The sequence below is a fragment of the Salvelinus namaycush genome, chromosome 2, assembly GCF_016432855.1.
Source record: "Salvelinus namaycush isolate Seneca chromosome 2, SaNama_1.0, whole genome shotgun sequence".
Classification (NCBI taxonomy): Eukaryota; Metazoa; Chordata; class Actinopteri; order Salmoniformes; family Salmonidae; genus Salvelinus; species Salvelinus namaycush.
Genome location: NC_052308.1, coordinates 17810075 through 17882163, shown reverse-complemented (window position 1 = coordinate 17882163; position 72089 = coordinate 17810075). Strand labels below are relative to the sequence as shown.

Genomic DNA, 72089 nt, shown 5'->3' with positions numbered 1-72089 from the left:
TCTCATGCTGGACCTGCCTCTGCACTCCATTTGCTCTGCTCACACTGGTGCCTAGAGTAAGTAACCCTGCTTTCATTGTGCATTAGCTGCTGCGGTTGATTAGATAGCCTGCTGTCTGTCTGTGTTCTGTCTGGCTGGACTGGCCGGTTAAGCTCCGGTAACTATCAGTGTGTGTGGGTAGAGGACAGGTGGGTTTGGGCAGTGGAAGAGAAAGACGGGACCATTATGCTAGATGTTAGCTATAAGAAGACAGGTGATTACGGAGTATGTTGGTGTAGTAGAGGGGTGTTTGTATACTTGATGTTGATCCAGGAATCTGATAGTGCTTGGATTCATGGTTTTATGTCTCTTGGCTATGTTTGCAATCCCAGGCCAAACTCTGGTGGATTATGACGTATTTAGGCATATTGAAATTATGGCATGGGGTGTCATTTTATTTCCATTGCAATTTCCTACCATCATTACAGGCAACGCGAGAGCCTATGACCATCCAGTAGGTTCACGGCGAGCTAGGGTGTTCTGGGTGGGGTTGATGACGGGCTCAAACCGTGAGCTACAGCTCAGAGGATCGCAAATTCAATCCCAGTACTAGGTACGTGTTTTGTCATCTTTTGTTTTTCTGTTTTAGCCCTATCCCAAACCTTAACCCTTACCTTAACCACTCGGAATGAATACCTTAACTTAATCGTCAAGGTTAACCCTATCCCAAACATTAAGCTTAACCACTCAGAGTTTATACCTAAACTTAACTGTCAAGGTTAGTTTTGGTTTCACTGACAGCTGACATATGACAGTTACCATACTGCAAAATATGCCATAATTAAAATACCAACACACTCCATAATCTGCAGACTGCACCACAGACAGCCCCACAAGCCATAATTAACGGCCCCACTTGCCCTAATTAAAAGGGCCAGCCATGCCATATCTCTGTTGCTGTAGTTATGGCCAGATATGGTGTTTTCTTTGGAGATTTTGCTGTGCAGTCCTGATGAGATAACAGTCAGTGACGCATTAAATACTCAATGTCTTCATGAAACTTTATTAGGGACTATGTCCCAGACCCCTACATTGATACTATACCTCATTAAGTACATGTTGATATGACACTGTATAATATAAGCCCTCCTCAACAGACTTGGTTTGCTGCTGAAGTTAAACACTAGATCAAATTGGATTTTTACTGCATCTTGAACCATAGTATCGATCTGTTGATTGCACCAATAATTAGTGAATGTTTGCCCTCAACATTGCTACCTTTTCAATGTTCTGCAGGAGATGTGTTTATACATTTTGACTGGTATGGATTATACCAAACAGGGAGCACCTTACTGAGGATATTGAGCTATTGTCTTGGTGCAAACATGCTCTCTCACTCTCTCACTCCTTCTTTGCCGCTCAGGGACTAGAGAAATGCATTTGTCATTCCATTGTGTTGCAATATATGCAAACCAGTCCTGCTCATTTGTATTTCCAGGTATACTCCACACCCACCAGAGGAGTAGAGAGAGCTAATTTGCATCATCTTATCAGAGCCCATGACCCAGCAGTACTGTGTGGAGGAAGGCTTTTCAGGTTTAAAATGTTCTCCTTGACTGGAAGTGTCCACGGTCAGTGTGGGACACCCAAACGCACACACACACACACACACACACACACACACACACACACACACACACACACACACACACACACACACACACACACACACACACACACACACACACACACACACACACACACACAGCATTCATGGTAGTGGCATCTTAATCAGATTTGTGGTTGAAGGTTGGTGACCTCTTCACCGGGGGCTATTTTTGGACAGCTGTATTATGTAATGGCTGCATGACTGTCGTTCTCTGATTCAGTTCTCCAGATTAGACCTGGACCAGGACATGCTCTCTCTCTGCCAATCACTCCTCCACTGCAGTCTGTTAACTGAGCCACTTATGGATGACTAGCTGCACCAATCACTTGTTTCACACAATGTTCTGTCATTTAGGCCAGTGTCACTATTAAATAAAAATAGTTCATTAAAATAAAAAATGTATAAGATTACTGTACGTAGTACTAACTCGAGGTGCGCAAAACCATTGCTCTGGACTCAGTGTATTTTTTAAACATTCATAGTGTGGCAGGTGTCCCTGTAATTGATATTGGGATGTGACACACTTGGGATAGTATTGCTACTGTCACCAGTCACACTGAGACCATCATCTCTTCTCTCTGTAAAGCTCACCCTTAGTGTTGAGATGATGACACACTCACTGGATGTGTGCTTTGTTTGGTGGCTTTTAATGGGCACACACACACACACACACACACACACACACACACACACACACACACACACACACACACACACACACACACACACACACACACACACACACACACACGCACACACACACCTCCCGTAATCCGATCCATTAAGCAGGCTGTGTGTGTTCCTGGGGTGAGGTGACCAGTTGTCAGGCTGAACCCTCTGATCCCTCCCTGTGTATTAGTGCCTGCTTTACCCAGCCGCCATCGAAACCAGCCTAATAACAGATGCCAACGTGTCGTACTGTTGTAGGATGGAATAAGCACTGCAAGGCTCTGCTTTGTAGTGGGGCAATATTACGATGTGCCATGCTTTGGTTAAGAAAAGCATTTGAATTGAGCTCTCCGACATGATTCTGCAATGTTTTCATATAGAAGATATGAAATAATGCTGTTAAAGGAGTGTCTGCTCCAGGTCAACAGTGTGTTGTCAGTGATGTTCAGTGGTGTGCACTGGCGGATTCTGCAGGATTAATGGGCAGGGAACCCGTCAGCTGAGTAGAGCTGCAATTTAAGGATAACAACACCACTTGGTAAATAGGCTTATTGAACCTCCAAACCACCCCCTGTGCCACGTGATTGAAAAGTGTGCATGCATGTGTATGTGTGTGTGTGTGCGTGCCTGTGTGTGCGTATGTGAGAGAGAGAGATTTACATATTCTCAGCAGCTCACCTTCCCTGCCAGCCAGGTTGTTGTGCCAAGCCTTACTCCTTCATAGAATGCCTCCTGCTTCAAGCCTCAGCGTGGTGCCCTCTGTTCAAGGTTCTGCGTGTAGAAGGCTCTTCCATTTATTTAAAATGGGCCGTTAAAAGCCTGACTGCCAGTCGATCCAGCAGTTGACTGCTTTGTGAGACGTTGTGTGAAGTAACATGTTTTGACTCAATCATACAGCTCTGGCCAGGCTGCTAATAAGATCTTGTCACCAGAGAAAACATGATCAGACAGAGGGAGGGATGGAAGAGGAGATCTTAACCTCCCTTTTCACTCCGTGTTGTTCAAACCAAAGAACAACCCAGTAATTTCAAATTCTATTTCAATGGTTCAGACATTCCAGTTGCCTGACAGCCCTAGTTATAGCCTGTCCTCACCACTTCACATGCTCAGGAGACAACACTGTAGGCCAGTCGAGCAAGACAGAAAGACAATTATGGGTTAATCCCAAGTATTTATTGGGGAGAGACTGGAAAGACAGTCAGCTCAGTCACATCATCTACAGTGTGCACCTTTCTTTAATGTGGTGAGGTCCAATCTCGCACCTCCATGATTGCCAGAATTTATGCTACAGTTTCTCTGATCTCTACCGGAGATGTTGAACTCAAAACCAACCAAACATGATTTTTCCAATGTAATGTGACCCTACCCCTAACAGTAACCCATAATGTCATAATATATCCATGTCAATAACTCAAACTTTTCCTTTGTGATTCACAGCAAACAGGATGGAAGGATTCCTCGTATCTCTGACACACTAGAGCCCTTGCTGTCACACTCCCATCCTCCGTATCGCGCTCGCTCGTTATCAAAGGTAGGAGTGGGGTCCAAGCCCCAACTGCACCCTGTCAGCTCTAGTATTGAACCTTGACCTCTCACCTATTTTCACAAGTCTCTCTCTTGCCTGTCTTTTTCTTTCCTCTTTTCTATTCATCCCCACTCCTCCCTGTGTTGTTCTATTGCCCTACTCTGTGTGCAGGTGAAAGGTGTCACCAATCAGACAGGGGTGGCAGGTAGCCTAGCGGTTAGAGCGTTTGTTACTGGAGGTTGCTAGTTCGAATCCCCCATCCAACAAGGTGAAAAGAAAATCTGTCGATGTACCCTTTAACCCATTATAGGCACCTAACCCATTACCGTTGATAATGGCAGACCCTAGCTGTGACACCACTCTCCGAGGGTTTCTCAGGGAGAGTTGAGATATGCAACACAAAAAAACATTTACAAATAGGACAAATTTAAGCATCCACAAAATGAATATTATTATTATTATTATTTTTATTATCTAGCTGTAATCTAGTCGATAGTCTGCTCTGATACTTAACTCACACGGAAGTGATGGCCTATATGCCACAAGTTGCTGGGGTTAGGTTGGCTATTTATTAAAATCAAAGTCATTATCAAGGGCCTATGATCTACTACTTTTAGATAAATAATATATAGGTTGTTCCAACAGCCAAGGACAAAGCTTTTGTTTTATAGTCCGGAAGATGCTAGTAGGTGCACTTACAAAACACCTTGAATAATTATATGATACTGGGGGCTGAGGAATATAGAGAATGCTCTCAAATTTACACATATACATAAATATTTTAGCAAATTGTTTTCATTCTTGGGTCCCAGCTCATCACAGGTACATAGGGTCTCCTAAAGAATATCTGTGTCTCAAAACCCACATCTACCCCTTACATTATGGAACTCGGGGGAATTGGAGTGTTAGAGTGAGGTAAAGAGAGATTCAGTGGTCTAGACTCTGGTGGTCCGTCCTCAACCTCTGTAAACCTGCTGTCACTCACTCAGATGACTGAATCACTCTCTGTGGTTTTGGCTCATGGGAATTCATTTATGCTGATCTACGAACCCAGGTGATGTGATTCGTTTGGACATGAGGAATATTCAATGATTAAATCTGCAGTAATGCACACATTTATAGGTGAATGTCCTTGTCAAGAAGCTGTCAATGATAGTTATGCATAATGCATTATCTTGTAATATATTAACAAATTCAGCAGACTATAAATCACAGAGTTCTTCATCAATGTAGCTGTATCAGGTAAATGCCTTTGGTCCAGACTGTATTGCTGTAGTATCTAGGCATATTTTCACTGCTGTGTGCTGTGGCTCAGTGCCTTAGTACCTCCGCCTGCAGATGTCTCTCTGGTGGTGGTGGTGGTCCTGGATACACTGCTGCCCACTGCATCAGTCAATCCCTCTGATGGAAGGATGTGTGGAGAGCAGAGCAGACCAGACCAGAGCAGCTGCTGTAGTGTAAACGGTGTGCTCTACCGCTGCTGGCCAGAGGAAGGTCATGCAGGAGCCTGCCACTGACGGCCACGATGAATGATGGATTTTCTCAGAGGACATTATTGGAGAGGAGTGGACGGTAGGTTGGCGTGGCCAAAACATTGGTAGGTCTCACCACAGGTAGAGGATGGGAAATTCAGGTATCTGGTATTGGAGTGGTGGGGCGAGATGAAAACTGTGATGGGGGCTATGGGTTATAGTGGTGATGGAATAGACCAGGGAATCAGGTCCATCTTCCTCAGCCCAGTTTGTCAGGTCCCTTCCATTATACTATGGGTTTGAAATAGTCTGAAATAGTCTGGAATAGCTGAAAGTGTCAAGTCCTTTTATGCAACAGCCTTATAGTGATCATAGTCATTGTTTTGTGGTCAATAGGGTCAGTGTAAGAGCTGTCATAACGTTGCCCTGTTGGGTGAGGTTTATGACCCCCCCCCCCCCCCCCCCCCATAAATACCTTTCCCCCTTTTCTCTCCACTCTACAGAATGGACTCTTGGAAAGCCCTGTGTTACCACAGAGAAAGTATGGTACCATCAAAAGGTTGGGGAATGAACAATATTTCCCTTTCTCAACCAGTTGAAAGTGTCCATTGGTACTTAAAGAATATGATGTCAGATCAGTTGTTGTCTGGGACATTATATCTGATGACAGGATGACATAAATTGTATCTTGGAAAGTCTACTGTCACGTTCGTCATAAGGAGTAGACCAAAATGCAGCGTGGTATGTTTCCATCCTTTATTTTGTAATAAAAAACTTTAAAGAACAAAAACAACAAAACGAACAAACGAAACGTGAAACTATAAATATGCTCACAGGCAACTATACATAGACAAGATCCCACAAAGCACAAAGGGGAAATGGCTGCCTAAATATGATTCCCAATCAGAGACAACGATAAACAGCTGGCTCTGATTGGGAACCATAACAGGCCAACATCGACATATAAACGCCTAGATGACCCACCCTAAATCACACCCCGACCTAACCAACATAGAGAATAAAAGCTCTCTATGGTCAGGGCGCGACATCTACACATTCTAGTTATCGGATTCACATGGAATTGTTGTGCAATTTAAATGTTTAAATGTGAAACTATTTGTGAAAAGATTAAATGTAATTTTAGCCTCCTAAATAAGATAATTGTTTCATAGTAAAATGTAGGCCCACTCAATGGCCATGCCCAAGTGAACAGAAATTGGTTGAGAACTATGAAACATGCCCTTCTCCCCCCAGTACAAAAGCCCGTTGACGGAAGTCAAACTTTGTTACCGATGACGTGAGGACTGGTGTCCATACGTTTAAAAGGGCTAATTTCAACTACAACCGAACAAAATTGACATTTAGTTACAGAAATGTTAAGACTGCTGTCCTAAAGTTTAAAAGGGTGAATTTCAACATGGAGGTGACGATCACCACGCTGGAATGGTGAATTTCGACTAGACCAGCCAGAATACAGCGTGAGCTGATTATGGCAACTTGGTATGAACTTTGAACGTTTATTCACTAAAGAAGAAGTGATACCTTCTAGACGTCGAGTTATCAGCTGCAGCTGTAAACATACGTGGCCTAGGAAAGGACAGACAATCTCAGAAGAACGACAGGGTATTTTAACTTATCCGCTCTACAACACAACGACAAGAAAGATTCTTCAAAGGACAATGGCGATCTCTGCTGGGTAAACCAGTCATCCATCTTTGACCCATCTATCGAAGCGCAGCTCAGAGTAAATATATATATCTTGCATTTTCCTCTTCCGAATGGGCGGTTATTAGAATGCGTAAGATTCTGTATTTACTGTAGCATAGCTTCTCAAGGTCCGATAGAGATTCAATCCCTTTGTCCCACAGTCTTCCCGCTCTTTCATTCAAACCCAACCCCCTTCCTTTGTGTAACCAGGGTTAGCCCACTAGGGGCTTTTCATGACATGATTAGTAATCGATGGGTGATCTATCCTGTGTATATGTATATATATATATGTAATTCTGTGTGATTATTTAGGTATTTGTAAATAAATAACACAATGTGTATTGCTGATTCAACCTATTAGCTAGGGTTCGTGCAGATAACCAAGTACTTACGACAATCAGAATGAGACCGATCGAGGTGACGATTAATAATTGACTGCTTTTGATATAAAAGATCTTCAGATAACCGCTCTATATAAATTAATGCTTCCGTGGTGCCCCAGGTTATTAATGGTATAATTGTTCCATGGTTTCGTTCAATCACGTAATCAATTAATCGATTTCATAAAATAGCATGTCATATAATTTAATCATAGTCAGACACGACAGTGCTCTATAATTCATTGATATCAGATAAGTCTCAGCGACTGTCTCTCCCTCCAGCCTGGTACTATACATATTTCTAAGCACCTCCAAGACATATGATACCTACTAATATTCCAGTTACTTTAGACAGAAACAAAAGTAGTAAGGTTGGTCGCGGAGGATGTTTAGGCGTATACTGCGACTGTCTAGCAATCCAAAGGTTGTGTGTTTGAGTCACGTCGGGGACAACTGTAGAATTTTGATTTAACCCTTCCCATAACCCTTATTCTAACCTTAACCCAATTAATCTAGGCCCTGGGCCGTGAGGCGCCTTGTCACTGAGCTCCACCAAGCTGTTTTATTTAGGGTCTGGGGAGCGTCATGGCACTCACACAGACCAGATCTGGTAATTAAGTCCGAAAAAATACATGTAAAAAATGCATAGCGTTTAGGCCCCCAGGCCAGGGAGGCAGCAAAAGTGATTCAGTGGGAGAGAGGCTCATTATTGCATCTATTATAGAGCACTAACCTGGAGTGTTTAAATTAAAGGACTCGTAAAAATAAATTAAGGTAACGTGTACTTGGAGTCTCAATATGATGGTGGGGCTTGAGAAAGAGAGCTGTGATCTGTTCACTATGCTGTCTGGTTATTACTTCTCTCTTATCATTTTGCCCAAATCCCTTCTCTCTGTGAATAAATGGTTTCCATTTTAAGCTACACTGTGCAGTAGACAGACAGCGAGCTGAGATTTGAGAAGTTTTTACTTCATTTTAACATTAGCTATACAGGGTATTTCACTTCCCAACACATCCAGTGGAGAATCGTAACTTCAGCATAAGTCAAATTTTCACGTTGTGCATGGATGTCAATGGGAAGCATGGCATTGACCACATAGCTAGCATGACTCAGTCTACCCATATCATTGGTTTTGTGTGTAGGCTACTTTAAATGGTAATACAGATTTGTTGTCTCTCAGTGTGTTTCAATATCAAATGTTTGCTGTATGTCACCCTGTAGCCTTTGTTGTTTCACAACACCTCAAACGTTTGTACACATCTTTGCAATATCAACAGGATTGACCTTCTTTAGGATATTGATGCTGAACGAAGGTTTGGTTATGTGTGTTCTCCTAAAAAATCCAACTTAGCCTCTAACGCCTCCCAAACCCGGATCCGGGAGCACCCCCATCAGTAGAAAAGCTACTAGCATAGCCTAGCATAGCGTCACAAGTAAATACTAGCATCTAAATATCATTAAATCACAAGTCCAAGACACCAGATGAAAGATACACATCTTGTGAATCCAGCCATCATTTCTGATTTTTAAAATGTTTTACAGGGAAGACACAATATGTAAATCTATTAGCTAACCACGTTAGCAAAAGACACCAGTTTTTTTACTCCACCAGTTTTTTACTCCATCAGTAGCTATCACAAATTCGACCAAATAAAGATATAAATAGCCACTAACCAAGAAACAACTTCATCAGATGACAGTCTGATAACATATTTATTGTATAGCATATGTTTTGTTAGAAAAATGTGCATATTTCAGGTATAAATCATAGTTTACCATTGCAGCCACCATCACAACTCTCACCAAAGCGACTAGAATAACTACAGAGAGCAACGTGTATTACCTAATTACTCATCATAAAACATTTCTTAAAAATACACAGCATACAGCAATTGAAAGACACAGATCTTGTGAATCCAGACAATATTTCAGATTTTCTAAGTGTTTTACAGCGAAAACACAATATAGCGTTATATTAGCTTACCACAATAGCAAACATCACACCAGCATTGATTCAAGGCAAAAATAGCGATAACGTATAAACCACCAAAATATATTAATTTTTTCACTAACCTTCTCAGAATTCTTCAGATGACAGTCCTGTAACATCATATTACACAATGCATATAGAGTTTGTTCGAAAATGTGCATATTTAGCGGCACAAATCGTGCTTATACAATGAGAATAGTGTCCAAATCCTCAAGCAATCTGTCCGGCGCCATCTTGGAAAGGCACCTATTCTTATCGAAAACTATTCATAAACTTGACTAAAAAAATACAGGTTGGACAGCAATTGAAAGACAAATTAGTTCTTAATGCAATCGCTGAATTACATTTTTTTAATTAACATTACTGCGCAATACAGCGTGCGATAAAGCAAGGCTACACTGCAAGTAATGGCGTCTTATGCATTTGACTTTTTTCAACAGAACAATGAATTATCAGCATAAATAGTTCTTACTTTTTGATGACCTCTCATCAGAATCTTGGGATAGGTGTCCTTTGTCCAAAAGAATCGTTGCTGGGTTGGAGAAAGTCATCTTCCACGTTGCAATTAGCAGTAAACAATAGCATGCGAGAGAGAGATACCCAACTTCCTACAACGCCAGAAAATGAAATACCCGAAAATCGCAATATACTGACATAAACTGATATAACTCGGTTTAAAAGAACAAGATTATGATGTCTTTAAAGCCTATATCGAATAAAAACAGAGCCAGATATATCTAGGAGCTAAAACAGGAGCTTCTAAAACGACATGCCAAGGTCCTCCCTGCGTCAGAGCGAAGAATCAAAAGAGGGGACACGTTGATTCCAATCAATTTATAGACTTTCGGATCTGCCTAGAGACTCCATTTCAAGGCCCTCTATTCGCTGACACCCAGGGGAAGGCGTATGCAGTGCATCTCAACCAATAGAAGACAGGCAGAGTTATACACAGGTCTGAGAACAGGTTGGAAAATTCTGCATTCTCAACTCCACATAGGGAAATTGCTCTAAGTCCAGTTCTGTTTCACGCACAGACATAATTCAAACGGTTTTAGAAACTAGAGAGTGTTTTCTATCCAATAGTAATAATAATATGCATATTGTACGAGCAAGAATTGAGTACGAGGCAGTTTAATTTGGGAACGTCAAGAAAACATAGTGCTAACAGCTCCCCCTATTGACAAGAAGTTAGTCTGCTGCCATTTTTGTAAATGTACACTTCACTCAAAGCTCTTCACACAACAGAAGGTCCTTTACAGTAAAGCCTCCATTTTATTTAACAAAACAATTTAGCATAAATACAGTGCCGTAAAGTATTCCGACCTCATTTGGCAGCGATTACAGCATCGAGTCTTCTTGGGTATGACGCTACAAGATTGGCACACCTGTATTTGGGGAGTTTCTCCCATTCTTCTCTGCAGATCCTCTCAAGCTGTCAGGCTGGATGGGAAGCTTTGTTGCACAGCTATTTTCATGTCTCTCCAGAGATGTTCGATCGGGTTCAAATCCGGAATCTGGCTGGGCCACTCAAGGACATTCAGAGACTTGTCCCAAAGCCACTCCTGCGTTGTCTTGGCTGTGTGTTTAGGGTCATTGTCCTGTTGGAAGGTAAACTTTTGCCCCAGTCTGAGGACCTGAGAGGTCTGGAGCAGGTTTTCATCAAGGATATCTCTGTACTTTTCTCCGTTCATCTTTGCCTCAATCCTGACTAATCTCCCCACAGCATGATGCTGCCACCATCATGCTTCACCGTAGGGATGGTGCCAGGTTTCCTCCAGACGTAATGCTTGGCATTCAGGCCAAAGCGTTCAATCTTGTCATCATCAGACCACAGAATCTTGTTTCAATCTTGAATCTTGTTTCAATCTTGTTTCCCACTCCAAGTGGGCTATCATGTGCCTTTTACTGAGGAGTCGCTTCCGTCTAGCCACTCTACCATGAAGGCCTGATTGGTGGAGTGCTGCAGAGATGGTTGTCCTTTTGGAACGCTCGCCCATCTCCACAGAGGAACTCTAGAACTCTGTCGGAGTGACCATTGAGTTTTTGCTGTGTTTGGCTGGGCGGCCAGCTCTAGGAAGAGCCTTGGTGGTTCCAAACATCTTCCATTTAAGAATGATGGAGGCCACTGTGTTCTTGGGGATCTTCAATGCTGCAGAAATGTTGGGGTACCCTTCCCCAGATCTATGCCTCGACACAATCCTGTCGCGGAGGTCTACGGACAATTCCTTCAAATTCATGGCTTGGTTTTTGTTCTGACATATATTTTTTTTCACCTTTATTTAACCAGGTAGGCTAGTTGAAAACAAGTTCTCATTTACAACTGCGACCTGGCCAAGATAAAGCAAAGCAGTTCGACACGTACGACAACACTGAGTTACACATGGAATAAACAAACATACAGTCAATAATATAGTAGAAAAAATGCTATATACATTGTGTGCAAATGAGGTAAGATAAGGTAGGTAAGGCAGTAAATAGGCCATGGTGGCAAATTAATTACAATATAGCAATTAAACACTGGAGTGATAGACGTGCAGAATATGAATGTGCTAGTAGAGATACTGGGGTGCAAAGGAGCAAGATAAATAAATAAATACAGTATGGGGATGAGGTAGTTGGATGGACTATTTACAGATGGGCTATGTACAGGTGCAATGATCTGTGAGCTGCTCTGACAGCTGGTGCTTAAAGTTAGTGAGGGAGATAAGAGTCTCCAGCTTCATTGATTTTTGCAGTTCGTTCCAGTCATTGGCAGCAGACAACTGGAAGGAAAGGCGGAATTGGCTTTGGGGGTGACCAGTGAAATATACCTTCTGGAGCGCATGCTACGGGTGAGTGCTGTTATGGTGATCAGTGAGCTGAGATAAGGCGGGGCTTTACCTAGCAGAGACTTGTAGATGACCTGGAGCCAGTGGGTTTGGCGACGAGTATGAAGCAAGGGCCAGCCAACGAGAGCATACAGGTCGCAGTGGTGGGTAGTATATGGGGCTTTGGTGACAAAACGGATGGCACTGTGATAGACTGCATCCAATTTGTTGAGTAGAGTGTTGGAGGCTATTTTGTAAATTACATCGCCGAAGTCAAGGATCGGTAGGATGGTCAGTTTTACGAAGGTATGTTTGGCAGCATGAGTGAAGGATGCTTTGTTGCGTATAGGAAGCCGATTCTAGATTTAATTTTGGATTGGAGATGCTTAATGCGAGTCTGGAAGGAGAGTTTACAGTCTAACCAAACACCTAGGTATTTGTAGTTGTCCACATATTTGTCCACATATTCTAAGTCAGAACCATCCAGAGTAGTGATGCTGGACAGGCAGGTGTGGGCAGCGATCGGTTGAAGAGCATGTATTTAGTTTTACTTGCATTTAAGAGCAGTTGGAGGCCACGGAATGAGAGTTGTATGGCATTGAAGCTTGTCTGGAGGTTAGTTAACACAGTGTCCAAAGAAGGGCCAGAAGTATACAGAATGGTGTCGTCTGCGTAGAGGTGGATCAGAGAATCACCAGCAGCAAGAGCGACACCATTGATGTATACAGAGAAGAGAGTCGGCCCGAGAATTGAACCCTGTGGCACCCCCATAGAGACTGCCAGAGGTCCGGACAACAGGCCCTCCGATTTGACACACTGAACTCTATCAGAGAAGTAGTTGGTGAACCAGGCGAGGCAATCATTTGAGAAACCAAGGCTGTTGAGTCTGCCGATAAGAATGTGGTGATTGACAGAGTCGAAAGCCTTGGCCAGTTCGATGAATACGGCTGCACATTATTGTCTCTTATCGATGGCGGTTATGATATCGTTTAAGACCTTGAGCGTGGCTGAGGTGCACCCATGACCAGCTCTGAAACCAGATTGCATAGCGGAGAAGGTACGGTGGGATTCAAAATGGTTGGTAATCTGTTTGTTAACTTGACTCGAAGACCTTAGAAAGGCAAGATAGGATAGATATAGGTCTGTAACAGTTTGGGTCTAGAGTGTCTCCCCCTTTGAAGAGGGGGATGACCGCGGCTGCTTTCCAATCTTTGGGAATCTCAGATGATACGAAAGAGAGGTTGAACAGGCTAGTAATAGGGGTTGCAACAATTTCGGCAGATAATTTTAGAAAGAGAGGGTCCAGATTGTCTAGCCCGGCTGATTTGTAGGGGTCTAGATTTTGCATCTCTTTCAGAACATCAGCTATCTGGATTTGGGTGAAGGAGAAATGGGGGAGGCTTGGGCGAGTTGCTGTGGGGGGTGCAGGACTGTTGACCGGGGTAGGGGTAGCCAGGTGGAAAGCATGGCCAGCCGTGCCAGGTCGATTAGAAAGGCCTGCTCGCTGAAGTGTTTTAGGGAGCATTTGACAGTGATGAGGGGTGGTGGTTTGACCGCAGACCCATTACGGACGAAGGCAATGAGGCAGTGATCGCTGAGATCTTGGTTGAAGACAGCAGAGGTGTATTTGGAGGGCAAGTTGGTTAGGATGATTTCTATGAGGGTGCCCGTGTTTACGGATTTGGGGTTTTACCTGGTAGGTTTATTGATAATTTGTGTGAGATTGAGGGCATCAAGCTTAGATTGTAGGATGGCCGGGGTGTTAAGCATGTCCCAGTTTAGGTCACCTAGCAGCACGAGCTCTGAAGATAGATGGGGGGCAATCAATTCATATATGGTCTCCAGGGCACAGCTGGGGGCAGAAGGTGGTCTATAGCAAGCGGCAACAGTGAGAGACTCGTTTCTGGAAAGGTGGATTTTTAAAAGTAGACGCTCAAATTGTTTTGGTACAGACCTGGATAGTAAGACAGAACTCTGCAGGCTATCTCTGCAGTAGATTTCAACTCCGCCACCTTGGCAGTTCTATCTTGTCGGAAAATGTTATAGTTAGGGATGGAAATTTCAGGGTTTTTGGTGTTCTTCCTAAGCCAGGATTCAGACACGGCTAGGACATCCTGGTTGGCAGAGTGTGCTAAAGCAGTGACTAAAACAAACTTAGGGAGGAGGCTTCTAATATTAACATGCATGAAACCAAGGCTTTTATGGTTACAGAAGTCAACAAATGAGAGCACCTGGGGAATGGGAGTGGAGCTAGGCACTGCAGGGCCTGGATTAACCTCTACATCACCAGAGGAACAGAGGAGGAGTAGGATAAGGGTATGGCTAAAGGCTATAAGAACTGGTCGTCTAGTACGTTCGGAACAGGGAGTAAAAGGAGCAGGTTTCTGGGCGCGATAGAATAGATTCAAGGCATAATGTACAGACAAAGATATGGTAGGATGTGAGTACAGTAGAGGTAAACCTAGGCCTTGAGTGATGATGAAAGAGATATTGTCTCTAGAAACATCCTTTAAACCACGTGATGTCACCGCATGTGTGGAGGTGGAACTAAAGGGCTAGAATATGCTAAGGCATATTGAGCAGGGCTAGAGGCTCTACAGTGAAATAATACAATAATCACTAACCAGAACAGCAATGGACAAGGCATATTGACATTAGTGAGAGGCATACGTAGCCGAGTGATCATAGGAGTCCAGTGAGTAGTTAGGCTGGCTGGAGACACGGCGATTCAGACAGCTAGCGAGCCGGGGCTAGCAAGCTAGCAGAAGGGCCTTAGAGGGATGTCGTGACGGATGAAGTCTGTTATAGCCTCGGAACCTCCTCGTGCTGTTACGTCGGTAGTCCAGTCGTGATGGATTAGCAGGGTTCCGTGTAGTAAAGGGGTCCAGTCTAATTGGCAAAATAGGTATAGTGGCCCAAGAAATTGGCCGATGGATCTTTTCAGCTAACAGTCCAATATGCTATAGACAGCTAGCGGGCCGCGGCTAGCAGATGGGCATTCAGGGGACATCGCGACAGAGGGGCCTGTTGAAAAAAAAGGAACCCTCGGGCAGATTACGTCGGTAGTCCAGTTGTGATGAATAAGCAGGGCTCCGTGTAATAAAAGGGGTCCAGGCCAATTGGCAAAATAGGTATGGTGGCCCAAGAAATTGGCCGATGGACCTATTCAGCTAACAGTCCGATATGCTCTAGACAGCTAGCGGGCTGCGCCAAGCAGGCTAGCAGATGGACATTCAGGGGACGTCGCGACGTAGTAGCCAGTTGAAGAACCTCCTCGGGTGTATTACGTCGGTAGTCCAGTCGTGAAGGATCGGGGGGTCTCCGGAACGGCAGGAAAAGGGGTCCAGGCCAATTGGCTAAATATGTATTGTAGCCCAGGAGTGGCTGATGGACCTCTTCAGCTAGCTGGGAGATGGCCCTAGCATGGGCTAGCTCCAGGCTAGGCAGCTAGCTAGCTGCGATGATCCAGGTGAAAAGGTTCAGAACTTGCGGTAGGAATCTGGTGATATGGAGAGAAAATAAGTCCGGTATGTGTAACAGTATAACTTTAGTACGTCCCCTCGCCCCGACCTCGGGCACGAACCAGGGACCCTCTGCACACATCAACAAATGACACCCACGAAGCGTCGTTACCCATCGCTCCACAAAAGCCGCGGCCCTTGCAGAGCAAGGGGCAACACTACTTCTAGGTTTCAGAGCAAGTGACGTAACTGATTGAAACGGTATTAGCGCGTACCCGCTAACTAGCTAGCCATTTCACATCCGTTACACTCACCCCCCTTTCAACCTCCTCCTCTTCCGCAGCAACCAGTGATCCGGGTCAACAGCATCAATGTAACAGTATAACTTTAGACCGTCCCCTCGCCCCGACACGGGCGCGAACCAGGAACCTTCTGCACACATCAACAACTGACACTCACGAAGCGTCGTTACCCATCGCTCCACAAAAGCCACGGCCCTTGCAGAGCAAGGGGAAACACTACTTCTAGGTTTCAGAGCAAGTGACGTAACTGATTGAAACGCTATTAGCGCGTACCCGCTAACTAGCTAGCCATTTCACATCCGTTACATATGCTCAGGTTTGAATTGTGTTGTGCAAACTGGCGAGAGTTTTCCTAGCTAAAGATTAGCTGATGACCGCTAGCAGTGGTTAGCTGACTACTAGCTAGTAGCTAGTTAGCTGGCTAGCTTCTGTTGAAGTTCCGGTTCAGAAGTAAAGAAAAATACTTCAGAAAAAGCAGATCCACACCACATTGGGTGAGGCGGGTTGCAGGAGAGTATTTGGAAGTTGAGGTTTAGAAAAATATAAAAAGATATGCGAAGAAAAAATATATAAAAATATATATAGATGCGACACAACAAGATGAGGACAAAGACGTGTAACTGCTACGCCATCTTGGGTATACATGCACTGTCAACTGTGGGAACTTTATATAGACAGGTGTATGCCTTTCCAAATCATGTCCAATCAATTGTATTTACCACAGGTGGACTCCAATCAAGTTGTAGAAACATCTCAAGGATGATCAATGGAAACAGGATGCACCTGAGCTCAATTTCGAGTCTCACTGCAATGGTCTGAATACTTCTGTACATTTCTAAAAAACTGTTTTTGCTTTGTCATTATGGGGTATTGTGTGTAGATTGCTGAGGATTTTATTTGATCCATTTTAGAATAAGGCTGTAACTGTGGAAAAAGTAAATGGGTCTGAAAAATCTCCGAAGGCACTGTGTAGCCTCCTCATCATAGAACCTCAGATCTCTCCCTGCTCGAGTGTTTTGCCCATTGATTTCTCTCTGCTGAAATCAATTTTGGTGGAAGAACTGATAGTGTTTCTCATTGTATAAATGCAGACCATTATAAAATGAGTCCAATCTGTTTTCATTGAGAGGTTCCTGAAATGTGTTTCCCTGTGGTATGAAGTAGGGCAGTATTGGTTGGACATGTGATAGTGGGAGAGTACCTCTGAGAGGGGGAGTTCCACAGTGTACATTTTACATAATAATACAACTACTCTTCCCCTTTCCTCCCTCTTTCGCTCTTTCTCTTCTTATTATTCAAACATGTAATCCAACATACTACAGAATGACTAGCCTTCTTTCTGTTCTGAAAGTTGAAAAGATGAGATGATGAGACCCTGATCTCAGACCCTGGACCTGGCTGTGTCAGCAGACCCTCTCTGGGCTCCTGCAGCCTGCTGACTCCTCTCAGACCCGGCCCATGAAAACTTTCACAGGGTCAATAAAGGCCCCTGAAGAAATGTGCTGTATCAATAAAGGAACAAGGGGGGTCTTACTGTAACATCAAGGTCTTTACAGAGCAGTTTATACATGTTATTCAGACTAAAAGGTGGACTTACTTTACTTCTGCAGTGTAAAAGCTTTGAGCACAGACCATTCTGAGAGAGAGAGAGAGAGAGAGAGAGAGAGAGAGAGAGAGAGAGAGAGAGAGAGAGAGAGAGAGAGAGAGAGAGAGAGAGAGAGAGAGAGAGAGAGAGAACAATATGCTTACCATATGAAAGGGTAAAAAAGAGAAGTCCACAAAGCGAGAGAGGAGGTGGAGAAACGCTCTTCCTTGAAAACAGACAGAGTGTGTGAGAAGAGGAAGGGAGGGAAGAGGATCTTTACAGTCAGGCACATGCTCACACAGATATTGTACATACAGACCTATACAAACCCATGCATGCTAATGGGTATGCAGACCTGTTAAGAGACCTGAGACACAGCAGTTCCTGTCTTGTTTTTAGGGGCAGTAGAATTCAGTGTAATGTGACAGTAGTAGTTAAACCTCTGACACTCGTCTGGTCAATATACACACAGAAACAAATATACCCATACTCTGTTTTTGGAGTTGGAGTTTGAGTTATGAGTGACTTCAGGATGACTAAGAGTGGCCATGTGTTCCTCAGTCCTTCGGTTATTACATGGGGCCAGAGGAGACGACAAAGTGATGTAAGTATTCATTCTTGCTGTTGCATATGAGTAAGAGATAATGTAGTGCAGATAACTGTGATCTTAGGTATCTTACAGTGTAGTGTTGTAAATCCACATCTGTTCACCATTACTCTGTTGCAGTCAGTACAGCTGTCCGTTACTTGAAGGCACAGCTGTGTCTCTTACTGTTAGTCTTATTACCTATATTAATGTATAATTTCTCATGTGGACAGATTGGTTTTGGTAGGACTCTGTTTCCAGTAGCTACAGAGACAGTGGAGAGGCTAGGAAAGGAGATCATTAGATCAGGGTTGGTCTTTACTGCTGTTTCCAGTCCCATCACTTTTACTCGTTACCATGGCAGTACCTCTCAATGGTCTGTTTGTCTCTGGCAGAGAGTTCAGTCACCCCACATGTGTAGGTTACTACTGCACTCACATTTTTGGTAAAGGGGTTGGTGAGGTGAATATTTGTGTATGGAAAACAGTAATATTTCTGTTTTTGGTTCTGATCCTCACTGACCGTGTTAGTTTGCACTCGTTTGCTTTCAAGGCAGCAGCAGGATCGGCCAGCGTATCATATGACACTGTTTGTTCACACGGTGAACCATGGGTTATTAAAACAAGCCAGTGTTGGTCAATATGTGTGAATGTGCCCAAACAGTACATTTTAGTGTACCCATAGTAAATTCATGTTGTCATGTGGAAACATTAGCTTGACACCCCAGTCCACTTGTGTTACATGGTACAGAGAGTGCCTCACTGGGCTGTCATTGGCTATCTCACCCAATAGCACAGAGTCTTTCATTGGTAACTTCCCTATTCCATGCGTTGTGGTCAGGATGGAACTGCCCAGCATCAGGATAGCGGGCTTTGTGGAGAACAGCTGCCTGGCTGTGGGTATTCCTTCTCTTACTTTATACGAGTGTCCCTTATCTTGAATAGAGTAGATCCTCAGGCCTCAGTAGAGTTCAACTGCTTGACAGTGGGTATCCTTTCTCTTCATGAGTTCTCGTATTTTTACATTTGAGTCATTTAGCAGATGCTCTTATCCAGAGATATTAGTAGGGTTAAGTGCCTTGCTCAACGGCACAATGACACATTTTTCACCTAGTCAGCTCAGGGATTTGAACCAGCGACCTTTCAGTTACTGGCCCAATACTCTTAACCGCTAGGCTACCTGCCACTACCTTATCTGGGATAAAATGGATTATGCAGTTAATGGGAGCTGATAGTGAATGGAGTTTGTAATGAGGCTACAGCACTTGTGTTGATTTTTGGTTAAAGGAGTCTGGAAGTTATGTATCTTTGGCTTACTTCCTGCAGGACTGTAGACGACTATTGATTAGAAATTAACAGAGCTGACAGATGGAGGGTACTATTAGAACCAGTTTGTAAACCCATGCATCTAATTTGTTTTCATTTTCTGACTAATATCTCCTCTCCCCATTCCGTGTTGATCTAATGGGCTAAGTGTGTTACAGTCACGCATCAATACATCCTGAGTGTACAGAGTTAGCTGCCTGCCTGAGACTGTGTGTTAAGGTGGTTAGTGGCTGTTTGCAACGTTAATATTCCCTCCCCACCTTTAGAGGCACTGGGCTTCACCCTGCCGACTCCTTCAGAGGAGAATATCATTGTTTCCAGGCGATTGTTTTCGTTAGGAGCGATTCAGTGAGTAGTAAATGGAGCCTCAGTGAGGGTGATGGTGTGCTCGGGGGGTGTGACTGGCCTGGGAAAGAAGCACAACACATTGATGCCAAGGAGCATGCAGTCAGAGGCTGGTTGGAATGTAAAGAGGGCTTGGATCAACTACACTCCCAGCTCCACATCCACAAATGTGTTGGGATGAACACAATAAAAATCTCATGTGAAGAAGACTGTAGAGCCAGCATATTTCACCAACCAGTAAACCGCTCTCCTTCTTCGATTTGTCTGTCTCTCTCCCTCAGACATCAGACCTATTTGCAATGATCGAGAGGATGCAGGTACTGTAAATTGTCTGAGATCTCTGCTGTATACTGTACTCACTGCTTTGTCTTCTTTGTAGTTTCAATTTGTTTTCTGTTTACTATTCTTGTGGGTACTTCTGGTTAAACATGTCCACACACGCACGCACGCACGCACACACACACACACACACACACACACACACACACACACACACACACACACACACACACACACACACACACACACACACACACACACACACACACACACACACACACACACACACACACACACACACACACACACACACCCTAACCTTGTGGGGACACAAAATTCAGTCCCATTCAAAATCCTATTTTCCCTAAACCCTAACCCTAACCCATACCTTCACCCTAACCCAAAAACCTAACCTTAACCTTAACCCTAAACCTAACCCTAGCTCCTAACAATAAAACTAACCCTAGCTCCTAACCCTAAATCTAATTCTAACCATAAACCCCCTAGAAATAGCATTTGACCTTGTGGGGACTAACAAAATGTCCCCCAGTTGGTCAAATGTTTAAACACACACACACTGTTTAGTAATTAGAATCCATAGAGCAGCTTTAAGTGATACAGTCTACTGTGTGCTCACCCCTCCTCTCCATAGCCTTTCCTGTGTCGTCTGTTGCTGTCTCTCTTGTTGCCCTCTTATGTTGCTGTCTCTTGTCTACCCTCCTCTCTCGTCCTGTCCCAGTTGTAAAAAGTGTGAAAGTAAATAATTGTTTTAATAGTAATTTCACAGGTTTTTTCACCTCACCTCCAAATTCTTTGTAAACCATGCTTTACTTTTCACTGTCTGTATTTCACCTGTTATTATTCCTGTAAATAAATCAAACTAAATAAAATCTATAGAGCAACTTCAAATGATACATTCTAATGTGTGCTCAACCCACCACTGTTCTCTCTCCATCTGCCCTCTTCTGTCACCTTCTCTGCTTTTTGTCTGTTGGTGTCTGTGTCTTATCTGTTGCTGTCTCAGGTTCTTGTTTGTTACTGTCTCCTTTGTCTATCCTCTTCTGTTATGGTCTGTTCTGTTCTTCCGGTGTCTCTCTCCAACACCTATTCTTCTGTTGTTGTCTCTGTGTCTTGTCTGGTGTCTCTCTCCATCATATCCTAAACTTCTGTTGCTGTCTTTGTGTCTTGTCTGGTGTGTCTCTCTCCATCATATCCTACACTTCTGTTGCTGTCTCTATGTCTTGTCTGGTGTGTCTCCTTAGTTTTGCAATTCAAAACAGTCAAGGGGATACTGGGGTAGCTTAACTTGTTTTGGGCCTGTGTCTGGGTCACTTAAATGATCCTCTTTCCTACCATTTGCCCCTGGCTGCTACTGTTCTAAGTGCTCCACTAGCCTGTGGTTCTTATCTGTCCTCCTCCATGGCTCATCTGAAAGGTAGCAAGGTAAAGGTGCAACATGTCTTTAGTTAGTTTTAAAGGGTGACTACACTTCCTGATGTGGCCTTTTTTAGATTTGGTTAATTAAGAAATGCTAGCGGCCATGACTGAATTCAAATGTGAGTTTGTTTCGTGGTGTGGTTTGATGTGTGTGTTCACAATTGGGAAGAGTTAGCCAAATAATTTTGCCAATTAGCTTGAGCCAGCTGATGTGCAACCTGAATTTGACTCAGGCTTAGGATAGCCTATATCCGGGGCTAGATAGACACCGTCAATACATTTACACAATGTAAATTATAAAATGTTCATGTTGCACACCTTTTAGCTTTCTCATTAATTGTTTCAATATTTGTATATGCATTTCAACAATTTATAGTTGGTTTGAGGGTTTAAGTCATAAAGATTTGGAGCTATTGGAATTGTAACATAATGTCCCATGTACATTTCATAATTTGCCAATGGTCCCTAACTAGCCCATAGGGATATCCGAAGTCAACTCAAATTTACCACAGGCATTACGACCACAGGAATTACGACCACAGGCAATTACGATTGAAACAAACCCAACCTTTATTTATGTTGTGATGCAATCACGACCACAAGTCTCACAAAACTCAGTTTTGGATGGGATTGACTTTTTGTAGTAAATATTGACAGTAGAATGAATGTTTCTGACTCATATCGGTGCCACATTGGCTGTTTTCTAAATGACAAGTTGGTTTTTAGGGGCAGCCGCTTTTTGAAAGTTACTGTATACTGACACGACCAGGGTAACTAAACTGTAAAGAAAAATGTGTCCACAAACATATAAGAAGCTACATAGCCCCTAGGCATTATGAATATTAAGAGACATGAGCCCGAACAATTGTCCTGTAGAACTTTGTTAGTTCTACCAGCTAATGTGAGATATTTAGATGACATAACATTTGTGGACACATAACTTAAGGGCCGATGTAGTTTCAATGTTTTGCTTACCTACAATCACAAATAATCACAAAGCTGGCCATCTTTTCCCCTCTCTTTCTGGCTGCCCTCCCCCTTCCCTTCTAAGTCCCAGTTCGTTTATTTGTCATATACACATGATATACAGTTGAAGTCAGAAGTTTACATACACTTAGGTTGGAGTCATTAAAACTAGTTTTTCAACCACTCCACAAATTTCCTGTTAACAAACTACAAGTAATTTTTCCAACAATTGTTTACAGACAGATTATTGCACTTATAATTCACTGTATCACAATTCCAGTGGGTCAGAAGTTTACATACACTAAGTTGACTGTGCCTTTAAACAGCTTGGAAAATTCCAGAAAATGATGTAATGGCTTTAGAAGCTTCTGAAAGGCTAATTGACATCATTTGAGTCAATTGGAGGTGTACCTGTGGATCTATTTCAAGGCCTACCTCCAAACTCAGTGCCTCTTTGCTTGACATCAGGGGAAAATCAAAATAAATCAGCCAAGACCTCAGAAAAAAATTGTAGACCTCCACAAGTCTGGTTCATCCTTTCCTAATGTCTGAAGGTACCACGTTCATCTGTACAAACAATAGTACGCAAGTATAAACACCATGGGATCACGCATCCGTCATACCGCTCAGGAAGGAGATGCGTTCTGTCTCCTACAGATGAACGCACTTTGGTGCGAAAGTGCAAATCAATCCCAGAACAACAGCAAAAGACCTTGTGAAGATGCTGGAGGAAACAGGTACAAAAGTATCTATATCCACAGTAAAAACGAGTCCTATATCGACATAACCTGAAAGACTGCTCAGCAAGGAAGAAGCCACTGCTCCAAAACCGCCATAAAAAAGCCAGACTATGGTTTGCAACTGCACATGGGGACAAAGATCGTACTTTTTGGAGAAATGTCCTCTAGTCTAATGAAACAAAAATAGAACTGTTTGGCCAGAATGACCATCGTTATGTTTGGAGGAAAAGGGGGAGGCTTGCAAGCTGAAGAACACCATCCCAAAAGTGAATCACGGGGTGGCAGCATCATGTTGTGTGGGTGCTGTCACGTTCCTGACCTGTTTTCCTTGTTTTTGTATGTGTTTAGTTGGTCAGGGCGTGAGTTGGGGTGGGCATTCTATGTTATGTGTTTCTATGTTGGGTTAAATGTGTTGCCTGATATGGTTCTCAATTAGAGGCAGGTGTTTGACGTTTCCTCTGATTGAGAACCATATTAAGGTAGGCTGTTCTCACTGTTTGTTTGTGGGTGATTGTTCCTGTGTCTGTGTCTGTTGCACCACATGGGACTGTTTCGTTTGTTCGTTCGTTTGGCTAGTCTTACCTGTTCGTGCGTTCTTCGTGTCTATGTAAGTTCTCAAGTTCAGGTCTGTCTACGTCGTTTTGTTGTTTTGTTTCTATTCAAGTGTTCTTCGTATGTTCGTCTTTGTTTTAATAAATATTCATTATGTCATCATACAACGCTGCGTTTTGGTCCGACCCTTACTCCTTCTCCTCATCCGAGGAGGAGGAATTAGACAGCCGTTACAGAATCACCCACCCCTCAAGGACCAAGCGGCGTGGGAGAAAGCAACAGCGATCGCAGGATTCATGGACATGGGAGGAAATATTGGACGGTAAAGGTCCATGGGCACAGCCAGGACAATATCGCCGCCCCAAAGCTGAGCTGGAGGCAGCGAAAGCAGAGAGGCGGCGTTTTGAGGAGCTAGCCCGGAAGCAGGAGAAGGATCTGGGCTACACTACGTGGGAGGAGATCGACAGGTGGGCGATCGACCCAAGGAGAGTGCCGGAGCCCGCCTGGGATTCTCTGGCGCAGTGTGAGGAGGGATACCGGCGAATGGAGGCAGCACGACGACGCGGTAGGAAGCCTGTTAGTCAAGCCCAAAAATGTCTTGGCGGGGTGCTAAAGGGTAGTGTGGCGAAGTCAGGTAGGAGACCTGCGCCGACTTCCCGATCTTACCGTGGAGAGCGAGAGTACGGGCAGACACTGTGTTATGCGGTAGAGCGTACGGTGTCTCCTGTACGTGTGCATAGCCCGGTGCGGGTTATTCCACCTCCCCGCACTGGCAGGGCTAGATTGAGTATTGAGCCGGATGTCATGAAGCCGGCCCAACGCATCTGGCCTCCAGTGCGTCTCCTCGGGCCGGCATACATGGCACCAGCCTTACGCATGGTGTCCCCGGTTCGCCTACATAGCCCAGTGCGGGTTATTCACCTCCCCGCACTGGTCGGGCTACGGGGAGCATACAACCAGGTAAGGTTGGGCAGGCTTAGTGCTCAAGGGAGCCAGTACGCCTGCATGGTCCGGTATATCCGGCGCCACCTCCCCGCCCCAGCCCAGTACCACCAGTGCTTACACCACGCACCAGGCTTCCTGTGCGTCACCAGAGCCCTGTTCCTCCTCCACGCACTAGCCCTATGGTGCGTGTCTTCAGCCCGGTACCACCAGTTCCGGCACCACGCACCAAGCCTCCTGTGCGTCTCCAGAGCCCTGTTCCTCCTCCACGCACTAGCCCTGTGGTGCGTGTCTCCAGCCCAGTACCTCCAGTTCCGGTACCACACACCAAGCCTCCTGTGCGCCTCCAGAGTCCTGTGCGTCCTGTTGCTGCTCCCCGCACTAGCCTGAAGGTGCGTGTCCTTAGCTCGGTACCTCCAGTTCCGGCACCACGCACCAGGCCTACAGTGCGCCTCAGCCAGCCATGAGCAGCCAGAGCCGCCAGCCAGCCATGAGCAGCCAGAGCCGCCAGCCAGCCATGAGCAGCCAGAGCCGCCAGCCAGCCATGAGCAGCCAGAGCCGCCAGCCAGCCATGAGCAGCCAGAGCCGCCAGCCAGCCATGAGCAGCCAGAGCCGCCAGCCAGCCATGAGCAGCCCCTCAGTCCGGAGCTGCCCCTCAGTCCGGAGCTGCCCCTCAGTCCGGTGTTGCCCCTCATTCTGGTGTTGCCCCTTAGTCCGGTGCTGCCCCTTAATCCAGTGGAGTTAATTTGGAGGGTGGCCATTTGGAGGAGGCTACGGAAGCGGGGTTTGACTATGGTGGGGTGGGGACCACGTCCGGAGCCGGAGCCGCCCCCGTGGACAGATGCCCACCCAGACCCTCCCCTAGACTTTAGGTGGTGCGCCCGGAGTTCGCACCTTGAGGGGGGGGTTCTGTCACGTTCCTGACCTGTTTTCCTTGTTTTTGTATGTGTTTAGTTGGTCAGGGCGTGAGTTGGGGTGGGCATTCTATGTTATGTGTTTCTATGTTGGGTTAAATGTGTTGCCTGATATGGTTCTCAATTAGAGGCAGGTGTTTGACGTTTCCTCTGATTGAGAACCATATTAAGGTAGGCTGTTCTCACTGTTTGTTTGTGGGTGATTGTTCCTGTGTCTGTGTCTGTTGCACCACACGGGACTGTTTCGTTTGTTCGTTCGTTTGGCTAGTCTTACCTGTTTGTGCGTTCTTCGTGTCTATGTAAGTTCTCAAGTTCAGGTCTGTCTACGTTGTTTTGTTTCTATTCAAGTGTTCTTCGTATGTTCGTCTTTGTTTTAATAAATATTCATTATGTCATCATACAACGCTGCGTTTTGGTCCGACCCTTACTCCTTCTCCTCATCCGAGGAGGAGGAATTAGACAGCCGTTACAGGTGCTTTGCTGCAGGAGGGACTGGTGCACTTCACTAAATAGATGGTATCATGAGGAGGAAAATTATCTGTCAGCACTCGTTTTGTATAGCTTCACGTGTCGTTTTGTTTTTTTGGTTAGTTTGTTCAGTTTTCATTCTTATTATAATAAAGAATGTACGCATACCACGCTGCGCCTTTGTCCGATTCATACGACAAACGTGACAGTATGTAAACTTCTGACCCACTGGGAATGTGATGAAAGAAATAAAAGCTGAAATAAATCATTCTCTCTACTATTATTATGACATTTCACATTCTTAAAATAAAGTGGTGATCCTAACTGAACTAAGTCAGGGAATTTTTACTATGATCAAATGTCAGGAATTGTGAAAAACTGAGTTTAAATGTGTTTGGCTAAGGTGTATGTAAACTTCCAACTTCAACTGTACATGGAGTACACAGTGCAATGAAATGCTGACCTGCAAGTTAACCTCTCGACAATGCAACACCATTAGAAAAAGTAAGTAGCTCAGTGAATAGAAATAGTAATAAAAATAAAAGCTCAATAAAATAATTTCACCTATTGGGCCGTTTTCTTTTTACAAATAGTTACATAACCTACAAATATGTTGAAAATAACAGACATGAGCCAAGCATGTTGAATGGAATAGATCATTAGACCTCTATAATTCAATTAATTTGGTCAATTCTACTACCTCAACGTTGCTATTTTTAAACTGGGTTAAATATAATGTTTTAGTAAAGTTGTGAAATCTCTACCAATAACAGCAGTCACTGCGTCACTCCAGGGACTTCTTGCAGTGCCTGCTACTGCCTAGCGCATCTATATTGCATTGTTGATTTTTGTCATAAAAATGTCTGTATTTATTTATGTTTTAATACCGCATAGTGCAAGTGATATGTGGTTATGGAAACTCATATAAGACTGAAATGTAAAATAAAGGTTTCAGGCTGGACCAAAAACATCCAGGGATGAAGCCTCGGACGCCTCATGACGATGGTGTTAACTGTTCTGTTTCAGTAGGTTTACTCCCTCTGATTGACTCAATGATGTGTGTGGTCTGGGCCTGGCTGTTGGTGACGCCTTCTCTGCTGTCCTCTGTCTCTCACACACTCACTCCTCTGCTTCAGTTACTACCCTATCTTTTTTATTCCACTGACATTTGAATTCTCTCTCCCTTTGCTATATCTTCATGCTATGTTTAGTTGATATGTTGAAGCAATGTATTGTCCTTAATCTGAAATCTTCCTATGTCTCTCTTTTCCTATGTACCTGTAATGCCAAGATTGGTTTAGAGAAACATTTAAAACATTATGCTCTTGAATATTATTATTGTTTTGAAGTTAACTTGGAGTGAGAAGTCTATGTTATTTCTGTGCAGCTGTGTGAGTGTGTGTGTGTGCTGTGTATATCACCTGGCCCCTGGCATGCCTCTATTTCCCTCCACAGGGCAGCAGAATGGACGAGCAGAGATGCACCTTCCCTCCACCTCTCAAAGTGAGTCTAGTCCATCCTCACATTTCCCCACAGACTCCCTGTGGACAAAGGCTCCATTATGGCAGAGCCTTGAACCTCTCCTTGTCTCCCGCCAGACAGGCTTTCAGACACACACCGCTCAAATTAGAACCCCAACCTCATCACTCTTATCACGCAGCCAGACTACTGCAGTGTTGGAACGCTGGATTGTGTAGCATATCCTCGGCGGGTCGGCAGTCTGTGTCCGATTAAAGGGATGCTCGCCAAGGCTCTGAGTGTCACAATTAGTGGACAACAAGGATGTGAATACATTGTTGTGTTTATTGTGGTGGTCACTCCAAAAATTGGGTGGCATTAGTTGGGTTAGCCCACCCAATATCGTCAATGTAGTTTCAATCTATGACTTAATGTGGGTTCCTTTCATTCTAGTTATGTGCTTTGTAGATTGAGCATTTACATATTGGTTGATTGTGCTGTCAACATAAAAGTCTCATGCTGCATTAATGAGGGGACTATGATGGTAAATGGAAAAATGTTGTGTATTATTATGACATGTGGTTTTCTTGCAGACAGAGGAGGACTATATCCCTTACCCCAGCGTTCACGAGGTACAAACAATCTAAAACTGACTCACATACAGAGCTGTGTATGATAAAAACCATTGGAAACTGAAATCTGTATCACATATAGAGCTCTTTGATACATCATAAACAGTCTGAATGAACCCAACGTGTGGTTGCCCTTTATCTGCTATTGAATTGAATCCCATGTATTGTGCTTATTTTCATTTAACTTTATTAACTTCATCATCTTGGTTGGAATCAGGTCCTGGGTCGTAGGAGCCCCTTCCCCCTAATCCTGCTGCCTCAGTTCGGAGGCTACTGGATCGAGGGGACCAATCACAAATCCAGTGCCACACCTGAGCCTGAGCAGAAGCCATGTGCTGCCTCCCACATCAAGCTGGAGACCAACAGCACGGCCAAGATCTACAGGAAACAGTTCATGGGCAAGGTGAGCATCATCTGATAAGCACCATTCTGCTCCCTACTTTTCTTCTGGAGATTTCATTCCAGCTGAAATTTAAGTAGATTGAAATAGAAATAGAATAGAAGGAAGTAGCATATTTCTTTGCTAGCTGAGAGTCCCTCAAAATGCTTACATCACAGGCTGAGGCTCAGTCCATTCATTCTCCTGGCAGGGGACTGTGTTTATAACAAATGAAAGTATTATCTGTATGTACCACTGTTGAGTTAGCTGGAGGAGCTTCTCTGTTTGAGCTGTCAAACTGAGGGAGACTAGGCTGAGGGGGACTGGGCCAGTAAGAGGAATAATGAACATTGCCTGAAGTGTGGATTATTTGTTATCTGAGTGTACCTTCTGGTGATGTCTCTATAGGAACACTTTAATTACTACTCCGTGGACATCGGCCTGGGCCACCTGGTCTTCTCCATGAAGTATGATGTCATCGGGGACCAGGAGCATCTCTGCTTGCTGCTAAGGTACCATTCATATTATCTTTATCTCTCCCCTGCCTCCTCTTTCTCTCTACACACCACAGGCGGCTGGTGGCACCTTAATTGGGGGAGAACGGGCTCGTAGTAATGCATGGAAAATAAGAAATGGACTGGTTAAAAAAAAAAAAACATTTTGATACATTCCATGAACACTCTATTCCAGGGATTATTATGAGAAGTCCTCCATCACAAGCCTCCTGTGCTACACACTATTTGTCTCTTATTTCATTTCTCTATTGCCCACTGCCCTTCTCCCCCATTCTCTTCTATTTTCACCACTCTCGCTATCTCTCTCCCCATGTGCCCCTCTCTCTCTCTCTCTCTCTCTCTCTCTCTCTCTCTCTCTCTCTCTCTCTCTCTCTCTCTCTCTCTCTCTCTCTCTCTCTCTCTCTCTCATTATACTCTCTCTTTCTCTTTATTCTCTCTCTCTTTCCCTCTCTCTCTTCTTTCATTGTGGCCTCCTCTCAGGCTCTCTTCAAACTGTTCCAGGACAATACAGCCATTAAAGGTCTGTAGGCGCTTTTCAATAACACCTGACCCAGAGCAGAGGACATATGTCTGCTTCAGCCTCTAATAGTGTTTGTTAAGCAGTCCTGTCCACGTTTCCATCCCCTACTATGTGTTCAGGGAGAGGTTCATTTAGCTCAGCATGACAGCACTCTAGCCTTAAACACTGGCCAGGCTAGCCTGTACACTGTGCTAACACAAACACACCCACCTCTCCCCAACATGCTCACTCACTGTGAAATTATCAATTCCACCACGTTATAACACTAATGATAGAGTAGTACCATTCCATAAAAGCTGTGAATTAATTTTACAACCCTAGAGAGTGCACTCCAGCTGTAATGGTTGTTTTGTTAGTTAGTGTACTCAGTTTGCAGGGGGTGTATGCCAGAGAGTACCTAGGTATGTCGGTTCATGTGCCTGCTGTGCTGTCACTGAAAAGACAGCAGGTGTGAACAGGTTGTGTTGCTCATAGTTGACTGTGGCAAGGTTGGCTATGCAAATCACTATTGTGTCTCCACAGCATCCTTAGAAAGATTATCCACATTGGTTTTGCGTCACATTTGCATCAACAGGGATGTCAACAAAATGGGAAGGATTTAAAAAAAAAAAATGGAACCAATGTGTTGACATGAGAATCCTATCTCTAAAGACAGAATGGTGAATATCTATGTGACTGTTCCATCAATTTGTCTTTTAGGACCAAATTAAAAACTCACCATGATGTGATTCCTATCTCCTGCCTGACTGAGTTCCCCAACGTGGTCCAGATGGCCAAGGTAGGATGACAGACAGTCCAGAAGGAGATGTGAATGCTCCAGCCCGGTGGAGAATGGTTGGAAAGGGATTTACTGGATGTGAAGTTGAAATAAAGTTATTGTATAAAGTTGCAATGGCAGGAGGAAAAGTTTAAAGTACTTTTTTATTTTGCAGATGGTGTTTGAAGAGGTAAATGTGGACAGATTTTACCCAGTCCTCTACCCAAAGGTAGGCTCTGTATTAATCTTGAAATTATTCAGTTACCTGGTCAGCTCTGTACATTTACAATGTAGTAGCTAACTATAACTATTTTACGATACAATAATAGTATGGTCCAACAAGGAGCATTTATTGCTGTTTTAATGTTTTATTTCTCAACTACAGTTTATTTATGTTCCCCCCTCACCGTTTTACATTGCAAGTCCCCTTCACCTTGACTCTGCTGAATGTACTATTCAATTTTTTTCCAGGCTTCAAGGCTCATTGTCACCTTTGATGAGCATGTCATCAGCAACAATTTCAAGTTTGGAGTCATTTATCAGAAGTTTGGCCAGGTGAGTGTTTATATAGCCTGTGGTGGTAAAATCATATAAAGTCATATACATTTATAACAGTTGGTCCTGTCCTGTATTTGGAGTATTATTATGACTGTGCTACTTCCTGGTCATCATAGGACGCCAGCTTAGCCATTCTCAGGAGAGTTTAGGTGTGTGAGCTTCTCCCTCCTTCCCAAACTAAGAGGATTTGCTGTCCTTCCTCCAGAGGAGCCCTGATTGATTTCCTGTTGAGCTCAGATGTAATACTTCCTCTTCACAGCCTTGTGTTTCTCCCTGCAGACCACAGAGGAGGAGCTATTTGGGAACAGCGACGAGAGTCCTGCTTTTGTAGAGTTCTTGGAGTTTCTGGGGGACAAGATTGAGCTCCATGACTTTAAAGGGTAAGCGTGGCCTTGAATGGTATTGACATGGCAGATGAAAAACTGATCATGTCTCTCGATTACAATTGACTTTGACATGACTCCCTGAATGATGACACTTCAGACGTTTAAAGCCTCGTTTATTATGGTAGATCTGCTCTGATTCTCTCGATTTAGAGCAATATAATATTCTGAGTGATACGGACATCATGATTGAGTGGAAGGGGATAACTGCCCTTGGCGTTCACTCTATGATGGATGAGACAGAGTGGTGTGGATGCGCTGGCTGGTTGCACTGAGTCTGAGACGACCTGTGCTACTGCTGTTGGTGATGTAACGGTCTGGTTCACACTCTGGTTCTGCAGGTTCAGAGGAGGACTGGACGTCACCCACGGCCAGACAGGAACAGAGTCTGTCTACACTAACTTTCACAACAAGGAAATCATGTTCCACGTGTCCACCAAGCTGCCATACACAGAGGGAGACTCTCAGCAGGTAACTAGCTCTCAGGCCCTGTCCTGTCTGTCATTATGTCTGTCAGTAGCTAGATTGGATGTATAGTATATCTACTTCATTTCAATCAAGAAACATCACTGGGGAACGGGGGGCACTAGTGAGAACCACATGGAGTAGACGCTTCTCCGATTACCTCCTCCTCACCCTTGCTTAAATTTAATTTAGACACAATGCTATTACTTTTGCCCGACCAAACTGCTACAATGAGCAACTCCATGAGAAACACGGCCAAGGGGAAACTAATTAATCCAAATACAACCAGAAAGAAAGACGGCAAAGTTCCCACCACAGCACAAGATGAGGATGGCGATGCTTGCGTTAGCCTGGCCATAATGCCTGTCCCGCCATTTTCCATGGTGTTCTTCAGCTTGCATGGCTAACCCTGACTCAGAGCCCTCACCGACTATTATATTAGCAGTTATCACAAAAATGGAAGAGGACATGAACACTCAATTTAATCATCTCAACTCATCCTTACAATCGGTGCAAGCCTCCCTGGCTGAACATACAACCCGCATTATTGATCTGGAAGGAAACGCAGGTGACCACAAGAAACGCATCGCCACCCTCGAGGGACAGTAAGAAGAGCTACTAACAGCAAACAAAACTATGAAACTCAAGCTAATTGACATTGAGGGACGTTCAAGGCGTTTGAATATCAAAATCACAGGCTTGGAAGAAAAAATTGAGAGAGGCAGACCAACACAGTTTGTGGCAGAATTTATACCAAAACTGTTAGGGATTGACAATTTCCCCCAAGGCCTAAAAGTGGACTGAGCGCACCGCATCGGTTTGCTCTCCGCTACGCAGCCCCGCGTCATGAATGCCAAAATACACCACGACCCCGAGAAAGAAAATATTCTGTGCCTGTCCCGCCAGCAATTCCCCTGTCCTTCAACGGAGCTCGGGTTAACATGTACCCAGACTACACAGCTGAGGTAACCAGCGCCAGGCCTTTCATGGAGCTAGGAAGAAACTCAGAGATGCGGGAATCTGACACGGCCACCTCTTTCCTGCTCGGCTGATTCTTACCGATGGTACGGTAAAGAAGGTGTTCGGAAAACCACAGGATGCCGAGTCTTTCGTTGACAGGATTACTACTATAGCCACTAACGTCTAGGACCCGATAGGGCCGTCCCGAGTAGCTGTTCACCGTGATCGGTAGGGCGGATTACCCCACTGTTTTCAGATATGACAGCGATGTGATTGTCCTATACAGGCGGGTAAAACTGCACCTGACCGATTTCCCTGTTCCAGTGGGGACATATTGACGATATTGTTTTGCTCAAATCAGTTATTTTATTATAGCAATTGTTATAGACATCAGGGTAAGGGGGCCCAGTCGGACCACCTGAAGGAACGCTAATTTAATTTAATTATAAATTGGTTAGCAAGCCTACAGTTGAAGTCGGAAGTTTACATACACCTTAGCCAAATACATTTAAACTCAATTTTTCACAATTCCTGACATTTAATCCTAGTAAAAATTCCCTGTCTTAGGTCAGTTAGCATCACCACTTTATTTTAAGAATGTGAAATGTCAGAATAATAGTAGAGAGAATGATTTATTTCAGCTTGTATTTCTTTCATCACATTCCCAGTGGGTCAGAAGCTTACATACACTCAATTAGTATTTGGTAGCATTGCCTTTAAATTGTTTAACTTGGGTCAAACGTTTCTGGTAGCCTTCCACAAGCTTCCCACAATAAGTTCCTCCTGACAGCTGGTGTAACTAAGTCAGGTTTGTAGGCCTCCTTGCTCGCACACACTTTTTCAGTTCTGCCCACAAATTTTCTATGGGATTGAGGTCAGGGCTTTGTGATTGCCACTTCAATACCTTGACTTTGTTGTCCTTAAGTTGTTTTGCCACAACTTTGGAAGCATGCTTGTGGTCATTGTCCATTTGGAAGACCCATTTGCGACCAAGCTTTAACTTCCTGACTGATGTCTTGAGATGTTGCTTCAATATATCCACGTAGTTTTCCTGCCTCATGATGCCATCTATTTTGTGAAGTATACCAGTCCCTCCTGCAGCAAAGCACCCCCACAACATGCCACCCCTGTGCTTCACTTGTGGGATGGTATTCTTCAGCTTGCAAGCCTCCCCCTTTTTCCTCCAAACATAATGATGGTCATTATGGCCAAACAGTTCTATTTTTGTTTCATCAGACTAGAGGACATTTCTCCAAAAAGTACGATCTTTGTCCCCATGTGCAGTTGTGAACCGTAGTCTGGCTTTTTTTATGGCGGTTTTGGAGCAGTGGCTTCTTCCTTGCTGAGCAGCCTTTCAGGTTATGTCGATATAGGACTAGTTTTACTGTGGATATAGATACTTTTGTAACCGTTTCCTCCAGCATCTTCACAAGGTCCTTTGCTGTTGTTCTGGGATTGATTTGCACTTTTCACACCAAAGTACGTTCATCTCTAGGAGACAGAACGCGTCTCCTTCCTGAGCGGTATGTCGGCTGCGTGGTCCCATGGTGTTTATACTTGCGTACTATTGTTTGTACAGATGAATGTGGTACCTTCAGGCGTTTGGAAAGGATGAACCAGACTTGTGGAGGTCTAAAAAAAAAATCCTGAGGTCTTGCCTGATTTCTTTTGATTTTCCCATGAAGTCAAGCAAAGAGGCACTGAGTTTGGAGGTAGGCCTTGAAATAGATCCACAGGTACACCTCCAATTGACTCAAATTATGTCAATTAGCCTCTCAGAAGCTTCTAAAGCCATGACATAATTTTCTGGAATTTTCCAAGCTGTTTAAAGGCACAGTCAACTTAGTGTATGTAAACGTCTGACCCACTGGAATTGTGATACAGTGAATTATAAGTGCAATTATCTGTCTGTAAACATTTGTTGGAAAAATGACTTGTGTCATGAACAAAGTAGATGTCCTAACCGACTTGCCAAAACTATAGTTTGTTAACAAGAAATTTGTGGAGTGGTTGAAAAACTAGTTTTAACCTGTTTGGCGTGCAAGCCCGACGTCGGTACACTTATGACAACAGCCAGCTCAAAGTGCAGGGCGCGAAATTCAAAATATATATTTTTTAAATATTTTACTTTCACACATTAACAAGTCCAATACAGCATATGAAAGGTACACATCTCGTGAATCCAGCCAACATGTCCGATTTTTAAAATGTTTTACAGGGAAGACAAAATATGTAAATCTATTAGCTAACCACGTTAGCAAAAGACTTCACTTTTATTACTCCATCAGTTTTTGACTCCATCAGTAGCTATCACAAATTCGGCCAAATAAAGATATAAATAGCCACTAACCAAGAAACAACCTCATCAGATGACAGTCTGATAACATATTTATTGTATAGCATATGTTTTTTTCGAAAAATGTGCATATTTCAGGTATAAATGTCACGTTCCTGACCTATTTCTGTTAGTTTGTTGTATGTGTTAGTTGGTCAGGACGTGAGTTTGGGTGGGCATTCTATGTTCGTCTGTTTCTATGTTGGTTTAAGGGTTGCCTGGTATGGCTCTTAATTAGAGGCAGGTGTTTGGCGTTCCTCTAATTGAGAGTCATATTTAGGTAGGTTGTTTCACAGTGTTCGTTGTGGGTGGTTGTCTCCTGTGTCAGTGTTTGTCGCACCATACGGGACTGTTCGGTTTGTTTGTAAGTTCGGTCTTTTGTGTAGTCATTTTCCTGTTCGTGAGTTCTGCGTTTTATGTATGTTCGCATGTCCAGGTTTGTCTACTCCGTGTTGTTGTTTTGGTAGTTTATAGTCAAGTTCGTATTTTCGTCTTTTCTGTAAATAAATATGTCATCACAACCCGCTGCGCCTTGGTTCAATCACTACTCCTCCTCTTCGGTTGAAAAGGAGGAGAACAACCGTTACAGAACCACCCACCAATCCAGAATCAAGCAGCGGTGTAATCAGAGGAAGGGACAGCGCAAGAAGGAGGAATGGACTTGGGACGATGTTTTGGATGGTAAAGGTTGCTACACATGGGAGGAGATCCTGGCTGGAAGGGATCGCCTCCCATGGGAACAGCTGGAGGCACTGAGGAGAGCAGAGGCAATCGGAGAAGGGAACCGGCGTTATGAGGGGACGCGTCTTGCACGGAAGCCCGAAAAGCCCGTGAGTACTACCCAAAAATTTCTTGGGGGGGGGCTAAGAGGTAGTGGGCCAAGGGCAGGTAGGAGACCTGCGCCCACTTCCCAGGCTAACCGTGGAGAGCGGGAGTACGGGCAGACACCGTGTTACGCAGTAGAGCGCACGGTGTCTCCTGTACGTGTGCATAGCCCAGTGCGGGTTATTCCACCTCCCCGCACTGGTAGGGCTAGATGGAGCATTGAGCCAAGCGCCATGAAGCCGGCTCTACATATCTGGCCACCAGTACGTCTCCTTGGGCCGGCTTACATGGCACCAGCCTTACGCATGGTGTCCCCGGTTCGCCTACATAGCCCGGTGCGGGTTATTCCACCTCCCCGCACTGGTCGGGCGACGGGGAGCATTCAGCCAGGTAAGGTTGGGCAGGCTCAGTGCTCAAGGGAGCCAATACGCCTGCACGGTCCGGTATTTCCGGCGCTACCTCCCCGCCCCAGCCCAGTACCACCAGTGCCTACACCACGCACCAGGCTTCCAGTGCGTTTCCAGAGCCCTGTTCCTCCTCCACGCACTCTCTCTATGGTGCGTGTCTCCAGCCCGGTGCCTCCAGTTCCGGCACCACGCACTAAGCCACCTGTGCGTCTCCAGAGCCCTGTACACACTGTTCCTTCTCCCCGTACTCGTCCTGAGGTGCGTGCACTCAGCCCGGTGCCACCAGTGCCGGTACCACGCACCAGGCATATAGTACGTTTTGAGAGTCCAGTGTGCCCTGTCCCTGCTCCCCGCACTAGGCTTGAAGTGCGTGTCTCCAGTCCGGTGCCTCCAGTTCCGGCACCACGCACCAGGCCTACAGTGCGTCTCAGCCGGCCAGAGTCTGCCGTCTGCCCAACGGCGCCTGAACTGTCCGTCTGCCAAGCGCCGCATGAACTGCCCGTCTGCCATGAGCCTACAGAGCCTTCCGCCAGACAGGATCAGTCTGAGCCATCCGTCTCCGCAGCGCCATCTGAGCCATCCGTCTCCGCAGCGCCATCTGAGCCATCCGTCTCCTCAGCGCCATCTGAGCCATCCGTCTCCCCAGCGCCATCTGAGCCATCCGTCTCCCCAGCGCCGTCTGAGCCATCCGTCTGTCCCGAGCCATTAGAGCCGCCCGTCTGTCCCGAGCCGTCAGAGCCGTTAGTCAGTCAGGAGCCGCTAGAGCCATTCGTCAGTCAGGATCTGCCAGAGCCGCCAACCAGACAGGATCTGCCAGAGCCGCCAACCAGACAGGATCTGCCAGGGCCGCCAACCAGACAGGATCTGCCAGAGCCGCCAACCAGACAGGATCTGCCAGAGCCGCCAACCAGACAGGATCTGCCAGAGCCGTCAGTGAGCCATGAGCGTCCAGAGCCGTCAGTCAGCCATGAGCGTCCAGAACCGTCAGCCAGCCATGAGCGTCCAGAGCCGTCAGCCAGCCATGAGCGTCCAGAGCCGTCAGCCAGCCATGAGCGTCCAGAGCCGTCAGCCAGCCATGAGCGTCCAGAGCCGTCAGCCAGCCATGAGCGTCCAGAGCCGTCAGCCAGTCATGAGCTGTCCCTCAGCCCAGAGCGGCTATTTGTCCAGAACTGCCCCTCAGTCCAGAGCTGTCTCTCTGTCCGGAGCTGCCTTTCAGTCCGGAGTTGCCCCTCTATCCTGAGCTACCTCTCTATCCTGAGCTACCTCTCTATCCTGAGCTATCCCTCTGTCCTGAGCTATCCCTCTGTCCTGAGCTATCCCTCTATCCCGGTGCTGCCCCTTGTCTCGAGGTTAAGTGGGTGTAATATGAGGGTGGTCATTTGTAGGGGGAGATGTAAGCTGGGATTGACTATGGTGGGGTGGGGACCTCGCCCTGAGCCTGAGCCACCACCGTGGTCAGATGCCCACCCAGACCCTCCCCTAGACTTTGTGCTGGTGCGCCCGGAGTTCGCACCTTAAGGGGGGGGTTATGTCACGTTCCTGACCTATTTCTGTTAGTTTGTTGTATGTGTTAGTTGGTCAGGACGTGAGTTTGGGTGGGCATTCTATGTTCGTCTGTTTCTATGTTGGTTTAAGGGTTGCCTGGTATGGCTCTTAATTAGAGGCAGGTGTTTGGCGTTCCTCTAATTGAGAGTCATATTTAGGTAGGTTGTTTCACAGTGTTCGTTGTGGGTGGTTGTCTCCTGTGTCAGTGTTTGTCGCACCATACGGGACTGTTCGGTTTGTTTGTAAGTTCGGTCTTTTGTGTAGTCATTTTCCTGTTCGTGAGTTCTGCGTTTTATGTATGTTCGCATGTCCAGGTTTGTCTACTCCGTGTTGTTGTTTTGGTAGTTTATAGTCAAGTTCGTATTTTCGTCTTTTCTGTAAATAAATATGTCATCACAACCCGCTGCGCCTTGGTTCAATCACTACTCCTCCTCTTCGGTTGAAAAGGAGGAGAACAACCGTTACAATAAATCATAGTTTACATTGCAGCTACATTCAGAAATTGCACCGAAAGCAGCCATAATATTTACAGACACCAACGTCAAATACCTAATTACTCATCATAAAACATTTCTGAAAAATACATAGTGTACAGCAAATGAAAGACAGGCATCTTGTGATGCCAGACAATATTTCCGATTTATTAAGTGTTTTACAGCGAAAATAAAATGTTGCGTTATATTAGCTTAGCACAATAGCCAGAAACACTTGGGCGCCGGCGACTACGACAGATATATGAAATAACATCATAAATTGGGTCTTACTTTTGCTGATCTTTCATCAGAATGTTGAACAAGGTGTCCTTTGTCCAGATGAGTCGTTGTTTGGATTCAGAATGGCAACTTTCTCTCTCCATTTAGCAAGCGCGCTAGCCGGGTTGCACGGATCTCTCCATGTAAACAAACGGAAGAGAACGGAACACGGCAAAACTCCCGAAAAAATTTCAATAATCTGATGAAACTATATTGAAAAAACATACTTTACGATGATATGGTGACATGTATCAAATAAAATCAAAGCCGGAAATAATAGTCGCCTATAACGTCAGCAAAACAAAAGGCAACCCCACTGTCCAAATCGCGTTCTTCAGAGTACCGGAACTGGGGTACACGTCATTCCAAGAGGATTTATTCCATCCCAGATCGAGATAATCACCTCATTTCTTCTCTCACAGCCTTCTTGACACCCAGAGGAAGGTGTATGACGTGTATGTATACTAATAGGTCTTGTGCCCATGTATAGGCATGAAGAAGAACAGAGCATCGATTTCAGACGTTCCACTTCCTGGTCAGGAAAAGTGCTGCAGAATGAGTTCTGTTTCACTCAGAGAAATAATTCAAACGGTTTTAGAAACTAGAGAGTGTTTTCTATCCAATAGTAATAATAATATGCATATTGTACGAGCAAGAATTGAGTACGAGGCCGTTTGAAATGGACACATTTTATCAGGCTACTCAATACTACCCCTTGCAGCCATAAGAAGTTAATGACTCCAACCTAAGTGTATGTAAACTTCCGACTTCAACTGTATGTCTCCCTGTAGTGTCCAGCAGTTTCACAGTGTTTATGGGGGAATTTATATTCCACTTCGTTTGGGTAAGTGGATGGGGGAGGGAGGTGGGGAATGTTTTTTTGTGTTTTTCATTTGTCCTTTGCTCTTTACGTGTTGCGCCAACCCTACTGGTACAATTCTAATGTATTTGAGGACCAAATAAATATTTCTTATGGCTACTGATAACTCTACTACTTCGCCACGGTCTGGCGACATTACCCTTCTTTCCAGGAATGTACGAGGTTTGAGAACGAATTTGAAAAGAGGAAAAGTCTTTTCCCATTTGAAGTCTTTATCTGGAGATATTATGTTTTTACAAGAAACTCACATAAAACATACAGAGCAATGGAGATTAAAATGTAGTTGGGTACATGTAGAGGTGTAGCCATATTATTTCGAAAAACTGTCCCATTCAAACACATTTCAACTATAAGCGACCCCTAGTATTATAGTACTAGGCCACATTCTATCACAACATGTAACATTTTTAAATCTTTATGCACCGAACCCAGGGTTCTTTCGGAATGTCTTCAATCTCTTACCAGATTTATCAACCACACATTTAATTATAGGCGGAGATTTTAACAGCATTTTGGACCATTATATGGATAGGTTTCCTGCTCGCCCTACCTCTTCACTGAATTCCACTACTGTCTTGAATCATTTAATTGGAACAATGAACCTTGTCGATATTTGGAGATTACAACACCCTACGGATAAGGATTATTCTTTCTTCTCACATGTGCATAAATCATACACAATAATTGACTAATTTTTAACAGACTCTAAATTGACATCTAACGTCACCTCTACCAAGTAGCATAATATAATAATTTCCGATCACAGTCTCGTTTTATTACAAATGGATTTCGGCAGAACAAAGCCTCAATTCAGTTGGAGCTTTAATCCAACATTACTCAATGATGAACAATTTCACCAACAAACAGCCAATTTAATTACGGACTATATGTCCCAGAATGATAGCTGATGTATCCGACTCCACTTTGTGGGAGGCATTTAAAGCTGTTATGCGTGGGCATATAATAGCATATGAGGCTACCATGAAAAAATGTAGGCAGAGAAGATTATTAGAAATCGAGGACCAGCTCCTGGTGCTTGAGAGAGACTATATGGAAGCGCCCTTATCTTTCAAGTTGAATGACATAATAAAACTCAAATATGAATACAATACTATTCTCTCTAACCAAGTATACACAATGCTATTAAAGATTAAACAAAAACACTTTGAGTTGGGTGACAAACCGGATAAACTACTGGCGTGCAGCTGAGAGGTATACAGGCCAATAGAACTATTCATTGAATTAAATCTAGTACATGTGCTGTTACTACGGACCCAAAAGAAATGAATGCATGTTTCACAAAGTTTTATCAAGACCTCTACCCCTCAAAGACCACTGCAGATACCGCAAACATTTCTGATTTCCTCCATGCCCTTTCCCTACCTAAATTATGCAGCGCTGCTCAAATGGAGCTAAATGCAGAGATAACTTTATGAGGTTGTCTCTGCAGTACGTTCCTTCCCTAATGGAAAAGTGGCTGGCCTTGACGGCTTTGGTATCGAGTTTTATGAAAGCTTATTCAGAAAAGATTACTCCTCTTATGTTGAGGATGTTTAAACACTCCATTGAAACTCGCAAATTCGCAAACTCCCGACACCAACTTATTCAATACAAAGTGAGTCACAGACTACACTATTCCAGTACCAAATTACACTCATTCTACCCCTCGGCCTCTCCGATATGCCCTAAGTGCAAATCTGCAGAGGGTACCCTGGGTCACCTCTTCTGGTCATGCACCAAACTGCACGCATTCTGGCAGGATATTTTGAAGTGTTTCTCAGAAGTATACAGCTGCAACCTCATACCAGTCCCTGATACTGCTGTTTTAGGCAGGTCACAGCACCTTACGACTTTAACCCACTGGGAACAAAAAAACTTTACAATATGGCATGGTTATTGTAAAAATAAACATTTTAAGCCTTTGGAATAAGGAGACTGTACCTGTTTTTAAAACCTGGTTAGCTGAAGTCACCAGCTTGCTACATATAGAAAGGATTTGACATGATATCTCTGGCAGATCTAATACATTTGTTAAGATATGCAGCCCTTTATCGCGTATCTTTCACGTGATGATGGGAAACACAACATACAACCTGCAATCAACCCTGATCCACTAATGCCGAGCATAGTCCTTATACTGTACAAATATCAATGAAGCAGGGTGCCAATTTCTTAAGAGCAATGTTGTGTTCTGTAGTTTTATTATTTTTATTTTTTTGTCTCCAGTTGAGGGGTGGGGGGTATTCTCAATGTATTGTTTGCTGTCATTATCTGTGTAACGATTCTCGTTGGTGGAAGGAGAGGAGGACCAAGGTGCAGCGTGGTAAGTGGTCATATTTGTTTTAATAAAAAACAAAAACACTTGACAAACAACAAAAAAAACAGTCCTGAAAGGTGAAACAAAACACTAAACAGGAAACAACCACCCACAAACAAAAGTGGGAAAACAGGCTACCTAAATATGGCTCCCAATCAGAGACAACGATAGACAGCTGCCTCTGATTGGGAACCACACCAGGCCAAACACAAAGAAACAGAAAACCTAGACCTACAACATAGAATACCCAGACATAGAATACCCACCCACATCACACCCTGACCAAACTAAAAATAGAAACATACAAAGCAATCTACGGTCAGGGCGTGACAATCTGTCTGTTTGTAAAACTGAAAATTCATAAATAAAATATATATATATATTTTTTTAACATCACTGGGTAATCAGTACCGGTTTGTAAAAAATCCACAAGTGCTAGCCACCATGAACAGAACTGTTATTCTTTTCTCCTGTTGGTGTGCTCAGTGAACCTGTCTGCTTTGACCTGAAGGGGATATTTCTCATGACAAGTTGTCACTTCCATGAAGATAAACGTGGGGCAACATGTAGTTTCTCATTTGAGGACACAGTTTGGTGGCTTGATGCTTTCTCCTGCTGCTTTGAATGACCTCAGCTACCTCACCTGCCCCCCTGGGAGAACCATCCCAATGAGACTCTTATTCTCAAGAGATGAATGAGCAGCAGGGCTGAGCTATGTGGACAGACAGACACACGTAAAGCCTCAGGAGATACCCTTGTAGGCTAAGACGATCAGAGATTCACTGTGACACCAACGACATAAAGGCAAAGATGAACAGACACAATGTGTTGAGAGGAAGAGGAAGGAAAACAACTAGCAGTCTAAAGCTGAGGCTGACCTGGCGTTGAGCCTGTGTTGAGTTCATTATAGAATGTCTGTGTTTCACCATGGTTATACATGGCAGCTTTCACTCCCTCGCTGTCCATCTGCTCTCATGCATAGTGGATGTTCTGGTACCATCTGGCCCCTACTAGCGTGCGTGCGTGCGTGCGTGCGTGCGTGCGTGCGTGCGTGCGTGCGTGCGTGCGTGCGTGCGTGCGTGCGTGCGTGCGTGCGTGCGTGCGTGCGTGCGTGCGTGTGTGTGTGTGTGCAAACATCAACAACAGGTCTCAGACTGCCCACTGACCAACCATGCAACACAAGAACCCTGCTCAACATAATGATACTACTGTATAAAATGGCTCGTTTGAGCCTTACATCTGCCTTTGACCTTGTCAGGTGATCGGTCCTGAGTTTCTCACTTTAGTTTTTTAATGAGATTATTAAATAGATAAAGCCTCTATGACAATAACAACTCTTCCTTATTTCTTCAGAGCTTGAAACAAATGGTTGATTGTTTTCATGTGTAAAACACAGTGGCAAAATACACAACTATATAGCAATTCAGCAGCTAACAAGAGAGGAAATATCCATAAAGCCCTGAAAATAAATGTTTGCCTTAATGTTTTATTCATACAATCGATATGCTCTGTGTTATTTTTTTTGACAGTACTTTGCCCTGTAGTACATGTCATTCATCAACAGGTGTCATGTGGCCCTGCTGTGTAGAATAATTCCCCCATGTTCACAATGGTGTGTAGAATAACATGGAAACTGGTGACTGATCAGTGAGTCAACACATGGTAGGGAGCAGGAAGCTAAGCTGCAGAGGCCTATAATCACAGTACAGGGAAATAGGTCCTGTCTTTTTCAGTCTCCAATCACTGAATGGGTTATAGGCCTTTCAATATGCATCACATGACCGCCACTGATTTATGAAAACTGCTTGTAGAGAGATGTTTCATACTTACAATTAGTAATCACAAATTGTTTCTGTAGTAGACTATGCATTTAGTGGAGTATTTACCTATTTAATTAATCTACATAGGTGTTCTTGGCTGACCTAAATGTAGTGGTTAAGCTTATATCCATAATGGTGACAATGTTGTGTTTGCAGTTGCAGAGGAAGAGGCACATAGGCAACGACATCGTGGCCATCTTGTTTCAGGAGGAAAACACACCCTTTGTGCCAGACATGATAGCCTCCAACTTCTTGCATGCCTACGTGGTGGTGCAGGTGGAGAATGCCTGCTCAGACAATGTCACGTACAAGGTACTGTTAGCCGAGGGATAGTTGGACTCCTCACAGTCTATAAACCTGTTCAAGCCTCCTATTTCAATACATAGAGGCTTGGCACAAAGTAACCTGCATATTCCTTATTAGAGATCAATCAGTAACTGACTGGCAACTAACTGTCCTGCTTGTTCCTGCCTATTACCTGCCTCTTAAATGTTTATATAGGCTAGTCAGTGTTATGTCATTTAGTGGTGTCATATGGACTGTTGTCATTTGGGTACATTCTACCTCTCTTCTACCCCTCCAGGTGTCTGTGACAGCGAGAGATGATGTGCCTTTCTTTGGACCCGCTCTACCGGACCCAGCCATCTTTAAAAAGGTGAGAAGTCATGAATCTAAATACTGGATAAACTAGGTGAGCCCATGAGAGGGACAACATATATTAATTCAGACTTTCCTCCTCCCTCCCTTTCTTCTCTAGGGTTATGAGTTCCATGAGTTCCTGTTCACTAAGCTGATCAATGCGGAGTATGCCTGTTACAAGGCTGAGAAGTTTGCAAAACTGGAGGTGAGAGCAGGAGCGTGCCACGGCATGCTATGCAGTGTGGGGGCGGAGTCACGCTGCTCTCGCTGCACCATTTACCGTACCGTCTGTCTGTGTTAGTGTGGATGCTGTATGTGAGGGTGAATGACTGGATCATGGCCGTTTGCAGACTATCAGCTCATGTTCCTTTGTTTGTATCTCTGTAAAGGCACATGTTTGTGTCTCTGTGTGTGCGTTCATGTGTTGAACTGTATTGTACACTGAATGCCTGCAGAATTGTCTGCACAAGTATTTACATGTCATTGATTTTTATTGAGGACACTATCCTCTGACTGATGAGTGTGTGTTGTTGTCAGGAGCGCACGCGGTCGGCCCTGTTGGAGACCCTGTATGAGGAGCTACACATCAACAGCCAGTCCATGATGGGCCTGGGAGGGGACGAGGACAAACTGGAGAATGGGGCTGGGGGGGGAGGGGGCTTCTTTGAGTCCTTTAAGGTAACCCCCTACTATGCGAGGTGCAAGCTTAATTGGGCACTTGACCTGCATGAAAGAGGTTGAATATTGAAAAATAAATGCTTTCTTTATTTCCTGGAAGGGATTCTGGGTATTCATGCATGAAAAATAAGGCACAGAAAAGGAAGTGTTTTTGCTCTCTGGAAGTGCGCTGATGCTGTTGAAGATTGGCTGTTACCATATCATATCCCACTGTGTCACGTGACCAGAGGAGGATCAGAGAGTTGGGAGCGTCCCTGTCAATGTGCATCCAGCACTCTGACTCTAAGTCCTCCATCAATGACCATTAGGGTGGTGGAGTTTGGGCAGGGCAGTGAGCCATGGCAGTGGAGGAGCTGTGATTGTGTGTCTCTGACGAACACTGTAATGGCCTCTCATTAGGGAACGGATGAGCCTGCCCGCATGGCTCCCCATTTGCCACTCTGCTCTCTTCCTCTCTGGCTCTGTCTTGTCTATCTCTCTCTCTCTCTCTCTCTCTCTCTCTCTCTCTCTCTCTCTCTCTCTCTCTCTCTCTCTCTCTCTCTCTCGCTCTCGCTCTCTCTCTCTCTCGCTCTCTCTCTCTCTCTCTCTTCTTGCTCTCTGTCTCTCTCTGTTCCTCCCACTTTCTTTCTGTCTGTGCCTCTCTCTTATTCTCTGTCTCACTCTCTCTCTCCCTCTGTCTTTTCCACTCTCTTTCTTTCTCTGCATCTCTCTTACTCTGTCAGTCTCTCTCCAGCCCTGCACATCATTCATGGATGAGTCTACTGAACACTTGAAAGACATTGAAGGATTATTATGCACTCTCCTCTGAATACCCACCCTCAGACTTCATTCAAACCTACCTGTCAGTGTGAATCACTGGAACTGTCTCCTCTCTTCCACTAAAAGACATGTTCTCTCTTTTAGACTCTTTAACTCTCACTGATCTACACTGCTCTCAAGTGTTCACATACGGTCCTGCACAATCTCAATCACAGGTTATCATTAGAATTCAGGGTTAGTGTGGTTGAGGCGAGGTTTAGGGTCCATACACACTCACCGATCGTGTCTCCTCATCTCTCTCTGTACTCTGTAGCGGGTGATCCGCAGCAGAAGCCAGTCTATGGATGCCATGGGCCTCAGTAACAAGAAGCCACACACTGTCTCCACTAGTCTCAGTAGCAGCTTTACCGAGACCCCCAAAACCCCAGGGATAGTAAGTAACCCTTTTGGTATTACCAGAGGCCCACGTGGGCCTGTCTACTGACTCCCCTGTAGTAGACACAGACCCTCCTCTAACAACACCCAATACCAACTACTGCATACACTATCCTCTCTCCACTGTGGGATAGTCATTGACCGCCTGTACCTACCTGTGCTCAAATCCCTTGATTAAACACAATGTTTCATATATGGTACCCTCATATCAGTCACCTCCATAGTTTGCCATTTTCCATAACTTTTTCCATGCCATTTTCATATGAACCACTGTTTATTTTACAGTAGTGTTTATTTCCATGTCATGAGGGGATACCGAGTCAGTTGTACAACTGAATACATTCATCTGAAATGTGTCTTCCATGTCATTCAAAGTCATGCTCAACCCTAAATCATATTCATTTCATATAGTTAAATCCAGTTATCAGAGATGTTAGATGTAGCTGGACTTGGTATGATGGTATAATCTGCTCACAGACCTGTTGAGGCTATAAGTAGGTGGTGGTGTGCTTTTTGGAAAGTTGATTTTATGTGAATGATCTCAAAGAACCTTTAACCCTTTGTGCCACTTCATAGACTTTGTGGGCTTTTGAGTCTCTTAAGATTGTGAAGCTTGATTTGCTTTCTCTGGCAACCTGAGAGCCATTTGAGAAGAGATGAGTTTAGCTGTCAGACTACCCAGAGTCCCTCCCTTGTTACCTTGCTGTCATGAGTGTTACCTTGCCCTCCCTTGTTACCTTGCTGTCATGAGTGTTACATGGGCGCTGCAGGAAGCCAGTCTGGCATGGAGCTGTGCATGGAAGGCAGTTGTGGAGATAAGAAGTGTATGCATGCATCTTTTTCCACTTTGTGTCACTTTACAGGTTGCAAGTACTCTGGCATGCAATCCAAAGAAACAGCTGCTGGTTTACTATTGGTTTACTAATTACTTTTTCCTACATTCCAAAAAGTAAATCTGCCCTTTGGATTGTGCCAGTCCCTCCTTTCCATCTCTCTACCTCTCATCTACCTATTTAAACAGGTTCACTCTGTGATTTGACAAACTCCTCTTTGTGTTTGTTCATTGTCAGGACAAGGAAAGAAGAGTGAGACCAAGCTACACGGGCTATTCTGCCCATATGCTGTATCTTATTCAATTTCCTTCCGCACTCTGTGGTCTCTAACTTTAGTCCAGCTTTCAATGTGAATGGCTTTTCAATGGGAATGGCCTTTCAATATGAATGGTCTTTCAATGTGAATGGCCTTTAAATATGTGCTCATATGTCTCCTGTCTTCTGTATCGTATGGTGTACTGTGAGCTCACATTCTAATTTGTACCATGCTGTTCAAATGGTGTATTATTGTATCTTCTACTCTCATCCTCTTTCTCTTTATCCCTTTCTCTTTCTCTGCTTCCTCCTCCCCTGTGTGGTTCAGTCATTACTTGTCCCAGGGAAAAGTCCCAGTAGGTATCATGGACGTCGCGGCAGTGCCATAGGGATAGGAACAATAGAAGAGGTTCATGTATAAATCTCCCTTCTAATGTGCTATTTCTCTGCTCTTTTCTTCGCTTACTTGTGTGGTTCTATGTCTCTTTGCATGACTCAATTACTGTTGCTTTCTGCTGAAACAAATATTTTTTAGAGCCATTTATAAAGCAATCATTTTCTACATCTCAAGTGTGGGGTAAAACCACTAGGTTGTAAGAAACCTATAATTTAGGTAATAAGATTTTATGAAGAGTATCCGTCACAAAAGTGGAAAGGTCTGTGAAAATAATTACTGGTTTATTACCTTTGTGTATCAATTCCTCTCTTTCACTCATACAACATGATGGAGTAGCTCAAATAGTATTTCACCAACAAGCCACTGTCACTTCATTTTAGTCCCCCCATAACGTTTCTCATGTGTTGTAGATAGCAAGTATCAAATACGGAAGGCATTTGAGTCATTGTGCTGCAGAATCTCAATGACATTCAACAAATGCCAATCAACAAATGCCTATTTGAATGGAGTTCATGTTTTCACTGAATGTAAAACAGACCAAGTTGTGTATTATAGCCCTACAGTAGCCTCTGTCTTTTACTTTATAAGTCATGCTAGAGGAATATAGTATTGTGGCTGACTAACCTAGCCACTCCTCCCCAGTCTCTGATCATTCCTGGGAAGAGCCCCACCAGGAAGAAGTCTGGGCCCTTCAGTGCAAGACGGAGCAGCGCCATCGGGATCGAGAACATCCAGGAGGTGCAGGAGAGGAGGTGAGAGGAGGGCTTCTTGGGCTACCTAGAGAAGAAAGAGGAAAATGGGGTGTCAGAGAGAAAGCATAGAAGATGAGAAATGAAACATACCAGAAGTATGGTCCAATACCAAGTCATTCTGAATGGCGGTCAACTGTGTCGCCGTTGAGTTAACATTAGTGGCTAATGTTAGCTAGCAGGTTAATGGTAGGTTAAGGTTAGGGATAGGTTAAGGGTTAGGGATAGGTTAAGGGTTAGGGATATGTTAAAGTATGGCTAGCTAACATGCTAAAGTACTTGCAAAACGCATTGTTGTGTTTAGCTAAAGTTGGTTATTAGCTAAGACGCTAAAGTTGTCACCGACGCAATTCGAACACACAACCTTTGGGGTAAAGAGATGAGGCATTCAAAGATATGCCAGGTGACTGGAGAGACGTGTTGGTGTTTGACTCTTCCAATCGATAAACTGATGTGCATTATAGCAGCAGTGGCGGTCAGTGTCGTTTATGATGAGGGACGATTTTTTTTTCTCATGAGCACGGCCTTATTTCTATTACAGCATGCTGGGTGACTGTCATTCATATTCCCTTCACCCAGTTCAATGTAACATCAATAGGTTTAGGCTACTACATGATACTCTAATTTTCCCGATATCAATCATGAGGTTGCTACAACCTAGCCTATGAATGAAAGTTTAAAACACAGGTCGAAAAAAAAAGTGAGATGACAGACAGTGACACATTCAATACCGCCTTGTACACTCTTGTCTGCATCTAGCTTATCTAGGGTGTAATCATTAGTCCAACAGTTGCAAACAAGAGTTTCTATTAGACAAATTCAGGTATGTTTATCCCATTTAAGTAAAGTTGTTCTCCCATTTAAGTAAAGTTGTTCGACAGAATGAATACACCCCTGATCACACACAAACAGTTCACTTTCCTAGCAGCCACATAGAAACAGCATGATCCTTTTGATCAATGTATAATTACTTCCCGCAGCTACGCACTTTCCTCATCTCACATTTTCCCTTCGGTTGTGGACTTCAGTGCACAACACATCAGCTGTCTGTGACCGGGCAAAAAAACCTTTCCAAGCCAAACCTTGATATCATAACCGAGTCAACTACTCACCACATTTTTTGCCCTGCTCTGCTAGCTAGCTGAAGCTTATGCTTTCAGTACTAGACTGATTCTCTGATCCTTTGATTGGTTAGACAACATAAACAGTTCATGTCAGTCCCGTTTAAAAGAAATGTTTTTCAACAGAATCGGCGGAATGAATACACCTCTGATCACGCATAAACACAGTTCACTTTCATAGCAGCTTTGTTGTATTCCTTCTTGCCTCTATGCACTCTCCTCGTCTCACCTTTTCCCTTCGTGTGTGGACTTCAATGAACAACACATCAGCTGTATGTGACCAGGCAGATAAACCTTTCCAAGCCAAACCATGTCATAACCACTACACACATCCTACATCGTTGTCCCCATATTAGCTAAAGTAAAGTCCTAGTCAACATAGCTAATATAACTAATGCATTAGTAAACCTGCTACAATCATGCAGTAACGTTAGTGTATAGTCAGTAAGCAGTTACACCGGTGGGCCCCGGTGTCAATAAATTAATAAAACCAAAAGCTTACCTTGACTTGGAAGAGTTCAAGTGTTGTGTTGGTCATAGCCAGCTAGCTAGCATAGCATCCCTTTGTTTGAGCCGGGTGTTTGAGTAACTAAACTGGCCACCTGCATTTGCTAGCTAAGTAAGTGAAAGTGAAAAAAAGTATCTCTCTCTCTCTTGCTTCTCCTTCATTTTTGAAGAAGTTAATTTGTTCAAAACTGTTCAACTAACTGTTCTTTCTCTCTCTTTGAGTCAACTCTATGTAAACTGGAAACAACATATCCTGAGGCTGCATTCATTGTAGCTGGGGATTTTAACAAGGCTAATCTGAAAACTATACTCCCTAAATTCTATCAGCATATCGATTGTGCTACTAGGGCTGGTAAAACCCTGGATCATTGTTATTCTAACTTCCGCGACGCATATAAGGCCCTCCCCTGCCCTCCTTTCGGAAAAGCTGACCACGACTCCATTTTGTTGCTCCCTGCCTATAGACAGAGACTAAAACAGGAAGCTCCCGCGCTCAGGTCTGTTCAACGCTGGTCCGACCAATCTGATTCCACGCTTCAAGATTGCTTCCATCACGTGGACTGGGATATGTTCCGCATTGCGTCAAAAAACAACATTGACGAATACGCTGAATCGGTGAGCGAGTTTATTAGCAAGTTTATTAACATCGGCGATGTCCTACCCACAGCAACTATTAAAACATTCCCAAACCAGAAACCGTGGATTGATGGCAGCATTCGCGCGAAACTGAAAGTGCGAACCACTGCTTTTAATCAGGGCAAGGTGCCTGGAAACATGACCGAATACAAACAGCGTAGCTATTCCCTCCGCAAGACAATCAAACAAGCTAAGCGTCAGTATAGAGACAAAGCAGAGTTGCAATTCAACGGCTCAGACACAAGAGGTATGTGGCAGGGTCTACAGTCAATCACGGATTACAAAAAGAAAACCAGCCCCGTCGCGGACCAGGATGTCTTTCTCCCAGACAGACTAAACAACTTCTTTGCCCGCTTTGAGAACAATACAGTGCCACTGACACGGCCCGCTACCAAAACCTGCGGACTCTCCTTCACTGCAGCCGACGTGAGTAAAACATTTAAACGTGTTAACCCTCGCAAGGCTGCAGGCCCAGACGGCATCCCCAGCTGCGTCCTCAGAGCATGCGCAGACCAGCTGGCTGGTGTGTTTACGGACATATTCAATCAATCCTTAACCCAGTCTGCTGTCCCCACATGCTTCAAGAGGGCCACCATTGTTCCTGTTCCCAAGAAAGCTAAGGTAACTGAGCTAAACGACTACCGCCCCGTAGCACTCACTTCCGTCATCATGAAGTGCTTTGAGAGACTAGTCAAGGACCATATCACCTCCACCCTACCTGACACCCTAGACCCACTCCAATTTGCTTACCGCCCCAATAGGTCCACAGAAGATGCAATCGCAACCACACTGCACACTGCCCAAACCCATCTGGACAAGAGGAATACCTATGTGAGAATGCTGTTCATCAACTACAGCTCAGCATTTAACACCATAATACCCTTCAAACTCGTCATCAAGCTCGAGACCCTGGGTCTTGACCCCGCCCTGTGCAACTGTGTACTGGACTTCCTGCCGGGCCGCCCCCAGGTGGTGAGGGTAGATAACAACATCTCCACTCCGCTGATCCTCGACACTGGGGCCCCACAAGAGTGCGTTCTGAGCCTTCTCCTGTACTCCCTGTTCACCCACGACTGCGTGGCCATGCACGCCTCCAACTCAATCATCAAGTTTGCAGACGACACTACAGTGGTAGGCTTGATTACCAACAACAACGAGACGGCCTACAGGGAGGAGGTGAGGGCCCTCGGAGTGTGGTATCAGGAAAATAACCTCACACTCAACGTCAACAAAACAAAGGAGATGACCGTGGACTTCAGGAAACAGCAGAGGGAGCACCCCCCTATCCACATCGATGGGACAGTAGTGGAGAGGGTTGTAAGTTTTAAGTTCCTCGGCGTACACATCACGGACGAACTGAATTGGTCCACCCACACGGACAGCGTGGTGAAGAAGGCGCCTCTTCAACCTCAGAAGGCTGAAGAAATTCGGCTTGACACCAAAAGCACTCACAAACTTTTACAGATGCACAATCGAGAGCATCCTGTCGGGCTGTATCACCGCCTGGTACGGCAACTGCTCCGCCCACAACCATAAGGCTCTCCAGAGGGTAGTGAGGTCTGCACAACACATCACCGGGGGCAAACTACCTGCCCTCCAGGACACCTACACCACCCGATGTCACAGGAAGGCCATAAAGATCATCAAGGACAACAACCACCCGAGCCACTGCCTGTTCACCCCGCTATCATCCAGAAGGCGAGGTCATTACAGGTGCATCAAAGCAGGGACCGAGAGACTGAAAAACAGCTTCTATCTCAAGGCCATCAGACTGTTAAACAGCCACCACTAACATTGAGTGGCTGCTGCTAACATACTAACTCAACTCCAGCCACTTTAACAATGGAAAAATGTAGGGAAAAATGTATCACTAGCCACTTTAAACAATGCCACTTCATATAATGTTTACATACCCTACATTACTCATCTCATATGTACATACTGTACTCGATACCATCTACTGCATCTTGCCTATGCCATTCTGTACCATCACTCATTCATATAATTGTATGTACATATTCTTCATTCCTTTACACTTGTGTGTATAAGGTAGTTGTTGTGAAATTGATAGGTTAGATTACTCGTTGATTATTACTGCATTGTCGGAACTAGAAGCACAAGCATTTCGCTACACTCACATTAACATCTGCTAACCATGTGTATGTGACAAATCAAATTTGATTTGATTTGATTTGAACTACTCACCACATTTTATGTACTGCAGTGCTAGCTAGCTGTAGCTTATGCTTTCAGTACTAGATTCATTGTCTGATTCTTTGATTGGGTGGACAACATGTCAGTTCATGCTGCAAGAGCTCTGATAGGTTGGAGGATGTCCTAATTACTGTGTAAGTCTATGGAAGGGGCCTCCTTCCTAGGTGTTCTATTGAAGTCAGTGTACCAAGAGGACGACGGAAGCTAGCTGTCGTATGGCCACACCATAGTGCTACCTTACAGAGTACTGTAAACCGTCATTGCAAAACAGTGTGTTTTAATCAATTATTTGGTGATGTGAATATATTTAGTATAGTTTAATCTAAAAAGCATAACTTTTCAGTGTTTTACAATTTTTATTTTTATGAAATTCACGGAAGAGGATGGTCCTCCACTTCCTCCTCTGAGGAGCCTCCACTGATTAGCAGTAATGTCTATGAGCCCATCCTGATACCTCTCTATCCCCTCCTACCTCAGTCGGGAAGTGTCCCCCAGCACACAGAGGACTCCAGACAGTGGACACATCTCCCAGGACCCCAAATCAGAAAACTCATCTAATCAGAGCTCACCAGAGATGCCCACAACAAAGAACAGGTGAATAGACAGTATTTAATAGTGCTGTCAAGCCCATGCTGAAGAACATGTGTATAGTGTGTGTATAGTGTGTGTGTGTGTGTGTGTGTGTGTGTGTGTGTGTGTGTGTGTGTGTGCGTACACGTGCGTGCACGTGCGTGCGTGCGTGCATGTTAGAGTCGTCAGAGTAACCCAGGTGTGTAGTTTGGCCATGTGTTGCAGGGCCCCGTCTATCCCTGAGGCCCAGGACATGTCCCGCTCCTCCTCCAACGCCAGCAGCTTCGCCAGCGTGGTGGAGGAACACGATAACGAGGGCATCGAAGAGTACGACACAGGACTGGTAGGTGCCCCTCTTTTTCGATCGTCAATCACTAGCATACAGCACACCATCACATAGAGGTCATGTCAATATAATAATGACACACTCAAAATGAACAAAAAGCTAAAGATCCTGACAATTTCTGTTGTGTTTTTGTTTGTTGCAGGAGAGCCTGTCCTTTTCTGGAACACCACACAAGAGGGACTCATTTGCGTACCTCTCCTGGGTAGAGGATAGTGTGAGCAGTACTAGTGCCACCAGCCAGGGCAGCTCTCCAGGTGAGTTGTTTCATTAATGTTTTCAATACTGCCATAAGGTACAAAAAGTTGAGTTTGTTTGTCATGATGGCTCATTGTCTACCCCTTCCTGACAGCACCTGCACGGTCCCAGCAGCCTGAGGGGGGCAAAGGGGAAGAGCTCAAAAAGGCGGAGAGCCGAGACAAGACAGAGCGGTCATCATCGGTGAGATCGGTTTTACTAATTTAATAATCAGATCCTCTGTAACATCTCTGCTCGTTCACTGTACTAGCTGTGTACATTGGAAGACAGATTTCATTCCGCTTACATACAGGTATATATAACCATTTATAAAACTGCTTATAAATGTACAAATGCCCTAAACTTTTCCTCTTCATTGTTGTTCAGTAATTGTGGTCTTTGTTAACCTTGTCATTTTCTTTCTGTGTCTGCGTCCAGAACTGTTAGCCTCTCCCCATTGATCACTACATGGATGTCCATTAGCAGGTACCTGTAGTTGTTCAACTCAGTAGATGTAGCTTACTGACCATGTGTTACCCATGTCTGTATTTGGATGTTTGTGTGCGACCTGTAGTAGTAAAGATAGTGTCTGACCCCAGTCCCGCCTCCCACAGCATTCCCATAAGAGGCACCCCCTGCAGGAGATGAAGCAAGCGCACGTGTGTTCCACCACAGATGCAGAGGAGGACCAGAGCTAGTCGCTGGGACAGACAGACAGACCTGGTGTAGGCTAGTCCAGTCTGAACAGCCAGGTCCATGGACATGCACTTACAGCCTTCCCTCATCCCAACTCTTTGTGGCTGACTCCTAGCATGCCTAGAGGGGTGAAGGAGAGGATCGGCCCGCACCCATTCCCAAAATGAGTGCCACTCACACAGTATCGCTTCTGGCTGTTGTCTGTTGGCTCGCTTAGCCTGCATATATTTCTGCTCCATGAGCTCTGTGAAATCTGAATCTGCTCATGTGGTAACTCATAGTATACTCTCCCTTGTCCTCTCTATGGCATTGTTTTTGTTTTGTTTCGAAGGTGGAGGGAGGGGAGGATCTTAAGCATTAGACAGATTCGTGTTGCAGGATACCCGTTGATCATGCATTAGGGGAAGTTTTCTGTTAGGCTAAAGAGGAATGCATGAGGAGGATAAGATGATGTTGTCCTGTTGTCATTGTTGGAATAACTGACATTATTGCTTCCATCAACCTCACATCCCACCATGATACTGTACATTTGTTACTCTCGGTGTCCCGGATCCTTTGATGTCACACTAAGCCTTGTGTTTTATTAATGGTCAATTAAGAGTGTAATGGTGAATGTTGACTAGAAACTTTTAGTAAATGTTGCATGTTTTTGATAGAAGGTACTTTTATCATCATGCTGCTGCTGGTTTTGATTCCATTATTAATTTCCCCTGACAAACTGTACAATTGCAGTTCACAGGTTATGTTGATGAATGGACAATATTTTACTGACTCCATAATTATAGTCAAAGTATTTCAGGCCATTTAAAGGGGTAATCTGCAGTTCAAACAATAACAAAGTCTTTACCCCGCCACTGTATCGATAACCAGCTGAGTGATGGGGCTGGATAAAAGTAACCACTCTCAAATTCCTAGACACAGCTATGGATGCAAGGACTGACCATCCATGATAGCAAAATTATAGTTTTAACCATGTTGAGGCTATATAGTGTTTGTTTACAGTTACCTTGTTAACTGACAAATGAGTAAAAACGCTTATGTTTTGGGTTTTGATGGGATACGACAGTTGAACTAAGCGCATGAAGCATTTATAAGTAATATTCTTCAAGAATAAATGGGTATATATAATTAATTTAAATGTAAAAAATCTATGTAGCAATCGCAGATTGCCCCTATAAACTGAGGAAAAAAACATGAAGTATTGAATTACTGATAAGGTCTGGTGTCCAAACTAAATTACTCATCAGTCTTCATCACTGTCCCATACTGTAGATAGTACCACACAGTCAGACATTCCTCTAAGGTGAGCTAACCAAAGCACACAGCCTCCAAAGCCAAGCTACTGTCCAGTGACTACTGTCTTCAGTTTATTTTTTAAAACCTCTAGTTTGATTTAGAGTATGTGTTTGGATGTGTATACATGGTGCATGGTGTAAATCTGCTTGCAAACCCATGTCAACTGTACAGTACCATGCTGGAAATAGATTGTTTCTTCAAACCAGTCAAACTTCTCTAGAAAAGCAGACAGATAAAGAGTCATTATTTCTTTACATCAGTTTCGATAGAGAAATATGGGGATACATCAGTGTAGATGTGGAAACCGGCACTACATTTTCAAGTAATTGCTGATCTTTTGAAAATCTGACTTGGTTTTTAAAAAGAATTACACTGTGACAAGTCGTGAAGTTGCCTTTTTAATGATTGTGTTAAGTAAGCTGCTTTGTAGGAGGGTATCCCCTTTCATATAAGGAATCTATCCCATGGGGGATATCGCCAAATGGAATCTATCACCAACTGGTTTGAATGTAAAACTAAACAGATATATGTATTCATTTGTAGACATCTGCTCTCAATGAATGGAACCTGGGTATCTTGTGTAATGTTTTACATTTCCTGATTAGAGACATTTTCCCTCATCTCAGATTTATATAATGAAAAGACCTGATATGAAGGCATGGTTTCCATTACTTTTTATTTCAATGTAATGAACAAAAGCTAATATGGAATTTAGTTGTGCTTTATTGTCAGTTGTGGCATTAATGCATAAACCTTTTACACTCCTTTGGAAATCTTTCAGTTGAATCTAAAGGATCTCTGCGTAAGTAACACTACATCAAAATACAGTTAGTTTGACATATATTTATTATTAAACACCATTCTGAAGATTATGATTCAACAAAATACTATTAATTGAAATGTGATTGGAAAGATGAGAAAGTAACCTTTCATCAGCTTAAGAGAGCCTTTGGAGTCAGTGTGTATTCCAGGCACTGAAACTCAAAATATATCAAACACTATGTTCATCTCAAAGCTTCAAATAAATGTATTATTACTCTCACAAGTCTTTAGAAATGCTTGAATAGTTGGATCACACCCTCTGGTGGCTCCAGATTATACTTGCACATTTCTCTGTGGTCCTGTTCATCTGTACCTGTGTTTGTACATGTAAATGCAAGACACTTGGATTGAGCACGGAGCCAATCCAAACAACAGATCCAACCTGCAATGTGCTTAATTCAGATGATTGTATTTCTGTTCTCGTTGATATTCCGCTTAAGCCCTTGTTTAAGTTCGAAAGTCTTGTTTGTAAATATAGCTTTTCATCCTTTTATAAAAAAAAGGCAAATACATGTTTAATAAAGACAAAGGGGTAATACAGTACAAGGACTACTGTTGTTGTTTGAAGATGACTGCTGCTGGCAATTGTTGCTGCTGTTAACATCAAGCCTTATTCCCTCTTTCTAACTACAACCATTCCTTGCCCCAAATCCCTCACATCTCCAGGTTCCACCACTTGAAGGAGAAGGGTTCCCTACGGACATTGGAGCCACAGTGAACCTCTCCCAGCAGTTTGTGGTAGGAGGCAAAGTCATCAATGTATGTGCAGCTGAGTCCCAGGCCCTCCATGAGGGAGGTCATCTCTGCCTCCAGGGCACAGCAGCCATTCACCTTGGGCCCAAACGGTTTAGGGATGCCCAGGTTCTTCCCCAACACAATCATGTTCACCTGGAGGTAGAGACATATGCCTCAATTAGGATTTGTTTCTTGTGCTACTTGGGTAGTAGATGATTTGAGCATACTTCCTAATCACATGTAGAAAATCATCACAAAATGTCTAAAATGATTTGGCAGCATTTTTGAGCTTTGCCATTATGTAATGTAAAATGTATAACAAATAAAATAAGAAGTACTTTTGGTTTGGAGGTGTTCTAGTGTAGAACTTGCGTATGCTCACCATGTCTGGGTAATAGGCCACTGCCCTGTTCTCCTCCATCACATGGAAAAGGATGGGCAGATCAATGATATCATCGTCATCTAAACCCAGCTCCCTCTTAAGGACATCCCTGTTCCAGTCTATACAGCTCTGTGGGACGGCAGCAGTCACAACATCTACATGGTTATTTCACCAAGCACTGCAATGCTCTGTTAGCCTCTCTGAGTAACTAGTTCATCTGGCGTTTAGTTTCCCTCACCTGGACATAGTCGTTTTCTGCTCTGAGTTTGTCATCACTCAAAATCTCATCTACCGTAATCTCTTCTTCTGCACCAAGACCTGTTAGGATCGAGAAGGAAGTGAGTGTTAATTAGTAACACATACAGTATTATGCATTCCATTCACCCAGCTCAATGTAACATTGATAGGTTAAGGCTACTTGATACTCAAACGTTCCCTATACCCAACGAGGTTGTTACAACTTTGCCTATGAACGTAGGTGCACAGGTAAAGAGAATTTTGTGAGTAATCAAGGTGACAGACATTGGCACATTCAATACTGCCTGTATCTAGCTGATCTAGGGTGTAATCATTAGTCCACCAGTTGCAAACGAGAGTTTCTATTAGACAAATTCACGTATGTTTATCCCCGTTTCATTCCGTTTCAGTAAAGCTTTTCAACAGAATGAATACACCCCTGATCACATACAAATCAAATCAAATTATGGGTTCCCGAGTGGCGCTGCGGTCTAAGGCACTGCAGCTCAGCGCAAGAGGTATCACTGCAGTCCCTGGTTCAAGTCCAGGCTGCATCACATCTGACTGTGATTGGGAGTCCCATAGGGTGGTGCACAATTGGCCCAGCATTGCCTGGGTTTGGCTGGGGTAGGCTGTCATTGTAAGTAAGAATTTGTTCTTAACTGACTTGCCTAGTAAAATAAAAATTGTATTGGTCACATACATGTGTTTAGCAGATGTTATTGCGGGTGCAGTGAAATGTTTGTGCTTCTAGCTCTGATAGTGCAGTAATATCTAACAGTTTCATGACATATACCCAAAATACAGATATATCTAAGTAAAGAATGGATTAAGACAATATATACACCTCTGTTAGAAAGTGTGGGGACACTTAGAAATGTCCTTGTTTTTGAAAGAAAAGCAATTATGTTTTGCAATTAATTTTGCAATTATGTTAGCACAGCTGAAAACTGTTGTTCTGATTGAAGAAGCAATACAACTGGCCTTCTTTAGACTAGTAGAGTATCTGGAGCCTGTAATCGAACCCACAAATGCTGATGCTCCAGATACTCAATTAGTCTAAAGAAGGCCAGTTTTATTGTTTAATTGCAAAATGGTTTTCTAATGAACAATTAGCCTTTTAAAATGATGAACTTGGATTAGCTAACACACCGTGCCATTGGAGTGATGGTTGCTGATAATATGCCTCTGTACGCCTATGTAGATATTCCATAAAAAATCTGCCGTTTCCAGCTACAACATGAACAATGTCTATACTGTATTTCTGATCAATTTGATGTTATTTTAATGGACAAAAAATTTGCTTTTCTTTCAAAAACAAGGACATTTCTAAGTGACCCCAAACTTTTGAACGGTAGTGTATGTCAGAGCGGCAATGGACTAAGATTTTTTATCTCTTTATTTTACCTTTATTTAGCTAGGCAAGTCAGTTAAGAACAAATTCTTATTTTCAATGATGACCTAGGAACAGTGGGTTAACTGCCTTGTTCAGGGGCAGAACGACATATTTTTACCTTATCAGCTCGGGGATTCAATCTTGCAACCTTTCAGTTACTAATCCAACGCTCTAACCACTAGGCTACCTGCCGCCCCTACAGTGGCATAGTATAGAGTACAGTATATTCATATGAGATGGGTGATGCAATGTTTACAAACAACTAAAGTGACTAAGATACCGTAGAATAGTATAGAGTACAGTTTACACATATGAGATGAGTAATGCAAGATAAGGAGACATTATTAAAGTGGCCAGTGTTTAATTTCCTTAAAGTGGCCAGTGATTCCTAATCTATGTCTATAAGCATAGTTCACTTTCTATAGGCACAGTTCACTTTCCAGAGCAGCCACATACAAACAGCATGATCCCTTTAATTACTATAGTTACTTCTCGCTCTCCTCCTTTCACATTTTCCCTTTGCCTGTGGACTTCCGTGCACAACACATCAGCTGTCTGTGACCAGGCAAAAAAAAACTTTCCAAGCCAAACCTTCATATCATAACCGAGTCAACTACTCACCACATTTTATCTTCTTTCAGCTAGGGGGCAGAATTTTATTTTTTATTTTTAATAACGTTCCCAAGGTAAACGGACTATTTCTCAGGCCCAGATCGTAGAATATGCATATAGTTTACAGATTAGGATAGAAAACACTCCATAGTTTCCAAAACTGTCAAAATATTGTCTGTGAGTATAACAGAACTGATTTTGCAGGCGAAAACCTGAGGAAATCCAACCCGGAAGTGCATTTTTTTTAATCCCTGTTCCGTTGCCTGCCTCTCTTCCATTTAAAGGGGTATCAACCAGATTCCTTTTCCAATGGCTTCCTCAGGCTGTGACCAGGCTTTAGACATAGTTTCAGGCTTTTATTTTGAAAAATTAGCGAGATTTTTCAAAACGAGTCAGGTGTCCTTTGATTAGTTCTTGCGCGCGAGAGGGGTAGCTCGACATTTTCTTTCCCTCTTTTATTGAATAGGTTACCGTCAGGTTGAAATATTATCGATTATGTATGTTAAAAACAACCTGAGGATTGATTATAAAAAATGCTTGACATGTTTCTACGAACATTACGGATACTTTTTGGAATTTTCGTCTGCCTTTCAGGAACGGAACGAGGCTGTGGTTTTCTGAACATAACACGCAAACCAAATGGCGGTTTTTGGTTATAAAAAGAATATTTATCGAACAAAAATAACATTTATTGTGTAACTGGGAGTCTCGTGAGTGCAAACATCCGAAGATTATCAAAGGTAAGCAATTAATTTTATTGCTTTTCTGACTTTCGTGACCATGCTAACTTGGGGCTAGCTGTTCTTACGGTTTTGTCTAGTGATTGATAAACTCACAAATGCTTGGATTGCTTTCGCTGTAAAGCATATTTTCTAAATCTGACACGATAGGTGGATTAAAAACAAGCTAAGCTGTGTTTTGGTATATTTCACTTGTGATTTCATGATTATAAATATTTTCAGTATTATTTTTGAATTTGGCGCTCTGCAGTTTAGTGGTTGTTGTTGATAAATGATCCCGGTACCGGGATCCGTGCGTCAAGAAGTTATGTACTGCAGTGCTAGCTAGCTGTAGCTTATGCTTTCAGTACTAGACTGATTCTCTGATCCTTTGATTGGGTGGACAACATGTCAATTCATGCTGCAAGAGCCCTGATAGGTTGGAGTAAGTTGTCATAATTACTGTGTAAGTCAATGGAAGGGGGTGAGAACAATGAGCCTCCTGGGTTTTGTATTGATGTCAATGTACCCAGAGGAGGACGGAAACCAGCTGTCCACCGGCTAAACCATGGTGCTACCCTACAGAATGCTGTTGAGGCTACTGTAGACCTTCATTGCAAAACAGTGTTTTAATCAATTATTTGGTGATGTAAATATATATTGTATAGTTTTATCTAACAAGGATAACTTTAATGTTTCATTATTTTTATTTTTATGAAAATCACTGAGGATGGTCCTCCCCTTCCTCTTCTGAGGAGCCTCCGCTGATACAGTTGTAACTAAGGTGATACACACTGAGACACACTGAAATTAAACCCCTAACTGAAAGCCTACCGTCAAACATTTTGGCTTGTCCATGCCTGTCATTCTGTAAGCCCCTGAAAAGTTTGTAGCCTGCGTCGGGGCTGGCGAGCAGCAGTCGGAATCCCTACACAGAAACGGAGGACAAAGACAAAATTGTCTGTACGCTTCAATTGACTTCCTGACAGCTTCACATTATCACATAAACCACATGGCAGCCACAGCCTGCGTCATGTCTAAATACTTTATTTGCAAATGGACGCATTAACAATTCTTTGCTCTTCGTCATTTCTACTCTATATTAAAGAGCATAGTGTTTTTACTCACATGTTCTAATAGAGGGGGCAACTATACTTTGATTTTATTTTACCTTTTTGTCAGGAGCTGGGACAAAAGTCATGAATTCATCCACATGCCCAACATGCAGCCAATCAGAGAACAGTGCAATGGGCTCCTGGACTTTCTGTGCCCAAAGGAAGTCTTGCACTACTTTGGTCATGTTGCGGCCCTTGGTTGCCCTGAAAAGTTAAACAGCCTTATCACCACTGCTCACAGCCATCTCTTTGTTCCAAATATTCATGAATCATTAGCAAGAGATTTATAGAAGGAAGAAGCATCAATTTTATTTAATAAATCAATACACTTTGGAATAAAGGCAAATATTGGTATCTAAAAACCACTCTCTTCCGTTGAAGCAACTAACCCCTGGCTAAGTTACACTCACGTGGGGAAAGCCACTCCAATTATGATCCTGCCCAGAGGGTAGATTTTTCCATTTACAATAACTGGAGGGCTAACTTCCAGGTTACCAAACGAGTCCAAGCTGCTCACTTCCTCATCATATGCTGTCCTTGTCACATAGCCAAAGTCTGGGCCCTGAGGGCACCAGGCAGAGAGCGGTTCAGAAAGAGTTCCACCACATCCCTCACAGTATGGAAATAAGAACATTTTAACTGCAGGTGTTGTGAATGCCTTTTCTTACCAGTAGCACATCATAGGGGAAATCCTGTAGTTCTCCGTCTCGGGGGGAGTCCAGCACAACAGGGAAACGTTGGTGAGGAGAGTCAATGTAGCCAAACTCTATCTCATCCTGAGAGAGAAACCTTCTTTACATGTCTATTATATTTCTATATTTTTCATGCAGTTAGAGAAAAAGACACCGGTCTATGTTCTGATTTATTTTATTTAAAACCGAGAGACAAGACTGACAATGATTTACATTGATGTAAAAGGATGTGAAATAAATTGTGTTTAAAAAAAGGTTGGAATTTTAAAAAAAACCTGCATGATAGGCTAGGAGCTGAATCCCACTGCTTACCTGCATCCAGCGGTCTCCTCTGTTCATGTACTCATGGCAAACCTTCAGCTTGTACCCATTGTTTTCCACCAGCCTCCTCATTCCCTTTAGGAACTGGTAGTTATCAGATGTGCTGGGTTACCAAATGCACAGAAACACTTGTCTAAGTACGTTTACAGCTAGCACCATCATTATTTCCATCAACATCAATGCTGTCATCATCATCCTCATCATCATCATCATCTCTCACCTGCAGACGAAGACCTCCACAGGGTTGAGTGTGTTGGGTGTCATGATCCAGGGAGCCACACGGAAGACCACCCTGTCTGTAAAGATGGGCGTCTCAGGGAAGCCCTGGCAAAATAACAGAACAAAAACATGAACGATAGATTCCACAACAGAGGTACAGTATACCCTTCGAAGTTTTAAACTACGAACAGTGAAATAGTTGCAATGTACCTGAGAGCTGGGCTCCAGAAGGCTGAGGCTGATGCTGATGAGGCCCTCAAAGTCTTTGTCAGGGAATCTCAGGCCCTCAACGTAGAAATTCATCTCAGCGTTTCCCCCGAGGTACGGGACCTCCTTGGACAAATCCTCACTGCCCAGCACCAGCGGGTAGTCCTTCACAAAGCTCTTGTAGAACGGGTTTTCTGCAGCAGTAAATCATTTTTATAATGATGATCAAATGTATCTCCATTTATATGCATATGCAGCATTAAAATCCTATTGTATACACATTATACATGCATGGACAGCCACAAGAACACATAAAAGATCTGACTGGACAAAATGTTCTTGACTCACTCAGTGTTTGGTGCATGCCTGCTGTGGACCTGGTCCTGAAGACCCTGACACTCTCTGCATCCCCCTGGGAGATGTGCATGGTCAGCTTGTAGCCCTCTGGGAGCTTGGCAGGGCCACTGGTCCGCAGCACCATTGGGGACATGTCTTTCAGATCTGACATTTCACAAATACTGACATTATTGTACATCAAGTGTCAACCCATCAATGTCATAATCAATGTGACCTCATCTCAATGACAACATAGGTAGGACAGTGTGTAATACAACTATTTATCCTAGGAGGATGGTGGTCGTGAAGGAACCATCAAACCACACCAGACACACCCCTAGCTCAGGCATTTTGTGTTTATCTAACACAAATACACACATCCCTACTGCTCCTCTCTGCTGACTACACACAAAAGACAGACCTGCAGCCTTTAAATGTTGATTTATTGCAATGTCTGCAGCACTGTCAGCCTGTCAGCTCAGTGGGCCAGGATGACTTGGCTGTTGCTATTTACCTGAGACTCTCGTGACCTCAGCATACTCACTGTCCCGCCTCTTCCCATAGGTGCGTTCTGAGTCACAGTTGACCAGTAGGATGGCACCGTGGCCATTAGGCCCCCACATCCAGGATCCCTGTAGAGAGATGGACACTCGTTATTCAGAGACAAGAACTAACACTGCCCTGCCAATTTAGCTTTTACCAATGTGTTTTCATGAAGTAAGATTAGACTTACAGCTGAGTGGAAAAACACAACGTTCAAAAGAATTTCCCACTTCCAGGAATATAGTATGAACAGTATTTTGATATACCTATTAATATCAGTGGAAGGCTGTGCCCTGTGTTAGTTGACAGATAATTTCCTAGAAGTGCCTTGGCAATCTTCCTTTGTGTTTTGGAATACAGCATGAACACTAGTCTTCTGACATGCCTATTCATGTTAGAACATCTCCTTATGTACCCTGCTGTGTTAGGAAACAAAGATAGTGACCTCTGAGCTGAAAGAGACCTGCCTGGACGGACCCAGCAGACATAACCCACCTTGTTGGGGTTGTTCCTCTCCACCTGGCCATCTCGATCAGCATCTACGTCCAGAGAAATCTCTACAAGACAGAGAGGCCCTGGGTGTCACTGAAGCTCATGAGCTGCTTTGGGGTCTCAAGTGAAATATATAAATGTACAAATGACATTCACAAAGGTATGCTTTGAAGGTGGGGGCGGGTGATAGTTTATATGGGTGTGCTCTCCTGTCCTAAGCATAACACAACATACCAACAGCGGTGAGGTGAACGACAGCTTTCCCTAACACCTCCGTCTTCTCTCCATAATACATGACCGATAGCTGCACAACAAAGGACAACATTTACAAAGTTAAACATCTAGAACACTGGTGACTAAGCAGTGGTTGTGTTTTGATGGGGTCTTCGATGATATATTCATGTCCAGATATGTACAGTACATTATTTCAGAGGAGAATCTAAACAACTGGCCCATTCTGGAACTGACAAAAAGTCTCCTTCAATTCCTTATCAATAGAACTGGCACTGTGATTAACCACATCTCTCTGGTATCAGGTTGAGAGTGCCACATTTGCATTATTTCAGTGTTGTTTGCACACCACTCTTAAGAGGTGTAGGAGCAGCAAATACTTGATCTGTGTTTCTTATTAACATAGTTCACTGTAGCGTGTTCAGTCCCAAGTGGAAATATTCAACTCAGGATTCCATGAATAAGATGCAACATACTGAATCTCAGTGTACATGTAACGGATGTGAAATGGCTAGCTAGTTAGCGGGTACGTGCTAATAGCGTTTCAATCAGTTACGTCACTTGCTCTGAAACCTAGAAGTAGTGTTTCCCCTTGCTCTGCAAGGGCCGCGGCTTTTGTGGAGCGATGGGTAACGACGCTTCGAGGGTGACTGTTGTTGATGTGTGCAGAGGGTCCCTGGTTCGCGCCCGAGGGCGAGGGGACGGTTTAAAGTTATATTGTTACATTGATGCTGTTGGCCCGGATCACTGGTTGCTGCGGAAAAGGAGGAGGTTGAAAGGGGGGTGAGTGTAACGGATGTGAAATGGCTAGCTAGTTAGCGGGTATGCGCTAATAGCGTTTCAATCAGTTAAGTCACTTGCTCTGAAACCTAGAAGTAGTGTTTCCCCTTGCTCTGCAAGGGCCGCGGCTTTTGTGGAGCGATGGGTAACGACGCTTCGAGGGTGACTGTTGTTGATGTGTGCAGAGGGTCCCTGGTTCGCGCGTCCTCGGGGCGAGGGGACGTACTAAAGTTATACTGTTACATACACTCTTAGAAAAAAGGGTTCCAGGGTCCCCTTAGGAGAACCCTTTTTGATTCAAGGTAGAACTCTTTTGGGTTCCATGTAGAACTCTCTGGGGAAAGGGTTCTATACCCAATAAGGTTCTACATGGAACCAAAAATGGTTATTCAAAGGGTTCCCCTTTGGGGACAGCCAAATAACCCTTTTAGGTTCTAGATAGCACCTTTTTTCTAAGAGTATAGCTATCATGGCTGTAGGAGTGGCCTACTTTATTTACCTTGCTATCATTTCCCACTTCGCTGGCAGTGTCCATGGTGATAAGAAGCACTGTATTACCATTGAGACTGGTGGGGAGGGTCCCACTCTTCGGTGGGGGTGGGGTAATCCTGTACTGCACTCTGGGACTGCATTGCACAGAGAAGTACTTGGAAGTAGGAGGGGCACTCCTAGGGGAACAATAAATACATGTGACAGTTACACATCACATCCTGATACTTTTCTTATACAAATCTATAGATTGCAATAACACAGAAAACACAAAGAGGACATACCTATACTGCAGTGGAGCACCAGCAGTGAGTGCAGTTCATTATCCCCTATTTCCAGAAGCAACAGGTGGCAGTGCTAGTTCTAAAGTTAATCGGAGAGTAATCGGAGAGATATGATGTCTTCTACATGCCTCTACAATGAGTAACGTACCAAAGAGGGAGAAATACTGGACTATCAACCTACACAAGAATACTGGCAAAAAGGATTGTACTTATATGTCAAAGTATCAACCAACATCCCAAGTTGTTATACTCAGTATTATGACACTTGTTAATAAACATTAGGCTTAGCTGTAAAACCTAACACCTGGAGTCCAGGCTGAGCCTGTCACGCTGTATAATGATAGGAGACAGGCGCAGGAATACGTAATAGGGGATTTTATTTCTCCACCCAAAATAAAGTACGTCATGAAAACGACGGGGACGAAGCCCAAAACAAACACGTGTATATAACGTAGGGATGTAACCCAAACAAAACCTCTAAATAATACACGGGACGAGACCCGTAATAACAGCTGCACAAAAACACGTAGCATGAAAGCCGATACAGCAGAGCACAAGATGAACGGACATGGGACAATAATCAACCAGGACAATGGGGAACAGAGGGCACATATATATACATACTAATCAGTGGAAATGGGAACCAGGTGTGCGTAATGAGACAAGACAGTCTGGGGTTGGTGGTTATGAATCCAATTCAGTGATGCCTAGAAAGCCGGTGACGTAGACTTCCGAAGCTGGTGAACGGAATGAGCAGCAGTACCAGGGGATCCAGGAGGTGGTCCACACCAAAGGAACATTAGGTTTTTGGAGGAGGGATAGTATTCGCCCGAACAACAGAGCCTAGGCTACTCTAAACAATAGCAGAAAGAGAAGTTCTTAACAAGAATTATTGAAGTTGTTACACACCGATGTTGTGAAACCATCTGTATCTGCTGTGCAATCATACCATGTGGAGAGTCTGATAAACTAACTGCAGCCGTAGTCAAGATAGTACCACAATATGTTTAATTCTTCAGGTTGGGGATTTGTGTTGGGTTTACCACTTTTTTGTATCATGTTAACTTGGAAATCATAAGCCATAATAACTGCTGACAACCCATTGAATTCAGTTGCAATGGAATCATATGAATTGATAGAAAAGGAGAGACTGTTGAGAACATGAGGTCTGACTCCTCCTCTGAATACAAATGCCATCCACAAACAGTTATTTCAGCCCAATTTTGGGGCATGATCATCCAAATCCTTCTGCAATTGGAATATCCAAGAAGTAAAATGACAACAAAATAGTCAGTGGATGTAATCAGTCATTTAAAAATATATTATCACTGCAGGAACTACAAGTGGAATAAGATTATAAAGCTATTAAACTATTAGAATCAATTCACTTAAAGAAATAAAGCAATTCAGTACTGTGAGCCTCCAAACGGACAAACTATCCAGCTAGTGCATAACATTCTGAGAACCATATGTTCAAATGCTTGTGCTTCTAGTTCCGACAGTGCAGTAATATCTAACAAGTAATCTAACAATCAGCGAAGTGGAGATGTTGTTTCCTACCTTCACCACCTGGGGGCTGCCCGTCAGGAAGTCCAGGACCCAATTGCACAGGGCGGCGTTGAGACCCAGTGCCTCAAGTTTAATAATGAGCTTGGAGGGTACTATGGTGTTGAATGCTGAGCTGTAGTCAATGAACAGCATTCTTACATAGGTATTCCTCTTGTCCAGATGGGATAGGGCACTGTGCAGTGTGATGGAGATTGCATTGTCTGTGGACCTATTGGGGCGGTATGCAAATTGAAGTTGGACTAGGGTGGCAGGTAAGGTGGAGGTGATATGATCCTTGACTAGTCTCTCAAAGCACTTCATGATGACAGAAGTGAGTGCTATGGGGCGATAGTCATTTAGTTCAGTTACCTTTGCCTTCTTGGGTACAGGAACAATGGTGGCCATCTTGAAGCATGTGGGGACAGCAGACTGGGATAGGGAGAGATTGAATATGTCCGAAAAACATACCAGCCAGCTGGTCTGCGCATGCTCTGAGTACGCGGCTAGGGATGTCATCTGGGCCGGCAGTCTTGTGAGGGTGAACACTTTTAAACGTCTTACTCACGTCGGCCATGGAGAAGAAGAGGGAGGGCCCACAGTTCTTGGTAGCGGGCCACGTCAGTGGCACTGTATTGTCCTCAAAGCGGGCAAAGAAGGTGTTTAGTTTGTCTGGAAGAAAGACGTCGGTGTCCGTGACTTAGCTGGTTTTCTTTTTGTAGTCCGGGATTGCGTGTAGACCCTGTCACATACGTCTCGTGTCTGAGCCATTGAATTCACTTTGTCCCTATACCGATATTTCGCTTGTTAGATTGCCTTGCGGGGAGAATAACTACACTGTTTGTATTCGGCCATTTTCCCAGTCATCTTTCCATGGTTAAATGCTGTGGTTCGCTCTTTCAGTTTTCCGCAAATGCCGCTATCTATCCACAGTTTCTGGTTAGGGTAGGTTTTAATAGTCACAGTGGGTACAAGATCTCCAATGCAGTTCCTTATAAACTCACTCACCGAATCCGCGTATAAATCAATATTATTCTCCGAGGCTTCCTGGGAACATTTCCCAGTCTGCATGAACAGAACAATCTTGAAGCGTGGATTCCGATTGGCCAGACCAGCGTTGAATTGTTCTCATCACGGGTACATCCTGTTTGAGTTTCTGCCTATAGGACGGGAGGAGCTAAATGGAGTCGTGGTCAGATTTGCCAGAGTAGCCGTGATCCAGTGTATTGCCCGCACGAGTACAACAATCAATATGCTGATGGAGTTTAGGTAGCTGTCACGCCCTGACCTTAGTTATCTTTGTTTTCTTTATTATTTGGTTAGGTCAGGGTGTGACAAGGGTGGTTTGTTTAGTTTTTGTATTGTCTATGGGTTTTTGTATGTCTAGGGGTTTATCTAGTCTAGGTGTTTATATGTCTATGGTTGCCTAGATTGGTTCTCAGAGGCAACTGTTTATCGTTGTCTCTGATTGGGGACCATATTTAGGTAGCCATATTCCTTGGGTATTTTGTGGGTTGTTATTCTATGTTTAGTTGCCTGTTCTGCACTAGCCATATTGCTTCACGGTTCGTTTTGTTGTTTTTGTTTAGTTCTGTTCAGTGTTCTCTCTTTTATTAAAGAGTTATGTTCGCTTACCACGCTGCGCCTTGGTCTCCTCCTTATGACGACCGTGACAGTAGCCTTGTTCTCAAATTTGCTTTGTTATAATCCCCAGCTAGAATAAATGCAGCCTCAGGATATATGGCTTCCAGTTTGCATAGAGTCCAGTGAAGTTCCTTGAGGGCCGTCCTGGTATCGGCTTGAGGGGAGAATTCTCTTGGGAGATAATATGGTCGGCATTTGTTTGTGAGGAATTCTAGGTCAGGTGAACAAAAGGACTTGAGTTCCTGTATGTTATTATGATTACACCATGAGTCATTAATCATGAAAACTACACCCTCGCCATTCTTCTTCCCAGAGAGATGTTTATCTCTGTTGGTGCTATGCATAAAGAATCCTGATGGCTGTACCGACTCCGACAACATATCCCGAGAGAGCCATGTTTCCGTGAAACAGAGTATGTTACAATCCCTGATGTCTCACTGGAAAGCAACCCTTGCCCTAATTTCGTCTACCTTGTTATCTAGAGACTGGACATTGGCGAGTAATATACTCGGAAGTGGTGGGTGGTGTGCACAACTCCGAAGTCTGACCATGAGGCTGCTCCGTCCACCTCTTCTGGAGGCGACATTGTTTTGGGTCGGCATCTGGGATCAGATCATATGCCCTGGGTGGTGATGCGAACAAAGGATCCGCTTCGAGAAAGTCGTATTCCTGGTCGTAAGGTTGGTAAGTTGACGTCGCTCTGATATCCAAAAGTTCTTCCCGGCTGTATGTAATAACACTTAAAATTTTCTGTAAGAAATAATACAGAAATAAACAAAATACCGCATAGTTTCCTAAGGACTAGAAGCGAGGCGACCCTCTCTGTCGGCTCCATCTTGCCATCTTGCTGCACATTTCTTAGAGCTTGGTCAGAGCGTGGTTGTCTTATGGTTATTTTGGATACAACCTTCCCATAACATTTCCTACAGCTTTCCTCATGGTTCTATTTAAAGTAATGTTCTCAAATTGTTCAGAGAACATCAAGAAATAAAAGTACTTCAGCATAGTGTTTTCTGCATGTTTCCTCATTGTTCTATTTAAAGTCATTTTCTCAGAACATTAAGACAACTTTCCATAAAAAACACCAGATAAAACATTAGTAACGTATAAAGAATGTTGTAAGAATGTTATTTAAAACATATACACCCCGTTCTCAGCATCAACAAAACTATATCTATCCTCTATATTGTTAAGTGTGTTCAGGTGTGTTGGCCACGCCCACTAATTGGCCACACCTGATCTTAATGAGTGCTTGTTTTCTTTGAAATTAGGGTCTGTTTGAATAGACTAAAATGAACAGCTTTGGACTACCGTGCTCGTAGTTCAAAACAGTTAACCCAAATTAAGATAGCAGTCTTATTGAAACATGTTATCATAATTTTATTTAATTACCTTCAAATAACCCAGAATTTCTGTTCTCTGAATGTTAATAAAACCTCACAGGAAAACATTTAGGAAACCATAGAAAAACGTTCTCAGAATCTCCCTACAACCTAAAAATGTATGTTCCCAGAACAGGCTAAATTTGGGTAGGCTACTGAGTGATAATCCCAAAATAGTTTATATAGCAGTATATAACTGGTAAACAATACATTGCCATACACTCTACCGTGTTATAGGCTACAATGTAGCCAACAACAGTTTACTACCACCTGAAGACATCTATTGGTGCAGTAGCCTAGCATAGATACACACACTCACCTGTTTAGGTTCGCTTTCAACACCGTGCCAACAACATATAGAGCCCTCAAAGTTTTCTCAATGTCGAGACGAAATGTCTGTTGATACGGTACTGGTATGTCGGTTGCTTTTCTCTTATTAAGGTGCTGAAGGAGATTAGGGTGTCTGGTCATAGAAACCTGTTCCTGTGAAACATCCATGGTGATACAGTACATTGCAGAGGAGCAGAATGATGAAATGAGAAATGGCAGTGGAGGGTAGGCTTGGCCCTATTGTTAAGGGGGTATTTTCCTGCCAGTAATTTGAGGCAGAGGAGGCTGCAATTACCCAGAAAACCAAACATGTGCCAACTTGCATTGTAGTCAGCACTTGAATAGCAACAGGATAATGTAGGCATAGGCCTAAACTAGGCCTGCAGTATACATTTTGTTGTCACACTGATTGTCATGTTGAAGGCCATATTTGAATCACATAAAAACAGTTGAAGTCGGAAGTTTACATACACCTTAATTAAATACATTTAAACTCAGTTTTTCACAATTCCTGACATTTAATCCTAGTAAACATTCCCTGTCTTAGCTGAGTTAGGATCTCCACTTTATTTTAATAATGTGAAATGTCAGAATAATAGTAG

General features: G+C 43.8%; 2 protein-coding genes across 2 annotated transcripts; one reads left to right on the top strand and one right to left on the bottom strand.

Annotated features, from left to right (window-relative positions):
• The first annotated feature begins 20102 nt into the window (after positions 1-20102).
• LOC120024736 (rap1 GTPase-activating protein 1-like) lies at positions 20103-53430 on the top strand. The gene is made up of 18 exons (XM_038969019.1): positions 20103-20120; positions 27557-27604; positions 28153-28191; positions 28409-28594; positions 28979-29082; positions 30305-30383; positions 30538-30591; positions 30834-30917; positions 31200-31300; positions 31645-31774; positions 43766-43921; positions 44193-44264; positions 44367-44453; positions 44786-44926; positions 45999-46118; positions 47537-47617; positions 48248-48357; positions 53310-53430. The coding sequence occupies exons 1-18, from the start codon at positions 20103-20105 to the stop codon at positions 53428-53430; spliced, it is 1731 nt and encodes a 576-aa protein (XP_038824947.1).
• A 3836-nt stretch (positions 53431-57266) lies between these two features.
• On the bottom strand, positions 57267-70361 carry LOC120020595 (protein-arginine deiminase type-2-like). The gene is made up of 16 exons (XM_038964302.1): positions 70324-70361; positions 66313-66481; positions 65037-65106; positions 64806-64867; positions 64282-64399; positions 63780-63932; positions 63435-63625; positions 63226-63329; positions 62997-63108; positions 62661-62768; positions 62403-62554; positions 62049-62196; positions 61712-61805; positions 58152-58231; positions 57914-58042; positions 57267-57684 (listed from the first exon to the last, which is right to left on the bottom strand). Exons 1-16 carry the CDS (start codon positions 70359-70361, stop codon positions 57451-57453), a joined length of 1962 nt encoding a protein of 653 aa, XP_038820230.1. The 3' UTR covers positions 57267-57450.
• Between the last annotated feature and the right edge of the window lie 1728 nt (positions 70362-72089).

What these genes read in the sequence shown, in the direction of transcription:
- LOC120020595 (XM_038964302.1), bottom strand. Translation starts at nt 70,361, where the DNA reads ATGTCGCCTCCAGAAGAGGTGGACGGAGCAGCCTCATG. An exon ending in GTGGAGGTCTTCGTCTGCAG is followed by an intron (nt 63,109 to 63,225) that starts GTGAGAGATGAT and finishes TTGGTAACCCAG; the next exon opens with CACATCTGATAACTACCAGT. An exon ending in ATTGGAGTGGCTTTCCCCAC is followed by an intron (nt 62,197 to 62,402) that starts GTGAGTGTAACT and finishes TTAACTTTTCAG; the next exon opens with GGCAACCAAGGGCCGCAACA.
- LOC120024736 (XM_038969019.1), top strand. An exon ending in ACGTGGTCCAGATGGCCAAG is followed by an intron (nt 30,384 to 30,537) that starts GTAGGATGACAG and finishes TTTATTTTGCAG; the next exon opens with ATGGTGTTTGAAGAGGTAAA. An exon ending in TTTATCAGAAGTTTGGCCAG is followed by an intron (nt 30,918 to 31,199) that starts GTGAGTGTTTAT and finishes TTCTCCCTGCAG; the next exon opens with ACCACAGAGGAGGAGCTATT.